The 72,089-nt window shown below is 41.6% G+C and overlaps 1 long non-coding RNA gene across 1 annotated transcript; it reads right to left on the reverse strand.

Annotated features, from left to right (window-relative positions):
- Positions 1-17,091: 17,091 nt before the first annotated feature.
- Positions 17,092-38,783, reverse strand: LOC139083369 (uncharacterized). The gene is made up of 4 exons (XR_011540030.1): positions 38,494-38,783; positions 37,175-37,257; positions 36,972-37,061; positions 17,092-20,606 (listed from the first exon to the last, which is right to left on the reverse strand). It is a non-coding gene; the product is annotated as an uncharacterized lncRNA (long non-coding RNA).
- Positions 38,784-72,089: the final 33,306 nt, after the last annotated feature.

Here is a 72,089-nt window from a genome sequence, read left to right on the forward strand (position 1 = left end):
AATATTTACTTCTTTACTTAAGGACATTTGCCTGGGCATCAGTTTCACGACCTACCTCTCCAATGCCTTAACATGTACTAAGAACATCTCTAGCTCAGGGTACTCAGTGTTAACAAAAATCTATGGATAGTTCATTGTATTTTAAAAATAAAAGATATTTTGTAAACAATATAAAATCTTTTATGCAATTGGAAAAGACTGGAAAAGGTCATAGAGGTATCTGAATTATTAAATTCAAATAATACTATATGTAGGGAAGGAGGTTTTTAAAATAATAAATTATTTTGAAGCCACCAGGTTACACTGAAATCCAAAGAATGACAAGCTCCTCGGAGAAGCAATGGGACACACAAACTGTTCCACCTTTGGCCTAGCATAGGAGGGAGAGATCACCACCATAAAACTAAGTAAGAAAAGAATAAGCGAAATTTTGACAAAATTTTAAATGGGGAGTATGGACCAGCATGCCAGTTTAGATCTCTCGAGACCCAGACTTAAGGAGAGTCCGTGCTCATTCGCCAGCTTTTCTCCAGGAGCCTCCACTGGGTTTTCACAAGATGGGACAGAGATGGCACCTGTCATAACCCCCCTCAGTGGAACACATCTCATATAAAGCAAAATCTGGAAGACACTGGGGGTGGGACAGGAAACCTTCCTGCCCCCGCTCCCAGGTGAAGGTAGACTGCAGGAGGTGAAGGCCAGCAGCAGCCATCTGCAGCTAAGCAAGAGGAAGGACCGCTGCTCGCAGCCAGGCTCCTAGGCTAACACAACGCCGAGGCCCACTATCGCTGCGAGAGGGCAGGACGTGTGCCCCCACTTCAGAGTTCCCTTCAAGAACCCCTCACGGGCCGCCGACCCTGTGGCCAAGTGGTTAAGGTCGTGCTCCACTTCAGCAGCCCAGGGTTTCGCTGGTTCGGATCCTGGGTGTGGACACGGCACCATTCATAAGGCCACGCTGAGGCGACGTCCAACACAGCACAACCAGAGGCACTCACAGCTAGAATATACAACTATGTACTGGGGGGCTTTGGGGAAAAGAAGAAGAAAAAAAAAAGAAGATTGGCAACAGATGTTAGCACAGGTACCAATCTTAAAAAAAAAAAAGAAGACTCCCTCATGGACATAGGGCAGACCACGGCTATGTGGTAATGTGGGGTGGGGGGATTGCAGTGAGGACAGAGGTCTGAAGGATTAAGAAAGCTCCACTAGCAAAGTGTAGGTGAACCAAGCCTTCCTAAGCCTGAGGCTAGATCAGGAGAACCAAGAAACCTACCAGCCTTCACCGCAAGCTGCCACCAAATAACCAGCAATGGCAATCTGCTGCTGGGGGAGGAAAAGGAGCATGGGAAAATATCCATTTGTAGCTCAGGATGCAGGTCCTGCCAATAGCTGAGAGCAGAATAGGAACCCTGAAAAAAGCCCTGCAGTAATGCAGCCCTCATGCTAAGCACAAGTGTCAGCAGCCCACCACTGGAGGAATTTTGAAGACTGGGGCGCTGAAGGTAACTACAGCAATAACAACAACAAACTCAGTTCAACTACTGATGATTACTCAGGGTCTGTCAAAAGAAGTGGTGCGCCAAACAAAATAGCCAGTATTTGATGAAAATGGTGACACACAGAAAAGAAAAAAAGACAAATTATCAAGTAATAAAGCAATCCACAGAACTGAAGCCAGAAAGGACTCAGATGTGAGAACTAGCAGTTAGATTTTAAAATAATTATAATTAATGTGTTAAAGGATTTAATGAAAAAGGTAGACAATAAGCATCACCAATGGGAAATTTCAGCAGAGAGATGGAAATAAAAAAAAGAATCAAATAGATATTCTAAAATATACATACATATGTACACCGGAAAACAAGAGATCATCCAAGATATACGGGACAACGTCAAGCAGTATAATATACATGTACTTGGATATTAGATAGAGGATAAAAGATAGAGAACAGGACAGAAAAAGTACTTGAAGAGAGAATTTTCAAAATTAACAAAACAACAAATCACAGATCCAAGAAGTTCAGAGAGCCCAAGAGTATAAACACCAAGAAAAATCCACTGAGGCACATCATAGGCAAACTCCTGGAACCCAAAGATAAAGGGAAAATCTTGATGATAGCCAGAGAAAAAGAAACATTTTCTCTCAGAGGCACAAAGATAGGAAATCAAATAGACTTCTTGTCAGAAATTAGGCAAGCAGAGTCCCATATTTAAAGAACTGAAAGAAAAAGTCAGTTAGGTCAAAAGTCTATAGTGGGTGAAAATAACTTTCAAAAATGAGGGCAAAGTGTAGATCTTTCCAGACAAACAAAGGCTGAGAGAATTAATCGCCAGCAGACATGCACAACAAGAAACGTTAAAGGAAGTTCTTCAGGCAGAAACAATATGATACAGGATAGAAATTTATATCTACACAAAGAAATAAAGAGCATGGGAAAAGGGAAAATATGGGTAAATATGAAAGCTTTCTTAAAATTTTACTCTCTTTAAAGATACTTGTCTGAAGTATAAGTCCTTAAAAGGCACTGCACATTTCATAAAATATCTTGAAGTAAAATGTATGAGAACAGTAACACGAAGGACAAGAGGGAGGAAATGCAAGTATACTACGGTAAGGCTCTTACACAATACACAATCACATAATATTACTTGAAAGTGAACCACCGTGAGTTAGAGATACATACTGAAACCCCTAGAACAACCAACATAATTAGAAAGATGTATAATTAATAAGCTAATAGAAGAGATAAAATGGAATCATAAAAATTACTCACTCCAAAAGAAGATGATAAAAGAGAAACAAAGGGACCAAGAACAAATGGGACTGGTAGAAAAGAACTAGAACTGGATAGAAAAGACGGGAGACCTAAATATAAACACATCAATAATTCTAGTAATGGTATAAACACTTCAACTGAAGGCAAAGATTGTCCGACTGGATGAAGAAAAGCAAGACCCAACTATACACTTTTTAAAGGAAACTGACTGTAACTACAAAGACACAGCGAGATTAAAAGAATGGGGGAAACAGACCACACAAACACGAAGCCAAAGAAAGCTGATGTGAACCTTAATATCAGACTAATTGGACTTCCGAACAAGGAATATTACTATTTATAAAACGAGGCATTCATAATGATAAAGGGATTAATTCAGCAACAAGATGTAGCCCACCTAAACGTGTATGTGCTTAACTGCAGAGTTCGAATATACAAATAATAAACGACACTACAATAGTTTTGTTAGTTGGTTTGGTTTATACCAGTCATAAATGCTGCAGCAAAGTTACTGCTCCTCTCGTGCCCGCCACTCCTTACTGCCCCCCACCACCACCTTCCTGCTTTGCCAAGTTCCGTGATAATGGCCTTGAAGTGGCCAACATAAGGTCTACAGCTAAAGACTGGAATATTTCTATCTTCCAAAGAAATAAAAATTTTCATAGCAACCTATGTCCTAAGTCATCTTTAAACAAAGAAATGTTCTATGAAAATGAACAGAAGGGAGTGAGAAGAAACTGGTAGTGACATGTAGAGACACTGGGAGGGAAAAAAGACTTTTCAAAAAACCTAAAATTAGATCCCCTTTCACGGCATTACTTGTTCTCTGAATTAAGAACATTTATTTACTAATTAGGTTTAAAATTTAATCAAGAGACTTTAAAATGAAGAGATGATTAAGCAAACTAGATTTCACCAACATCACTTTAAGTGTGTGTATATTCTGTGTAGACTCATTATTTAACTTCACACCTTGTTCACTCCATTATTTTGTTTTTGACAGGGAGCAGCTAAACAAAGTGAAGAGCTACTCATCTGAGTTCAGTCAACAAGGAAGAGTGATTAAAATGGGGGAAGGAGGAAGAACAGGGGAGCAACAACTTCCTTCTGAAGAAAATGGCATTATTTATTAACGATATAGGACTTACTTACAGGTTTCTTTTTTCTATCACTTACAAATCTCACTGTCTTAGCTCACCATGCTTCTCTCAAACCAGTATGATGCTGTTACTAATAATCTGAAACACATTTAACCTCTCACAGCATCATGTGTATGGAATAAAACCTTAACCGTCCACCTCAGGAAATTAAATAATAGGATAATTTATACAGTGTTTTCTACTTCTTGGAAAAAGCACAAAACACGAGGTCTATAAAAACAAAATGTTAAAATGACACTCAACAGTTTGGTTGCTACAATGGGATGAACGTTTGTGTCCCCCCAAAAATTCATATGTTGAAGCCAAAATCCCCCATGTGACGGTATTAGGAGGTGGGGCCTTTGGGAGGTGATTATGTCATGAAGGTGGAGCCCTCATGAATGGGATTCATGCTCTTCTAAGGAGTTGAAGAGACAAGAGTTTCCCGCTTCCACCATGTGAGGACACAGGGAGAAAATGGCCATCTCTGAACCAGGAAGGGGGCCAGCACCAGACATCAAATCTGCCTACACCTTGATCTTGGACTTCCAGCCTCCAGAACCATGAGAAATAAATTTCTGTTGTTTATAAGCCATTCAGTCTATGGTATTTTGTTACAGCAGCCTGAATAGACCAAGACAGTTACTCATTTCAACAGTACCAGTTAAAATATTTATATGCTCCTTATATCCCTTAATTTTACACACAGGAAACTAAATCCAATCCTATCTCAATAACTTGATTTACATGCTTTTGTGCAAGGTAATTAAAATAAAGAGTTTTAAGATTCACTGAACAGAAATCTAACCACAGCCTGGCCCCGTGGCTAAGTGGTTAAGTTCTTGCGCTCCACTTCAGTGGTCCAAGGTTTTGCCGGTTCGGATCCTGGGCACAGACCTAGCACTTCTCGTGAGGCCGTGCTAAGGTGGTGTCCCACATAGCACAGCCAGAAGGACCTACAACTAGAATATACAACTATGTACTGGGGGGCTTCGGAGAGAAGAAGAAGGGGAAAAAAAAAAAAGAAGATTGGCAACAAATGTTAGCTCAGGTGCCAATCTTTAAAAGAAAAAAAAAGAACAGAACTCTAACCAATGTTTCATCTACAAAAGGTAGAAAATGAGGCCATTTTAAGCAAAACATCATGGTCATCAACCAGCTAAATTCCACGAGGGCAGGATTTTGTTTCATTTCGCTGAAACACCTGGAATAATGCTTGACAAGTAACAGACACTCGACAGAAATTGTTAAATTAATGAGGGACTATGAGAGACCGTGCAGCACAGCCTACTGCAGACAAGAAAATAAATATTCATGAATTCACTGAGCCAAGAATTGTCTCAATGCATCGTGTGACCATCATCAAAATGTGAGCTATACACTCACACATGTATTCGAAATAAGGAAAATAAAGATACGGTTTCATATGCAAATCTCTGAGCTTTCTAACGTTAAAGGAAAAAGTTGTGTGTGTTAATTTGCCATGGTAGTGGGGTGAAGAAAGAATATTTAAATACGAAGCATTTCTCATTTCACAAGTAGCAAGTCAGGAAAAAGATAATAGTAAATGGACTTCTTCTGATCCAGAGTTGTCTATACCCACAGTCCAGGATTTCCAATACAATAAATTCTACTTTTAAGACAATCACTACAAAAAAATAAAATTAGGCAACTAAATAAATGAAATGAGAAGGAAAGGATTTTCCCCATGCTTGGTGACATCTGTAACCCATATTTTATTTACCAGATAAAGTACTTAGCCAGATTTGTGTCAGCCTCAGAGTAATGAGCTCAATTTAATTTTGCCCTAGGCTTTTGCTCAGAAACAGCTCTCACAAATGAACTAACAACAACGGCAACAACAAAAAACCTCACACAACTTCATTACTTCATTCCCAAACTGTGTATCTCAGAATCTCAGATCCTCCATTTCTCAGAATGCATTCACGCTTTGCTATAGACTGAATTGTGTCACCCCAAAATTCATACATTGAAGCCCTACCTCCTAATATGATGGTTTTTGGTGATGGGACATTTGGGAGGTAATCAGATTTAGATGAGGTCATGAGCACCGGGCTCTCATGATGGGATCAGTTCCCTAAAAGGAGAGACGCCGGAAAGCTTGCCTTCCCTCTCTCTCTGCCATGTGAGGACTCAGTGAGAAGGCAGCTGTTTGCAAGCCAGGACCACAGCCCTCACCACAGGACTCAGGCAGCCAGCACCTTGATCTTGGACTTCCCAGCCTCCAGAATTGTGGGAAATAAATTCCTGTTGTTTAAGTCCCTCAGCCTATGGTATTCTGTTACAGCAGCCCAAGGGGACTAAGACGTGCTTACAGGAAAACAAAAGGAATGAATATACAACAAAGTTATCGCTGTATTAGGACCTAGATATGTGCTGGCACATTTAGTCCTCACAATCTCTGGTGAGGAAGATATTATTGCCATCGTCATTTACGCATGAAGAAACTAAGGCTCAGCCAGATTAAACAAACAGCCTAAAAAGCACTGGATTCATGATTTAAACCAAGGCCCTCTGCCTGCGGGGTCAGAGCTCCTAAGTTCTAGACGTATCTCCCCTTTAGACTTTTTACTGAGCTCCATTAATCTACCTCCTGATACAAAAGAACAAATTCCAAAAATTACATTAATACGTGGACAATATACACAAAACCATGACAGCTTTTACAAAAGAAGGAAGTTGCCCTCCCTGCTTACAAACATGACGACCTGTAAACCCCTGTCCAAATTTCAACAGTGCCGTTTACTGCAGTCCAATGATCCCACTCTCTAAATTGCTGAAGTTTGAGGTGAAACATGAAATAACCTCAGAAGCCCACCACCTGACTCCTCACCGGTGCTAATGCTTTGCCAGGACTCCAAACTCCAACCCGCCTACAAGCATCGCCTAACGGTCAAAGTACAGGCTCTGGAAGCAAACCCATGCTACCACTCACTCATTTTGGCACCTCAGTTAGTGATTTCACCTCTCAAACCCTCAGTCATCTCATGTGTAAATTGAGAATTATAATATCTATCCCAAACGGCTATTGTGATGGTCACATGGGGAATTAACAGAAGAGCCTAGGACACATCCTGGCACTGAGGAGACTGTGCCACATGCTTGTTCTCCTCCTCCATGCCCTGCTCATCCTCCCCACCCCCTCCTCTAGGACCTCCTTCTATCAGTCACCCTCCTGGTCCAGCATTTTCATCTGTCCTCCCCAGGGGGTTTTTCTCTCTGTGACTGCAACCGTCCTCAGGAACCCCTTGTCCATTACATTAAAAGTCAGTATAGAACCTCCCGCTGCCCCAGCTCTATCCTTTTTCTCCCCACGTCTTCATGGCCAAACTTTCTGAAAGTGTTCGACACTCAGTTCCAACGCTGTCTTACCTCCTGCTCATTCGTTTATTCGTTTCACAAATATTTGAGCACCTACCATCTGCCAGGCTCTGTTCCAGGCACTGGGGATACAGTCTGAGCACACACTGACATGGTCCCTGCTCTCAGCGCTCACCATCCCTTTGACCTCTGACTTCACTGCCACCATTCTGCTGAAATCACCACACTGACCGTCATCAGTGCTCTCCTAATGCCTCATTTATCTCCTCCATCGCCCTTCTAAATGAATGAATTCCTTTTCTCTCTTCCTCAGGGTTCCCCTGCCTTCCTGTGACTAAATCCCTCCCTAAACCCCACCCCTCAACAAACCTCTCCTCTGGTCTTTCTGTCTCAGTAAAGAGCTTCCCCATCCACCCAGCTCTTCCAGCCAGAAACTCAGGAATCCTTGACTCTCCCCTCCTCCCACATCCCATCCATTAGCAGGTCTGTTGACTCTATATCCAAAATACACCCTAACTGTCCATAACCCTTCATTGTCATCATTGCCACCTCAGCTCTAGATCCTTTCATCTCTCACTCAACAGTGTAACAGCCTCCGACCTGGGCTCCCTGCTTCATTCCACCCCTCAAAGCCGATTTGTCACATGGCAATCAGAGTGATATTTAAAGCAAATTCACTAATGTCACCCCCATACTATTAAAAGCTTTTAAAATACAAACTCCAAAGTCTTCCCATTCCACTCAAAATAAAACCCAAACTTGCTTCCACAGCTAAAATGGCCCCACATTATCAGGGCCCTGCCCACCCCCTGAACTCACCCCTTCCTCTGTCCACTCGCTCATTCCCCTCAAGCCTGGGACCCTCTGACTAGGTCCTTACAGAGGGGGTCCTCCCCTCATTCAGGTCTCAGCTCAGACCTCACCTGCTCAGGGAGGCCGACCAGTCACTCTCCATCACATCGTGTTTCACTCTCTTCATAGCACTGACATTGTTCCCTCACTGTTCGTTAGTTCGTGTCTGTCTTCCTCCACTGCAAGGGAAGCTACACAGGAGCAAAGGCCTTGTCTTCCTTATTCACCAGGACACCCCCGGGGCCTGGAACATGCCAGGCACATGGTTGATGCTCAATAAATACTTGTTGAATGAATGGCTGATGAGACGAAAGAATGAATGGATAGAAGCAGGCAAAGAAGGAAATAACCAGGAACAGAGACCCTGAAAAGAAGGAGTCTATGGCTCTTCACAGAAGATATAATTTGAAGTGGTAAAGTACTAACGCTATAAATAGAACTTTCATATTTATTAAAATTCTTACTTGTCCATTAGAAGCAGCCTAATTTAGTGAGCACCCATGCTGATAAATCTATGTCAATCTTCATAGCTGGGTCAAAGAAGACAACAAAACTACAAAAGCTTTGGAAAATTCTGTGCTCTAGATGCTTTTTTCTGCCTCTTCACAGGCATATCTTAGAGGCAGAGTCTCCTGGGCTGCCTCCCATCCTTGTGCTGCAATAAATTCCTTTCTAACACAAAGAGCAGGGAGAGACAGAGGGTGAAGGTAGTCGGCTCCTCTCCCCTAGAAAACCCAAGGCCCCTGTTCTCTGATGCCCAGGGCTCTTCCACCAGGGAAGCAATGAAGTGTTTGTTCTTCTTAACTGAGGCTTCACAGACCCCCAGCACACCTCCCCCTATTCCTAAATGATGGCAGACAGCTGGGCTTCTCTGCTTGCTTCTCTTTCTCTAACCTAATATAGGAAAAGAAGGAAGGAAGGGAGGGAGAGTAGGAGGGAAGTCACAAAGAACTGACTCAGCACCTCACTTCTCCGGCCATCATAGGCTGCACTAGGTGACGCTGAACATTAAAATTCGCACAGATGAGGAGCCCAGACCAGTGCCTCAGGGTGGACCACACATGGGTAGTCCATTGCTCTTGGATTCTGATGGCTATGGGGAGCGGCAGCCATCTTAAGTTCCTCTGTGAAGGAATTGATGCTGCTTCCGGTTTTCTGTAGAGGGTGCACTGGCTGTGAGGAGGGGGGACTGACCCCTCTTCCCTCCCCCCTCAACCCCGTGCTGCTGTGGACCTTGCTGGTGGATGACCCCAGTGCCCCCCTGTTACTCATGGAATTGAGAGGAAACAAAGTCGCACAGAATGTCAAGGCTTGCAATGAGAAAGAGCAGTCCTCTGGCCCACCCATCCCTGTCTCAAATCCTGCTCCCTAGAAGCAAACATTTTGACGTGTTTTCGTTCCTTTATTTTTTTTTCCTAGTATATACCTCCACATTTTAAAGTAACAAAAATATACGACTAGTACCTGATTTTTCACTTTCAGCATTATCACACTGACTTCTTTCTATGCAAACCAGAATTTGGCCACCGTACATCATTATCACCATCACCCTCCCCCACACGTGTGCACACGTCTACACACATACAAACACACACTTCCCTTCCCCTGCATCCTCCAAAGCCTACTCTCTCACAATACTTAGTTCAATCAGTTTTCATATTTCATTATTATGGCCATGAACATATTGTTCATCGCTGATCCACAGTTTACTATGAATTTACTTGAATCACACTGGCATATAATCTCATGCTTATCATATTCTCAAAAATTAAAAATCTGAGTATTGGCGAGAATGTAGCACAAAGGGAATTCTCACACAATGTTGCTGTGAGCATGAATGGCTACATTCAGACTGTGTGACTCTTAGGAGGTTACTTCCTGTGCCTCAGTTTCCCCCTCTTTAAAATGAGGATAACAGGCTGATGGTGAGCCTCCAACGACTTCATACCTGTAGTGGCATGGCACTGCGCCTGGTACATGGCCAGGACTTGAGAAATACTGACTGTTGTTGGCCAGGTCTCCCTGTTACGTGCTCTCATTCTGCACACTTCCCTTACGGCAATTATCACAATTGTAATCAAGTGTTCATGCTATTACTTGTGTGTTGTCTGTCTCTCCTCCAGATTATAAACTTCTTCAAGGACAAGCACCATACCTGCTTCGTTCTCAGATATGTCCTTAATGCTGGTAGAGTGCCATGCACAAAATAAATATATGTTGAATGAATGAATGAAGGAAGAATAAATGAATGAGTGTCCCACGAATGCAGAGATGCTGAGTATGAGGGCTAAAGTTTCTTTTAAAGTGAAGAATGAGAATCTGAGCTACGAGGCTCCTAAGCTACATATCAGCAGTATAATTCCTTCCACAGACTTGGTAGTTTGTTATGATGAAGGTCAAGGATGGTTTGCAGAACACAAGGAAGAATTATCTCCTTTGAAAAAAAGAAGCCTGGCTCTATAGAGATGGGATGAAAAAGAGTAAGAAGTGTAGGTGACAGTTGGCTGGAGAGTCGCAAGACCACAGGAGACACTAATTCACAGATAAAATTCAAACAGCGCTGGACTGGACCACATGAAAGAGTGTTTGCAGCTTGTTGTCACATCCATTTGCTGTCTGAAGCGAAGCGGAAGGGAAGTTACGGAGCTGCTTCGGAGTGCATTTGGGAAGAAAGGAAAGCAAGGGAGATCAGAGGCTTGGTCTCTGGTAAGTAAGGCTGGCCTGCCAATTTCGACATGACACTACTTTACAATTGTTCCATCGGTTAGGGGCAAAGAAAAGAAAGAAAATCTAATATGAGCCCAAGGGAGGTCCTAAGGTTCATGGCATTTGGGTACTGGGGCATTTGGCATAAAATCCACGCTCAAGATGCGCTTGGGTGAGAGCGCTCACTGGGCTCCTTGCCTTTGACAAACGGCTGGCAGTTACAGAGAGCCAGCAGAGCAGCAGGCTCTATTAAACGATCGCCAATTATCAACTTCACAGGTAGGAAGGTGATTAAAATTTAACGACATATCCCAGCTTGTTGCCATTCAATAGAGCTGCTGTCATCTTCCTGTCAAGGAGAATAAAGAAGTGGGAATGCTGAAAAGGAAAAAAAGAGGAATATTTTTAAGGTAAAATTCTTCATCTGACAAGGTAGGAGAATAAATGAGCCATGTAAAGAAAAAGATCAAAAGTGATTTTGCCTTATAATTACTGACTTAGAGTCTGCATGTCAAATGGGCGCTATTTATGGATTTAATAAGGAAAGAAATTCTCAGTATGTGCTTCAACTTTGAATACGCTTAGTCAGAACATTCTTATCAATAAGTCCACACATTAAAATGCCTATGCTTTACAGTTTTTCCTTTAGTTAAATGGACTACTAAATAAAGTTATGTTTTAGTTTGAATATGATGTACTACAGTAAAGTAACAACATGCCCATGTGGTTCAGATCAACTCTCTGCAGAATTGCAATAGGAACTCTCAAAACTGTTTAGGGTAGTTTTTTCCAGCAGCATCACTGGAGGAAGCAAACAGACTCCAAGGTCAGCAGTACCTCTTGTCAGACATCACCCATTTGGATGCATTAGTCACAGCCAAAGTACCTCCCCAGGGGCTCCACTGGGAAGGCGTAGGGGGCTCTAAGGAAGCTCTAAAGACAATATATGTCAGACCTGGAGAAGGGTAGGATTGTGGGCACATGGCACAGAGAGCTAGAAGCAAAGGATGTGTGTGTAGCACCTTTTCACTGGTGATCTTAAGCTATAAATTCCATCAACGTGATTTTGACATGTGACAAACATAGTAATTTTCCTTGTGTGATCAATTGCCTAAAAGCAATTTGCAGTGAGGTAACTCATGCAAGTTACAAGATGGATCTTTCAAAGTCTTGATTATGACTAATCTTCATGCTAAGTTATCACAGAGACAGATCGCAGGGCAGCATCTACCTACTGGGAGCCAGCACCAGCCAGGCTGGGTAGTCCTGGGGTGGGCATCCTTGCTCACCCCATGTGGTCCCAGACCACTGATCCAGTCAGCAGGAGTACCTGTTTTTCTCTTCCCTACCCTCAATCTCTCTTCCTTTCTACTTGTGTCTTGTACCAGTCAGCTGTTAGCGATGCCTACAGGCACAGCCTAGGCTCACTCACCAAACTTCAGAGCTGACAGTTTAGGAAGAGCAGCGGTGCCCTCAGAAGCTCAGAAAGAGGACCACAGAGCTATCCAGCACAGGCACTGGTAACAAGTCCCTATGGTGGTCACTCTGATGCACACGCAGATCCCCCTTCAATAGAAGCTTTGTCCCAGCTGCTGGGAGTGCTGATGGCCTCATTAGAGATTGCTTCAGTGGCAGAACTGTCTCACCCAAGGTCACGCCCTTTCCCAGAGTGGCCAACAGCCAATGACTGGTCAATGAGGGAGTATAATGTCTTGATCTTAGGGGCACTTTTCCAAAAACATCTTGCAGGTAAAATTCCGTTTCAGAATCTTCCTTCTGGGACCCATTCTACAACACTTGGTAGTATGAATGGTCCAGGGAAAAAAGGTGCTAAAATGGCGTTTTGGAGCTGGATCATGGATCATCCCCTGCCCAGCTAACTACCTGTCCCCCACTGGAGGTGAAGGACACACAGGCCCTGGCACAGGGTACCAGTTCAATTTCTAAAACTTTCGGCAGATGTAAATTGGGATGGTATACTAGTAGAAGGGAATTTATCAGCTGGTATCTGAGATATATAGAGGGAGGAGCAGCTACAAGATAATGAAATTAGCTATTATTGCCATGCTAGATACTACAGAGGAGGTGGCAGGGGCAGGGAGTCAGATAATGAGTAGCTCAGAGATTAATTGCCAGTTAAAAGCTATGCATGAGAGCTTCCTTGCAGCAATCCACCCGCCTATGTCCCCCCGTCCTCCTTCCCCCAACAGAAAACTGGCAGAGAAAATGGAGGGCCAGATCCAGGACTTAATCGTCATAGTAGCTGAACTCCAAAGAGAGTTAAACTTCCATCTAAACCAGGTCTGCTACACCAAGTCAGGTCCCTGGTTGGAGAAGAATGGTATTCTGAATGGATGAAACATCTGGGTTGATGCCCACCATAAATTCTGAATCCCCCAGCCAGAGTCCCCAGAACCCTCTGGAGCCTACAGAAGTGGCCCACCTCTCCCCATCAAGAGCTAACACTCCTCCTATCCTTGCTCGAAGAAGATGCAGAGGCCTCTTCCCTCTGGAAGATAATATGTATCCCCCTCAGGAAAGGAACTCTACCCCAAAGCTGCTGGAGGAGCTATCCAACTTGGACCAGTGGGAGTGCACATGGAAATGTATTCTGAGGGTGCTTGGTCAAGAGGACCAGGACATGAGGTTAGATAAAAGAGAGGTTATCAATTAGGGAGCATTCTTCTGGGAAACAATGTCTAACGCCTTGGCAAAGACTCCAGGAGATGGTGTGAACTTGCTACCAGCAAGACTCCAAGAAGCATAGAAAAACCATGACCTATGCTAAATGAGGTGGAAATGTCAGAATTGGATGACAGAGAGTGGAAAATGACTTAAAAGGCTCAGAGAAGGGGCACACTGAAGTGGATATACTATATATCTAACACCTGAAAACCCACCAGATGATATGTTCCCCAGGAAGGCCTGGAGGACACACCAGGTGTTAAGGCCACAAGAAGAAAACTAGTGAGAAGGTCATCAATGTCTCCCCTCTAGGGGTCAGGACTGACATCAAGAGAGGCCATTACAGGGTAGGAGGCTCACTGACTGCGCCGTAGAAGATAGCATCTCAAAGCAATAGAGGCTACTTAGCATAGTGTAACGTCAAAATCCAGGTGACAGCAAATACCATAATGAGAAGCAAGGCTGGAGCCTGAGTGACCTGAGCCAAGGAGAGGTCTTGAGATGGTTAATAGAAGGCAGTGTCCTAGAGGCAGAACAGATGGGCAGTCAACATCGATACTACTCAGTTTGCACCATCAAAATAAATCAAGCATAGATTATCAGGGATCTGATGGAATGTCTCCAATAAAAAGTTACAATCCCTTGCAGAATTTCCAGATATGAGCAAGGTTTCATCGTTGGAACCCTTGACTGAGGAAGAAGGCAAGTCCTTAGAAGGAGGAAATTCTCCAATACCCTCTAACACCATGGCCAAGTGAACATAGAAGTGATTGCCTTGGTCTTTCCCCAAAGGAACCTATAGCCATTTACTTGGGTAACTGTGCACTGGGAAAAGGTCTGAACATTTTTGGGAACCATTGGATCCAGGTCTGAATTGACACTGATACTTGGAGTCCTGAAGCATCATCATAGCCAGTCTCTTAGAGTGGGAGTATGGGATTCGGGTAATAAATGGAATCTTGGCCAAGATTTTGCTCACGGTGGATCCACAAGGCTCACAGACCCACTTGGTGATCATTTCACAAACCCCTGAAGATATAATTAGAATAAACATACTTAGTAGGTGGCATAACATCCACATTAAGTCTTTCACCAGTGAGGTTAATACTATAATTATGGGGAACACTAAATGGAAAACAGTTTCAGAAACTGTCCCCAACCCCATAGACAGCAGTTTTATTTCAGCTTCACTCAAGAGTAACCTTGAAAAATAGTGGCAAGAGAAAATCCTCTCAATGGCAGAGCTTTGAGAAGTGCACCTGGTCTTCTATTATTTGTTGAAGAGAAGTGACCCTGGTTTGGAATATATATGGAATTACGGATAGTGGAAAATGGCTTGGGAGCCTAGAAGGAGAAAAATTGGAAAATCAGAGACAACGATGTCTTGGTACATGGGTGGACATATGGCAGCGGGTATGAAGTGTAACCTTCATTTGCATACTAATGCCCACCAGAGAAGACTAGACTACCAAGTACAAAAGTAAATACATAACCCAACCAGTCAACATCAGTGAACCTCTGTAATCAGCTACCTCAGTGCTAACATGATGGACACAAGAGAGAAGTAGCCTAGGCTACAGGAGTGGAGGCTATGTCTGGGTCAACAGCATGGGCCCAACGGGCCAACCAAGGCCAATCTAGCTACAGCCACTGGCAAAAATTCAATGTACCAGAAACAGAGACCAACACTGAGTGGCAAATTGACATTGGATCTTTCTACTCTAGAACGTTAAGAAATCCACTCTGAACTTCCCTTCCCAGAGGGCCTCAGCCAGCACCACTATCTGAGAGCTTATAGAGTACCTGATTTACTGGCACAGGATCCTACATACTACAGTATCAGACCAAGGGACACTCTTTACAATAAGGGGACGTGAAAGTGGACTTATGACCATGGGATCCAGTGGAAAATTCACACACCACAGCAACCAGAAGCTGCCAGCTTGATTAAGCAATAGAACAGCCTATTAAAGGCATAGCTGGAGTCCTACTTTGGGATGTAATACTTTACAAGGATGGAGCCTCATCCTCCAGGATGCAGTACACATGTTGAATCAAAGAACTTTATATGGTGCTGTGTCTCCAAAAGGAAGAATACATGAGTCCAGCCATCAAGGGCTGGAAGCCCACCTTCTATCACACCCAGTGACCCATTTGAGAAATTTGTGTTTCTCTCCCACAGCTTTGGGCTCTCCAGGGTTAGAGGTTCTGGTTCCTAAACAGAAATCACATCTGCCAAAGTATACACAAAGAACCTCATTGACTTATAAGCTATGACTGCTGCCTGGGCACTCCAGGCTTCTTATGCCAAGAGACTGGCAGGCAGAAGAAGAGTCATCATTCTAAGCGGGAGTAACTGCCCCTGGTCACCAAGAAGAGGTAGAGTTGCTTTTGCGATAGAAACAGAGAGGAGTAAGTTTGGTGTCCGGGAAATCGACAGGGGTGCCTTTTGGAACTCCCTTGCTCAATTTTTATTGTAATTGAACAAATGTAACAATCTGGACCTTAGAAAAGCATGATGATTAGGGCTCAGATTCCTGGATGATAAAGCTCTGGTTCACGCCACCAGATAAGCCACTAAGATCATCAGAGGCACTAGCTGAATGTAAGAGGAATCTAGAATGGGGAGTAGGGAAGGGACATGAGTAGCAATTGTGGCCCTGAGACCAGCTCCACCAGTGAGGCTATAGTTTCATCCCATTGATCTTCCTCTTCCAAGTTTCCTCCAGGAAGCGGTCCACTGGAATCCTGGAAAAGTGGGTCCCAGAATGAATAGAAAAGACCAGATTCAAGCAGCATGGGAAATGGAATGCCCAAATCTTCCTTTAGTAAAGAATCTGCCTGACGCTGAGAGAGCTGTCGGCAGACAGCCTTTTGCTGTCATACTGTTCAGGGATTGCCTTAGCAACAGAGCACTGCCTCACCCAAGATCACATGCCATCCCAGAGTGGCCTGTATCCAATGACTGATTGATGCAGGGCTATGAAAGCCTGGTCATCTCAACCCAACTCAAGGCAACTCTGAAGGGCCATCCTAGCCAGAGAGCTGTCCATGGGGTCACCCAGACTGTCATTAGGCCTGCATCACATCGCAATGTTTCCCTATGCCCAATCCTACTTCCTTCCTCTGCTTTCCACAGATATTAATCCCAAGGACACTCCTTAACAAACGTCCTGCACGTTAAATTCTATCTCAGTCTGTATCCCAGAACCCAACCAGCAGGAGTCATCTAACCTCATTTTCCCTAACCCTAAATAGCAGAAATACCTGCCCTGTTCATTTCACAGAGGAAACAGCCAAATGGTATAATCTATATGTAAGCACTTTTAAAACCGTAAAGAGTTAGACAATGACAATGCTGTGATGATTACTGTTATTATCTAAATAATCATGCCCTCAATTCCTCCATTCACTACATTTTTCTAGCTTGATCCAGTTTTTGATAATGCCAAAACTTGAAAACTATTAGGTAGTTCTAGCTCCAAGGTGAATTTACTATACTGAAAAGGCATAAAGAGTTTTGACCATAAACATAACTCGTATTTCTCCTTCATTAATCAAAAAGCTACCTAATACAGCACTTCTTCTTATTTTTTTTTTTAAAGTTATGGGCTTCTATCATATTGCCCATGCATTGCTATGGAAGCAGAAAGAAAAAAATCCTTTATCTACTTTCATAGATTTAAAAATAAACAAAACTGAATATTAACCGAAACAAAACCATTGGCCTCAATCAGGCTGTTCTTTGCCACCAATGCAACGCAGTGAAGCAGGATTTGTACCACCTGTTCTCTCCCTGGGGGTGAGCAAACAGGCCAGCTCTGCTCTATTCATTAACTTATGGGCAGGAAACAGGTATCAAATAGGCTAGCATCTCACCACTGTGGTCTTGTAGTCTAACAAGGTAGCTTACTGGTTTTCAAATGGGTCCAGCTGCCTAAATCTATTGTGGTTGCTCTGGATAGATGACGAGGCAAGAACTTTCTGCATGAGCTAGCTACTCTCAATATATCCAGTGACCGACTGATCACCTATGAAGATGGCACCACCCTACCTTTCCCATTGATTTAACTTTTGTTTCATGCCAGACCCTGAGGTCACAGACAGTTTCCCTAAATTTAAGCAGCTCATAATTGAGAATAGAGATACAAACATGATTTACCCATCTGCTGGGCCACTTGGTATTGAAACTCCCCAGAAAACGTCCTCATCAATACTTTCCCATCCCTTGCATCACAGACAGGCCACGAGCATCTGGGATGACAAGCTCTAGTCATCACCTTCTCTCATCGCACATGACAGGGCAGCAGCCCATGGTGGAGAATAGCAGTTGGTGGGAAGATGTTACTTAGTTCACCGGTACCCAGCATGGAGTCAGAATCACAGTAAGAACGCACATAATAACTTCCCACTGAAGGAGAACCGTCCAACCTCCATCGCCTGACCCCTGGACCCTCTCTAAATTCCTGGACACTTAGTAAAATGGAAGCAGCAATTGCATTAATCACTGAGATCAAACTAAAATTCTTGGTAGGCACCTCAAAAGTTAAAATCAGGTACAAATAACTTTTTGGTAAGTAATGTTAACCTTTTAGATCAAAAGTTTTTCACCTGTGCTCTGTAAAAACTTTAGATTCTTCAAATTCATTCCAAACATTCCACACACTTTTAAGAATATATTTTTCAATTTAAAATATGGTCATAAGAAAACAATTAATGCACTCAAATGTGTCATATACTAAAGGAAGTTGTCAACACTGATAAACTCATAAGCTGCCAGGTCAGTAAAAATCCCCCATGCCGTCTCTGGATAAATCTGAACTTTTATAAATGTGTCATTAATTTAGAAGCTATTCTTCGTCTACAGCTTTTTGAAATTCTGACCTGCACACAGCAGCCCGTGAAAAATTATACAGGCAGGTGGAGAACTACACACAAGTGCTCAGCTCAAATAAATATGACACAAGGCTTAGTGACATCCTCCACTGTTATAAGTAGTTGTCATTATTCTAAGTTTTCAGTGCTTGTTAGCTACATGGCCATGGATAGGATTTTACTTAAACTCTCTGAGCTTGTGGATCAGTGAGCTTTTACTGAATAATAAACCACATCAACGTTTAGTGGCTCAAAGTTTTTTATTAAGCATAGGATTGCATTGGTCAACAATTTGGATACAGTTCAGCTGGGTGGTTCTTCTGTCACTTCTGGGCTCACTCATGCATCTGTGGCCTACTGCTGCATTGGTCCTGCAGATTTTGGCTGGCCATTCTCATGTGTCTGGGGCCTCAGCTAGGACAGGTCATCTTTGCTCCATATGGTCTCTCCTCCTCATATAGCCCAGTGGGTGAGCCAGGCTTGTTCACATGGTGGTGACAGAATTCAAAGACAGAATATGTGTGTGCAAAACCTTTGGTGGCCCAAGCTCAGAATCTCCCCCTTCATAGTAGGGGAAGAATTTGTGGTCCTTTTTGCAATCCCCTACTTGATTTTCTTCTCTGTAAATAGAAGAAACCTTATATGGTTGTTGTAGTAAATGGGATAATGTGAAAATCACAAAGGACGTTGGAAGTGCTCAATAAATATCAGTGCCTCTCTCTTCTCCCTTCCATTCCGACTAAAGAGGTGGGGCCACAAAGAAATGAGACGAGTTTTTTTGTGCAGCTTGTGGACATTATCTTATTAATTTAAGATTTAAATGGATGCTGGTTTTGGTTAACTTTATTACGTTATCTAATAAAGCTATTAATAACAAATCTGTATAAGATTAACTTAATTGTACGTGCACATATGTATTGATACCAAGTCACACAGACAGAGAAGTTCTATACCAACTTACACTAGTGAAGAAACTTATCTCCAAAGCGACCCCAGTGAACCAACCCCTCTCAGTATTCAATCTTTGAACCTGGGCGAACCCTGTGACTCATTTAGGGCAAACTGACTATGACGAAAGTAGTGCCAGTTTCCAGGCACAAACCTCAAGAGACTGGTAGCTTCCATTTCCCATATCTTGAAAGACTAACTCTTAGAGCCCTGGACCCCCATGTAGGAAGTGCACCTGTGCTCCACTGCCTCCAGTTGCTCCAGCCCTCAGCCGTGCGAAGCATCACAGAGGAGTCTCCAAGCAACATAGAGCAGAGATGAATCGTCCCTCCTGTGCCCTGAATTCCCGACCCACAGAATCATAGCTACAGCAATAATAATAAAATATTTTAAGTGGCTAAGTTTTAGGGTAGTTTGTAATGCAGCAATAGATAATTGGAACAACCCCAAAACTCTAGACATAGCTGAGTGTTTTCATGGGGAGCAGAGAGCTGAAAGCCATTACCATAGTGCAGCTGCTGGAACACACGCAGTCGGTTGATCCATGAATCGGAGAGGAACCAGGAAATCAGGAAGGTAGGTACGATTCGAAGAAGAGAGCAAGGGGAGTGTGGTGTCACCATGGTGTCAAGACCCAGCTCTGACTCACAGTCTGGAAGGCATGAATGAGCAGAGCAGCTGGGAGGCCCAGATCTGCTCCGTCTACACACGGCTCCTTGAGCACTTCCCTCAGCACCACCTGCAAGGCCTCCTGAAGGTGAAACAGAGAACTGGCCTCATCAGCGATGAGAGCCTGGAGCACAGCGAGGTGCTTGGGTCCAGAAGAACGCCCATCACCGTACATGTGGATAACACAAAACACAGACAGCACCATGACCTGCACTGGTGCTCCTGGGGGTGGTGAGCTGGAATGAGGTGGTCACAGATTGGGCAACCATGGCTCGTGTTTTCATGATGCCCTGAAGCCCTGCTTCTCACCCTATAGTCCAGTTAGGTGCTAGTGGGAAGCCTGAGCAGCCTCAGAGTGTGCCAGCCCAATACACCCTGCTGTGAAGACTGTTGCATCCCTCAGAGCAGACTCAGAAAGGAAAATGGTGTCAGCGCTGCTAACACTGACGCCAGATTGAAAACCACTTACCATGTGAGTGAACACTGAGAAGGAGCTGTTCATCTGGCCTCTTCAGGCACTCCTGGCATCCAGATACAAGCACCAAGCATTTATTGAACACTTACCTTATGCCCCATGTTCTTCTGGGGTCTCTAGGAGGGTGGGCTCAAATTTCTGAAAAACAAGGTGCTAGCAGTCAACCGCTATATGTCTAGAGGAGGCATACACTGTGATTCAATTAGTGAACTCCACCAGATTCAACAACTGAGTGTTTTATTCCAGCAAATAAGTATTTTTCAAGTACCTCCTATCTGTCAGATACTATGCAAGGAGTTTAAGATCTGATGGGGAGTCAAGACACTTGGAAACTGCACACATCATAAAAGGAACTAAGTGCCACGGGAAGACCCAGAAGGAAGGGAATAATTTTGACTGGAGGACTTTGACAAGGCTTTCCACAAGGCTTCATGGAAGAGCTGGCCTGTGAACTGCAACTTAAGGACAGACAAGGAGGATTTCAGGCAACAGAAGTCAAGGAAACAAGCATTCAAGGCCAGAAAGGAAAAGATGCATGTCAGGGAGAGTAAGCAACAGGAACAAAGGAGCTGGAGTCTGAAACAATATGGGGTGTTTCTGGAAGGGGAGGCATAAAGTGACAAGAGAATGAAGTGAATGAAAGGAATGAGGGAGGGTAGTTGAAGGCATAGCTGGAAGGGAAGTTGGGGCCACGCTATGATAAAAGCCTTGAATGCCACGCTAAGACTGGTGGAATTAATTGTATTATTAAGAAATGCTAGCTTGTGATGTGCTAGGAAGTACAAAAAGACCAACTCTAGATAAGAGAAAAACACGTGCAAATGGACAAAAAGTATTTCTGCCTCAAACAGCAAGCTACTACCACCAGGGAGAATGTCACATGTCCTTCGCCAGGTCAGCACCACCAGGAGGATGAGGACTGGACCCATCAGAGTCACTGCCGCATCCTAGCTCCTCTCAGTGCCGCTGTGCAGTATGGACATATTTGTGAAGAGCAGGAGTGAATGAATTTTTCCCCATATACTCAAATTGAAATCGTTTCTCTTGTTTGTATCACAACATAATGCTTGTTCTTATAGCCATTTATATGCTTTTGTGTTTTACTTTGAGATTTTAAGCAGTTTATGGGCAGAGACCAAGCTATGTCTATTCACATACTCCCCTAACACCTAGTGGTGTGCCTCGCAAAGAGCAGTTATGCATTATTTGTTGAGTGTATAAATAATATAGAAGATAAAACAGTCTGATTACATCACACCAACATGCTAATCTAGACCAAAAAGAACATTTGCATTCCACTTCTGGGATATATCCGAAAGAAATGAAATCTCTATCTCAGAGAGACATCTGCACCCCCGTGTTCATTGTAGTATCATTTACAACAGCCAAGACATGGAAACAACCTAAGTGCCCATCAACAAATGAATGGATAAAGATAATACACACACACACACACACACACACACGGGAATATTATTCAGCCATGAGAAAGAAGGAAATTCTGCCATTTGTGACAACATGGATGGATCATGAGGGCATTATGCTAAGTGTGATAAATCAGACAGAGAAAGACAAATACTGTATGTTCTCACCTATATGTGGAATCTAAAAAAAATCAAACTCATGGATACGGGGGACATGGGGAATAGATGAAGGCATTCAAGAGGTATAAGCTTCCAGTTATAAAATAAATAAGTCATGGGGATGTAACGTACAACATGATGACTATAGTTAACAATACCGTATTGTATATTTGAAAGTTGCTAAGAGAGTAAATCTTAAAAGTTCTCATCACAAGAAAAAAATTGTGACGTAATTTATGTTAACTATGTGAGATGATGGATGTTAACTAAACTTCTATGGCAATTATTTTGCAATATATACATATATCAATTCATTATGTTATACACCTAAAACTAATACAATGTGATATGTCAATTATTTCTCAATAAAACTGGAAGTAAATAAATTTGCAGTCACTTACAGTCTTGGTTTTTCGTTCGACACTTAACAATGAAGAGGTTCTTCCTGTTACCCCCTTTCTCCCTATAGTCTGTGTGTGTGTGTGTGTGTGTGTGTACATTTATGTTTTTCTATCCCTTTCTCAGCTACAAAATGCCTTTTTTTCCTATTTCATGTTCTCCTTAGAAAATTGAACTGGGGTCTCCTTAAATGAGTCTTCTGTTTCCTAGTGTAAGTTGATTTCTCAAATTTTCTCCCGTCCTTTCTACACCTCTCTCATCTTCTTGTGAAGGCAAACAGCCTTCTCTAACGCCTTTTTCCTAAATAAATGTCCAACCCTCCAATTACTTTGCTCTTCCACCTTGCTTCCTTGGTTTCTTTTCAATTAGTGCCAAAGTGGGTTGAAGCCTTTTTGAAAGGTCATTTTACTAACAGGACAGTCACCTTTTCTTAGTCTCTGATTTAAGTTCTATCAGCTTGTGATCATATTGCCCAAGCTTCCCTATGGTTTACCGCACTCCTTCCCTCTGCAAGCTTTGAACTGAGACACTTGCCTGCCCTACTCGTTTTTTCTTTCTTCCAATAATTGTCCCCACACTAGTATTAGCACAGATTTTTAACAGGATTAAAAGCAAATTTAAAAATTTTCAAGAGGTATAATACTACTGTCTATGGGCTATCCTTTAAAAAAAGGAAGACACTGCCTACAGAGAATGCCACAAGTCATTCTGCAGAACTTAGAATAGTGGTCTTTGGCCTTTTTCCCTTATGCATTTCCTAAAATATTTTCTTTAAACTATGTATTAAATTTCACCTTTTTAAAACGATACCTAGATGTTTTTCATTGTAATTTTAATTAGCTGAAAGAATGTTATTTCCAGGGCACCATAAGTGCTGGCATTATAAAATAAAAGTGATACCACTGCTTTGCATGTACTTCTCGACATCTAAATGCAATAACAAATCCCATGATCTTCTATTACCCAAATGTGAAGGAGTTCATTTTATATCCTACTTTTTTCTCCTAAAATTCATGTTTCCATTCATTTTCCTCTCAGCATTTTACCTTAGTGTACCATATTTTTATGTTTGAAATTCTTTTGCTGATTGTCCTATTTCTCTGCATCAAAATATGCACATAATTTAAATTTTTCCTTTTGACCATAAGGCTTTATGTGTTAAACATTATTTTGGATTAAGTGGTCATTACTCTTATCATTAATACACAATCAACACAACTCTATTACAATCTTTTATAAATAAGTATTAAATATAAAATATGCACCACTTAAGATGGATGTGGCTATTTTGAGTGTTTGGGGTTTTGTTTGCTAATTCTTGTTTCTGAGATTACTATTACTTGTTGCTAGAAGGAGAGAACGTGCAGCATCAACTCCGCCATTCTGTTCTTTATAGATTGTTCACATTAACTAGTGAAAGAGGAAGGAGGAGTTGTGTTATCGCAATGACTCAATTCTTTAGAGAAATGACAATATAGCAGGGGAACACAAAGCTCTATATTGGGTTCTCAGCACCTTAATGCAAGGAGGGTTTGCTGACACAAGTATCTCAAACTGTGGGGCTGTTTGGGCCCTCAGCAGTTCTGCTGCGCAATCCCACTCTGAGTGAGAGGAATGCCTTACATCTGTAAATTGAGACAAAGATCATCGGAGGAGAGAGGAGACAACGGGCTGCTAATCTGGTGTCATGTTCGCAGGTACGTATTCAGCCAATTTTACAAAAATCCATTCTTTCACAACTGTGTCCCATTGTCCCTGTAAAGTCTTTGTGGAACCCTCAGCAATACACATGCCGCAGCTGGCTTGGTGTGAACTAGCCGTGGGTACCACGAGAGGAAAAAAGTGGACTATAACGCCATCTTGGTGCTTGATCAAAGGAAGGTCATAGAGCCAGAATATCTACACCTTCTAGACAAATAACTTCGTGTCATTGCCCACAACATATCTCTACTTCAATTTCAATAACTTCAAATATAAAGTATAGGTCACATAATTCTGCCTTTGTAACTTGAAGAATGTCATGCTAGCTTCCTTTGGTGATTACAGAGCCTTCACAGTTCTGCATTAAAAATACTGTAAATATAAAGGAAGAGGGAGAAACAACCACATAAATTTAGAACAGGAATCATAACTCAGTATGATAGGCATCTCAAAGGATGCCTGCTGCTTAAAACACCCAGGATCTTGACATTTCTGCAATAAATACTGTAGCCCTTATTCTTACTTATAATGATAATGGTAGTTAATTAGAGAAGCAGTTGATCTTGGAGGTACAATAAAGGCAGTTTTGAACACTAATAAAGGAAGCTGTCAAGCAGATCCAGCTAATGATTTATAAAGATAAAGAAGCTACTTTAGTGGAGGGTTCTTTTTCCCCTGCTCATCACATATCATTTCAATTCAAGTGAAACATTTGACTTTGAGAGGGACAAAGAAAAGGTCAATTTAGCTTTTACTTTATTTTTGGCCTATTATTCCATATTTCAATTATACTTACCGCTTCAGTATGAACAGACCACACAACAATAAGCAACACCTTATCAAAGCAAGCCCACAATTTTTGCAACCAGTTTTGTCACAGGTGTACATCAACACAAGAGTCACTGGGCAGTGAAATGATATTTATAGCACAAAAATATATTAGCTTAAAAGTATATGATTCTTGCATTCAAAGAATACCAAAAAAAAAAAAAAATACCATGAGGAAAGCAGAAGGAATCTGTTATTTATAAAGATAAAGTTATTCAATTAATAAGTTAAAAATTACTCCTAACATCTGTTATTCTGGATATTTCAGTAAATATCTCTTTTTTTCCCTAAATCAAATTGTGGGGAATAATTGCAAATGCAGTACAATACTATTTCAAGAAACTTTGGTTGCACAGAGACAGCAAGCGGCAGATGCTGACCCAGTTCCTCCCCTCACCCCCCAACACAATGCAGTCCAAAGCCTCCAGCTCCCAAGCTGCACTGTCAGCCTCTTTCTAAGCTGCTGAATATTCAAAGGCAAGTCCTGCAGTGTTTGGGACAGGGTCCCAGTGACCAGAAATGAGGTGGACATCACTGAGCTTGTCCTTCTGTGATCATACTTGCAATTGGGACAAACCAGGCATGAATGTGTCCTCCAACCCAGGGTGCCACTGGGAACCAACTTTCCAAATTATGCATCTGTAAACATCATCTAATTAGCGCCCCACAAGGGAATCCTCAGGATATGAAAAGACTTATGCAGTAGCTGCAGCTGAGATTTAAAAGGATAGGCAAAACTATTTGGAATCCTTTTTAAAAGCTTGCTAATATAAATTCCTACTGACTTGAGTAGCTGAATTTTAAGATTACAAATAAACTAAAGGAAAAGAGAAAAAGAGGAGAAACCCATTGTTCACTCTCTTAAAAAAATAAAATTCCCTGAGATAAAAATGTAGAACAGAGAGACGTCTAAAGGTTGTCTTAGACTGTTTTTTTAATAAGATGTAGTATCCGCAACTGAGAAATGTACATGTAGATGGCGGGGGTGGGGAGCAGGAGGCAGGGAGGAGAGCATATACATTCTCATTAAAGTCGCCTGTACTGTCTACATGCCGAACCATTTGCCAAAACAATAGTCTCACGTCTTTATTCTCCTGCCTTTGACTCACTTCTCTTATGCTAACACTTCCTTTTTGTCAAATGATCTGAGACCGTGAAAGTCTAGAGTTTACCTATGGCATATGCTTATGCTAAATACCTGATACACACATAATTTATAACCTACAGAATTTTGAGCATCCCAGATTATAGTTTGACAGATCAATCTAATAGGAATAGAGGAGGTCTTGTCCACTCCATTCCCATTCCCACTGAAATAAACTGAAGTAATTGTGTGCCCACCAAAGGCCAGAAAAATTAAATGTTGGGTGAGAATTAACACCAGTGCTCTGCAGTGAGACTTGACCCAATTGTGTGTTGGCTCATCCTCTGTGAAACTCAGCTTTCTTAAGAGCCTGATGTGAAATAGCTCACTTCACAGCTCCCACTCACAGGAAATGAGGAAAGGGCAGTGAACAGCTAGAAAGCCCGATTAAGACATGGGGAGAGCATCACACTCTATAAAGCGCAATGGTGGGAGTACAAATGGGAATCAGAAAGTACTAAGAAAATAAAGTTGTGAGAGAAAAGCAAGATGTTGGAGGTCCTAGTCTTCAGAGAATCGACTCAGCTCCTTCAGAGCCCATCTCTCTATGGCTGCCTTTACACAATTTCCCTCTTCGTCAGGCTGAACTTTCCAGAACAACAGAACCATTTGTTTAAAATTCATTTACACTTATCACAATGAGAGGAAGTTTGGACAATTTCACCTCCACAATTCTGATAAGAGGAAATAACCAGGGAAGTGTACAAAGATATATATGTATAGGAATGCTCCTCACTACGTTGATTATAGAAGAAAAAAGTTGAAAAATAAAAAATCTAAATGTCCAACCATAAGGAAATGATCAAATTAATTTTGGTAGCATCATAGTATGAACTATTATGGACAATTAAAAATGATACTATGAAATTATCTGAAAATGGAGATATATTCTCATTATATGAGTATCTTTAAAAGGAGATTATAAAACAGTGCAGTGGGTTCATATTTTGTTTTTAAAAGATATGAATGCAGGAGAAAAGTCTCGAAGGTCTTACCTGTATAACAAAATGACTTAGAAACAGAATTGTAGAAGAAAATGTTGATTAACCATTGTTAAGTTTAAAAAACAAATTGCAGTACAGTGTTACATTATGATTCCCAATTAAATTAAATAATTATATATATGCATATATATAGTGTGTGTTCATTAAATATATATGTGTATGTTCATTAAATACATGTAATATGTAATATATATTAAATATATATATACATATATGAAGAATGGGAGAATATACGCCAAAATGTGAACAGTGGTAGGATGACATATGAGTTTTATTTTCATTTTTGTACATACATGAATTTTCCTAATTTTCTACAAATACTTATTTTTCATGATCAGAAAAACCAATGATTCTTTAACTCTTATCTACAACATTCTTGTTCATTCCCATGCAAATGAAAGCCACAAAGAGCCAGTACTAGCTTCCTACTTCATGACACCTAAACACTGGTCATTTCATATTTTATTTTTGGTGTGAGGGAAAGGAACAAAGTAAGACATCTATTAAGTCAAATCATTGATGCATATGACTGATCCCACAGATACAATAATTAAGACCAAACATTTAGATGACACGATATAACACTTTTATTTAAAAGGGAAAAATAACTTATTGTAGTCCTGAAAAACAAAAAACATCTTGAGAGATGATGTTATTATTCTATTACTACACTTCTGTGAGTTACCTGAAATGATATAAAATGGAAGGTATGCATCACATTTGGTGGTCCACATGCACCCTATCTAAAAACGTGCACATATGAGCTACATCAATTTTTTTTTTTTCTGAAATAGATTAGGAGAGAGTGCCTGGTGCTTGAAGTGTGTTCATTAGATTTCAGAATATGAAGAAGAATTGCCAAAAATGGAGCAACTGTAGAAATGAAATAACTGTGCGAAATACCTTCATATGGAACTTGAGATACCGTCAAACTTAACATATAAGAAATCACTGAGAAATAAAGCGGAATCAGAATCCTAGAGTCTAAAAAAGTTCCTAATTTTCTAAAATGTGGCAAGTAGACTCTAAAACTACAGATGAGTGAGGTTAACACCAAATGACAAGACATTCTGGAGTAGATTACAAACAAATTACTAAAACAAAAAAAGTGTTTGTGAGCACTTAGAAAAGGATCTCTGATTAGCCTGGAAGCCAAAATACGTTCAGAAAAAAATAAAAACTAATTAACCTCATTTTATAAACAGTATCATTAATCTGGAGGTGCTATAAATATATTTGCATATTTAGTTTTAGAAAGGCATTTGTCAGAATCTCTCATAAAAATCTCTGCACACAAGATGGAGAAATGTGAATGAGATGAAAGCCCAGTAAGGTGGAGTGTTAGGATTCACAAGGAGTAGTAGTTAATGAGTCCACGTCATCCTGAATGGAAGCCACTGGCCTGTGGGTATGTGTTTGTACGTGTGTGAGGGTATGTGTGTATGTATACATATGCATGAATGGTGAGTGCACCTAATGGAGAGCTACCACACACACCCCCCCACATACACACACACACACACACACACACACACACACATTACATTGTGTTGCAAATTTTCCTCAGTTCCTCTCTTTTCCTTATCCCACACATTAAGGCTTCATGGGGTTCATTTAACGTCTCCAGAGTATGGACCCCATTTGTCTGCTTCTTACCATTTCTATTACTACCACTTAGCTGAAGTCGCCACCACCTCTCACCTGGACCACAGCAAATACCTCCTAGCCCATTGCCTACTTAGGTTCTCACTCCCTACAATTTGTTTTCCACACAAAGCTAGAGTGAGCTTTTAAAACTTAAATTAGATCAGTCCATTCTTCTGCTTCAAATCCTCCAACTTACTAGAATCAGATGAAAATTCCCTCCCTTGGCAGACAAAGCTCCCTGTCTGGCCACTGACCCCTCAACAACAGGTAGCCGTAACACCCTCTCCTGTCCCCTTGCATTGCAGCTGCTGTCACCTGAATGCCTTTGAATTAGCTAAGACCTTTGCCTGGAATGTCACCTCCCTCACCCAACTCATTTCTGTCTCTGAGATTTTAGTTTGCAGGTCACTCTGCAGAGAGGCCTTCTATGACCACTCGCTTTTAAGTAATCATCCCTCACCTCACCTCAATTTAATTCCCTGTGTGGCCCCCTGTCAGTTGAGATTCTGTGGGGAAACAGAAGCCACACCATGTATTTTAAGAGAAAATTTAATATTATGTTAACCAGGTATAAAGTTGTCAACTGAGAAACTGGAAAGACAAAAAGAGAACACTAAGGTATCATTGAGGTAGCAACTACTGGAAGCAGGTTCCAATCCTGAAGATGGAGGAACAAATGAAAGAGGTTGGAGTTGTTCAAAAAAGAAGCTGAAATTAAGGTCTCAGAGCTTTACATCAAATGACAAAACATTCTGCAATAGATTACTAAACAAGTGGTTTGTAAGCACCTAGAAAAGGATCTCTGATTAGACTGGAAGCTAAAATGGGTCAATTTCACATGGTTCAACCTAACAGATTACTGAATTCCTGTGGGCAGGAACTTCATCCATCTTGCTCAATAGTTTATGTCCAACACCAAGATCAGTGTTCGTTAAATGTTTGTGAATTAATAAATTATTGAATTCCTGATCAAGTTTTAAACATTAAAATGTAATAAAAATAATTTCACCTTTCTTTGATAGTCTAAAAAATACTTCAAAATCTCACCTCATTAATTATGACTATACTATTGACGTGGATCAAGGCTGTCCCAGGGAGAGAAGCCCAAGGCGCCCCAGCCTACATACCGATCTATATCATCCTCTGGGAAGTATAGGACGTCCTGCCCTTATTCCTATCTACAGTTATATGACCACCCAATAACCAGACCCCACCTGCACTGATACCATTTTAACGACTTTTTTTACATGATCTTTCCTTTGTCTTGTAAAAAACAACTCACATACCCCTGCCTTATAAATTTAGCCCTATCCCCCACACATTGCAGCTCTTCACTGCCCCTGGGTCCTGTCCTCACGCTACTCCATGCTATTCTCTGAATAAAAGAGCACTACCACCAGACCTTGAGAGTCCAAGAAATCTTTCCTTTGACAACTTGGCTCACCAAGCCCGCATCATTTCTCCTGGTGGCTCGTATGGGCATCTTGTTTCACCAGCTTGTGAGCTAAAGTTCTGGTAAGTGCCTTTTTCTTCCTTGTGCCTTCCTCTTTTTCAAGGATGGATCTAAATTCACTTATTCATCGGGCACCTTCTCAAACAGCTGTATGAATCCATGTTGCTGTCCACGGCTACTCTATGGGGCAAACCATGGCATTCAGCCCAAAGTGAATCAGTACCTTAAGCCTGAAGGTGGTGAAAAATGAATTAATCCATCCCTTCCTAATCCTATCTCTAATATATAAATTCTACATGGGCACAGGTCAACCACTTAAGTTATCAGGACAGTCGCCAATCTCCAAGACTCCCGTGGCAGGTTTCTTTTCCTAAGGCTGGATTGCAATCCCTCCCTATTGCTCCTGACCACACTCTGAACCACAGGAAAATCCTGATTGGGACACTGGTTCAAGTAAAGTACCAAATTCTAACCTTTGGTTGAGTATGGGAATCCTTTCTCGGGAGAACAGCTCCAGGACACAATTGAGTAGGATGTCTCCTAGACTGGTGAAACATTCTTCACTGTTTTTCTCTATTCTTTTATCTCTGGGACCATTCACCAGGCACCTATTACTGCCAGGCATAATAGGGAAGATATACAAGGGATGTAATGCAGGGGGACGCCCCCATCACCCCTTGCTATAGGAACCCCACAGGAGGAACAATGGGTAGGACGGTGCCCTAGGTTTGGGGGGGGGGGATTTCAAGGTAATGGATCCTTTTCTTTCATCTCTCTCAAAGTTTTAGTGGCCATTTGGGGCTCCTTTTGAGCTGTGCAACTGAGAAACAAAGAAATCCTTAAAGAGTCAAAGTCTCCACCTCTGGGAGCCCACCTTCTGGTTTCTGGGCCTGATCACCCTGGCCACCCCAAGTGAGGTGCCCTATTTTGCCTGTTGACTTGTTGAGTATTTTAGGAATCTACTGAGTTGGTTAGGAGGGTAGGAGACCTGTGAATTATTTTGTGAATTATCCTGCCAGGGTTGTATGCCTGGCACAGGAACTGTTGTGTGACCCTTATCTTGATAACCCTTGGGAAGAGGCCATGAAGGTGAAGCCTGATCTCCTCTTATCCTTTCTTTGTCTGTTTCTTTCATCACCTCCTCTGTTGTCACCAAGTCAAGGTTAAGTTCAGGATGGACATGAGCAGAACTTGGACCTTCGGTAAAATCAAAAACTTATAAACCTTTTGCCAAGGACTTAACTCTTAACCCTGGCACTGGGAGCCCAAACCCCCAGCCAGCTCAAGGTCTTTGCCTCCTGCTTCCCTGGCTTGCCTTGTGCTTTCTTAGGGACTAAGTGCCCAGGCTGAGCAGGACTTGACTAAATCTTATAACTACGTTGACGCCAGCAGTCATGCTCTGCACCCTTTCTCCAGTCACCATCAGTCAGACACCAGCTTTAATGCCATGGGGAATGCCCCAAGAATCCCTGGAGACTCACCCTTTGGGTCCATTTTAACTAATTGTAAACACTTCCAATTTGATGGGTTATGCCCCAGAAACTCCATCTGGGAGAAAACTTGAGGAGTTTCTCTGTGCCTTTATGATGTAGTTGGACAGATAGATCAACCTATAATGTCATTTGAGTTACAACCTAGTTTCTGAGAAATCAAGGGCAACTCTCCTTGGAAAATCCTTGTAAGGCTGGAAAATCAGCTCTAGAGGTGGTTCAGGTTCCCCCCATTTCCCTTATCTCAAAGAGCTTGCAAATCCTCTGGGGACTATCTAGCCCATCACTAATTCCTATGACTGAAGAAAAAAAAAAGGAAAAAACGGCCATAGAGTGCCCTTGCCAAAAAATCTAGCATCTTAAATGTCTTCTCCACAAATATTAGTAAAAAGGCTCAAGAAAAAATTTAGATTCATAACTAGAGAGCTTTGTGTTACTGTATCTGATTCTTGGCAGTAATTTTTAAAACAAAAGCTGTGGAGATTCAGTGTACAAAGGTCTTTATGACTGTTACAGCTGTGTGATATTTTACCTCTGGATGGTATGGTCAAAATTAAGAGCTCTGTTTAATTGGCTTAAAGTAAGTACTTACATAAATTCTAAATATAATAGAAAGTAACCCAATGTCTTTTAAGTTAACATGATATAGATTAACCTTTGGTAAATGAAAGCTTGTTTAAGTTTGCTGGTTTGATTGAAAAGGCATGTCCTCAGAGTTGTCAGTATTTGGATATGATGCAGACATGCAGCCCGGGCTTACTAGTCAAATAAGTTCATGTTGTCTATCAGAAATTCATCAGCAAAATAATAGCTTTAAATGATAGCTAATTTTGTCTAACATCTCATGAGGTTTTTGTGGGCAATCTGAACATAATTGCTGGAAACGAGTGATTAGATAGATGAAAAAGGGTAAGAGTTTGTGGGTACAATAACTGTTTTATGGTCTATACTTCGGGGGAAAACACAGCTTCCAAATTCTTTTTGGTAACTTAAAACTTTAGAATTTTGTCAAGTTAAGTTAAATGATAAAGAGTTGTTGAGTATCTGGGTCATTTTTGGATAGGATGGAACACAGAAACATTATTGCTGAACATGTCTAAGTTTATCTACTTTTGACTTCTTATTGCAGAGAGGCTAAAGGATGTTTGGGTCTATTAGTAAACAGCCCTTGTGTTTCAGTACTGTGAAGTAGTACATTATCTAGAAATTATGAAAAGTGTTTAGAATGCTGATATAAAAGTTCACAATTGCTTACCTTTTTAGTTTTTACTAGGGTCTGTAAGGGTTAAAATTCTAATTAACATATGTAATTAAAGCTACTAAAAATTAATAAGGAAAATAGCTCTGTATACAAGGAAAGTAAAATATAAGTTTTCAGTAAAGAAGGTATAAAGAATGGAAGTATTTTTGTTTGTCGGGTTAGGAAAAATAAATTTGCCCTAAAGTACTAGAAGGGAAGAGAGCAAGCATGGGAAAAATTCTGAAGGTAAAAAGAAAGTTGTAGGTTTGTGAAGCAGAAATTCTGAAGGGAGTTTTATGCCTGGTCAAGTTGGCTAAGATTAAAGTAAATCCCACTAAGCATTTAAGTTTTAATGTAAAAAATAAGCTGGTGCAAAAATAAAAATTTGATTTTCTCTCTCAAAAGGATAATTTCTTGAACTTTTTGGTCTGCTGTTGATAAAGAGGTTATAAAAGGTTTTTCTTTGAGTATAGTAAAGTAAAGTAAAAGACAGAAAATCTATGTTTTGTTAAAATAATTCCCTATGTTCAGAAGGACTGAGGTCTCTCTGTTTAGATTTTTTTAACTGTTTCTGTTGTCATTTTGAATAGATACCTGAGCATTGTTTCATAGTGACCATTGTTTCCTATTCGAACAAGTGTTTTAAAAACTTTTGATATTTTTGACAAGCTCTTCCCCACAAAAAATATTCAAGAGCTGAATAAAGGCTTTCTTTTGACCTGGATGAAGGAAGAGAATTTCTATGAGGACTTTCAGGCCCTCTGAGACTTCTCAACAAAATTTTTCCTCTCTTCCTATAAGGAGGAAGATACTAAATTAATTAGGCTTATTTGGTCTGTTAAATTACATGGGTAGCATTGTCAAATAAGTGATGATAAACTTTCTTAGGTGGTATTATGTGGATAAATGCTATTGATATAAATGTTTTAAAATTTATAACATTCCTAAAATTCTGATCTGTCCTAGTTGTCAGCCATAATTCCAGTTATTATCTTGAAGTGTTGTATGTCACAGAAGTAGCCAAGCTTCTTTGTCAATTGCCCTTTTGAGTCTTTTGTCATTTGCAGATAGTTGCTGTTTTACTCTGAAGCTTTATGCTTTTGCAAATATGTTTCATCTTCAGAGAAATTCATGAAAAGGACTTTGGTGCTTACTCTAGAGTACAGGTTTTTGATAAACTTTCAGATGGCAAAACTGAACTGGGTAAGAAATTACAGAATTCTAACAGAGAAACTGATGACCTCATAAAACTGCCAACAGAAGATTAAGATCAAGAACCGATTATACAGGACTATATGAACTGATGAGGACGACTATAATTTTTATGACTTTTGTTTGAAATATTATTTATTTTTTGATGTTTTGCTTTGTTTTCTCAGATTTAAGGAAATCTTTTTCTCTTTCCTCTTATGCTAACTATGACTTATAGCAATTTGGTGAAATTATACCTTTGTGAGTAGAACTGAAACATTTATCTTTTTCTCCTACCTGATCCCTCCAGAATTTGAAAATTCAGTGAGTGAGTGAGTGAGTATGGTTATTTTGTGGCAATATAGTTATTTGCATAAGTTCAATGAGAATCTGTTCTCCTCACAACAAGACACATTTGGAAACATTAGTTATATTACTGAGGCTTTGACTGGAATGTCATAGTTGAGAGAAACATACACACTCAGATATGACAAGACAGCTTTTTAGGAACAAAGATTGGACTTTCTGGAATAAAACCACTTAGAAAGATTGGCCTGTACCTTGTTTACAAAGTCCCCTGGAACCTTGCCAGGTAAGTAAGGAAGGTCATTTATCTGCCAGGTGCAAGGAAGCTTGAAATATTTTGCAGGACCTCAAGAAGAGAGGAATCCACCCAAATCTGTAGGTATTGCAGGCAGAATGTGATGGCAAGTCCTTGGCTTGACTTTTCTGGCCTCAAGAGGCCTTTAAAGTTCAACCTGAGATTCCTCATAAAAAATTCCAGCAATGCAGATTTAGAAGAGCCTATATAATTGATTCTTATTCTTGCTGCACCTATGTAAATAATTGGACCAAGTTTTATTGAAACTATACTTATTTTGCAAACCAGTTAATCTTAACTTGGCTATCTTTTGTAAAAAATGAGAGTGATTTTAGAGAGAAAAATTATGTTTCAGTAGAAGCCAGAGTATATATTTATGGATATTAGATTCTATCTCTTCTCTTCTACAAGATTTATCTATTACTAATCATAATGTCTCCTTGTGGCCAGCAGTCTCTGATACCTGGGAGCTCCCTGGCCACAATCAAACCTTTTCATTCAATTCTACTGCCCAAATACTAACTAAATTTGCCTTGTCAAAGGTGGATCATAAGCAACAAGTTCCAAAGGTAAAGTCCCCAACCTATCGATACACACAGGTTGGACTATACCAAATTTGGGATGAATATATTTGGCTCACTCCTACTGGTGGTCAGCTCAGTCCAAAGGCCACTCTATATTGGGGAACAAACTGATCACACCTGTGATACATGGCCTAATGGCACCCAACCTATGGGACAAATTCCCCATTACGTGCGTTATCATATCATAGCCTTAAAAAATACTGATTGGTTTGGGACTGATGGGGATAGGTGGCCCAGCATACATCTGCTAACTCCTAACAGCACTCAAAGGTTATGTGGCTCCAACTTATGTCATTGGCTGCTGCCTGGATGGATTAGACAATGCACCCTAAGCTTTGTCTGGATGCAAGGTAGAATTACACTTACTGTATCTCCTCCTGCTAACCTACCCAACCTATAACAATGCTGGACCTGTTCTGTCTTCCACTGGTATGATCACCTTGCCTCAATTTTCCTTCCCCAATTAGGCATCGAAAGTGTCAGCTGACACATGGAAGCCCTAAACAAATTTACCAGGACAGCATTAAATGATACACAACATAGCCTTTTACTGCTTGATTTAGAAGTATCCCAAATGCATAAGGTGGTCCTCCAAAACCAAATGGCACTGGATGTCTTGATGACAGCATGGGGGGCACTTGTGCCATTACAAAAACCGAATGTTGTGTCTATATTTCTGACTGGCATCAAAATATCTCTGGCCTCCTATCTGATACAAGTCACCAAATTAAGTCCATGTCCTACCCTATCCTGTCCCTAAATGATTGGTTGGACTCCTGGTCAGGTCCAGGTCTCTGGACTACTATTAAAGCTTTATTCATTGGGTTAATCATATTGCTTGTACTTCTTATTATAATTTATTGTCTATTTCATTGTCTTTCACACGTCAATAAAGTTTCGCCTCCTGGACCATTTCTCGTCAAATGAGTCTCTCATCTCCAGAGGATCTGTATACTTTGACAGCCTTGGACTCCATGGGCGCAACCTTCCTGTCCACTGAATGTCCTGCCTTTACCCCTATGGCCCCATTTAGGGACAGCTCTACGACCTTGTAAAGCCTGAAGTAGTTACAAAAGATTGACCTTCGTCCATATCCCCAGAGGATTTCTGGGCCAAATGAGTTCAGGGGGTATTTTATGATGTGGATCAAGGATGCCCCAGGGAGAGAGGCCCAAGGCCTCCTGGCCTGCATACCAATCAATATCATCCTCTGGAAAGTATAGGATGCCCTAACCCAATTCAACGTGATTCATATCCAAAGTTATACGACCACCCAATAACCAGACCCCTCCTGCACTTTGCCATTTTAATGACATATTATCATGATCTTTCCTTTTTCTTGCAAAAAATAACTCACATACCCATGCCTTATAAATTTAGCCCTATCCCCCACACATTGCAGCTCTTCACTGCCCCTGGGTCCTGTCCCCATGCTACTCCATGCTATTCTCTGAATAAAAGAGCACTACTACCAGACCTTGAGAGTCCAAGAAATCTTTCTTTTGACTCCTTGGCTCACCAAGCCCGCATCACTATGATACAGTGTGACAGTTAAAAGATGTACAGAATTGATGACTAACAGATCGCCAGATAATACAAAGTTGACAGTATAAGGTTAACAACTAAAAGGATACTAACCTGGAAAGACACATATGAAATGCTTCCTGGTGGTCCAGTCTGTTAGCCTCGAGTTGAACTTCTTTTGCAGGCAGGCAATCTCAACCTAATCTGGGGGAAAGCAATAAAAACCCTCATGAAAGCTTCTCCCTGTTTCAATTGTAGAAGCTATTAATCAAAATTAAAGCTCTCTCAACCTTTTACCATCAAAATAAATGACAAACCCAGGGTTTTCCAGGCAAAGTTGGTTTCACTACATGCTCACACACATTTCAGACACAGAGAGCCTTGAATCATTCGTTTGCATCTGTTTAAAAGCAAAAAGAAAAGATTAACAAGAGATTTTCACATACTGAGGTATGTGGGGTAACTACTTGGGTTCAAAACTGATTGGGTCTGAACTAAAAATCCTGATTTATGACCTATCAAACAGACATCGTACATCTTCTCTAACCATTAAAGTAAAGAATGCTCTCTCTTAAGATAAGAATGCATATTTCCCCTCCCAGCCCTGTTGGTAATGCTCCTATTAGTCCCTTTCCCCAACATCAGGGTCATGTTGACCTGCTAATTTGCAACCGAATACTTCTTTGAAACTTTGATGAATATGTATCCTGGGCAACTTTAACATATGTTCTTTGTTCTAAAAAGCTATAAAACTGTACTGAAAACCATCCTTCTCCAGAACACTTTCTTGCTTTGTAGAAATTGCCTTCCTGGGTTATAATCCTTGCCCTGGCTCAAGTAAAACTCACCCCATCTCTCTGATGTATAGAATGGTTATTGGTTATTTTGTGTCAACAAGATGAATTCACCTTTGATAGAGGGCAACATAAACTATTTCCATGAGGCCCACAGGATTTCAAAGTTAACTGTCCTCGGAGAGGCTGCCTGGTGTGGTGGTTAAGAGCATGGAGTTAGGAGCCAGACTGCCAGGAGAAGGGGAGTCTTGGCTCTGACACTTCTTAGTCGTGTCAGTTGGGTAAGTCACTTAACCTCTCCATGCCTCAGTTTCCTCACTCTTACTTAAATAACAACACAACATAATTCATAGGGTACCTGTGAGGATTAAACTGAGTTAACACAAGTAAAATACTTAAAACTATAAATGTACATACACCCCATGGTTCCTAAGTTTCTAAGTATCTAAGAATCCCCTGCAGTGCATCTGACAACTGCTGATTCCCAAAACCCAACTCCGCAAGTTCTAATTCATTGTCTGGAAAGGGGCCCAGAGATCTGCCTACTTACTAAGTATCTCAGGTAAATAAAGGCAGGGAATTCCAAGACAATAAGAAACACAGGTCTACAAACTTAAGGGCAAGGTAGAAAGAGCCAACTGCCACACTTTCCAGCCAAACCCAGCTCTGTCTGGTAATTCATTGACACATTCACTACAATTTATGCTAAAATCTAGGGAATAAAAACTGAAATATGCTCCTTTATCATGCATGTCCAGTGTCTGAAATGATGGATTCTACAACACTTCCCTGCGAGTACCCACAGCCCAACAGTAAACACACACTGTATTCTCTTGTCCTACCCTAAAGCCCCTGGTCTTTCTTCTTCCCCATCTCTTGCCATCATCACAGCTCAAATGCTTCTAAGTGGTTTCCATAGTCTCCTTAGATCATTCAGCCAAACCATAACAACTTCTAGTTCTTCTTGTTTTTCCTCTAAGGAGAGTTCCTCTGGCCCCTAATCATTTCGATGTTCTTCTTCTGCATTCCCTCCAGTATCAGGGACAATCAGCAAACCATCATCACTCCACTCCATGGCTCTGAAGTACCAAAGGATGCAATTCGGAGACTCCAATGCAAACACAACAGCGCACTTGGAGGAGAAAGCAAAGTTTATGGTTGAGATGCAAGTTTCATGCACGACATCCTCATGTGGCTTTAAGGGAGAGGGGAGGGAAGGAGCATGGAGAAAGCGGAAGGGGAGCTGATGGAGAGGAGCCCATGTGTAAATTCAGGGGTAGTTATTGTCACCTTAGTATTCAGAGTAACAACTGCTCCAAAGAAAGGATGTGGGAACTGAGGACAAGGAAGATCACTAACCATACGGAGAAGGTGGCAAGTTCCGGACGAAAGCCCTCAGAAAAGGAAGTCAGCAAATAATACGAATGAGAACACGGTGGATGGTTTTTAGCAAAGGTTTTCCTTCCTTTTAAAGTTCTGTGATTGGTGGAGTGCTGAGGGGAGCAGGGATTCATGTTCATTGCTTTGAGGAGAAGCCATTGTACTTGATTCTTGCACTTGATTTAATCTAAGAGAGAAAACAATTCCATGGCTTCCTGCTTGTTGACTAAAAGAGAAAAAATAATGACCCCCCTCAGGAAAGCAGATTCCCAACATGGCAGGAATTTAGTTCTGACTTCGCCGGGTAGGAAGAGAACTCACTGTAGCTCTCCGTTTCCCCTTAGGGTACTCACAGACTTGAACTTCACAGCAGGATCCACCAATAATCATGCTTCAATACACTGTCCAGGAGGCAGTGCTGAAGGTCCCCATCCTCCAAGAGAGGCACAGCGTCAGCGGGTCCAGCTGAGAGCCACAAGAGGCCCCCTGGGAATCAGAGTGGTTCCTTAACTCCCAGTAACCAGGACCACTGGTGAGTCCAGGGACATCCTAGTTAGGAAATAAGGCCCAGGAAACTTTATACCTGCATTTAAAAAAAAGGTAGAGGCAAACTTTTATCTGGAAAAGTTCCTAAACATTCACAAAAATGATCATTCATTCACTAACATTTAGTGAGTGGCGACTTTGTATGCAAGGAATGTTCTAGGGACCAGGGATACACTTTCTGGAGGTCACATGGTATTGGGGACAAACCTAGAGAATATCTGGGGGAAGAGAATTCTGGAAAGAAAAAGCAGAAAGTGCAGAGGCCCTGAAGAGGCAGTGTGCTTGAGTGTGCTTGGAATGCACAAAGAACAAGGGTTCTAGAATGCAACACGAGTGTGGAGCAAGGGAACTGGAGATGCACAGATTACATCCCAGAAGTAAACAGGGGTCAGACCAGATAGAACCTCAGTGAACAGTGAACAGAAAGCATCCATTATCACGTGTGTAATGGAGGATGCCATTACTTTGGCATAATCAGTTGTTTCTTTTTTTTTTCAATGGGTTAACAGTAGCCAAAGTTAGGAAAAGTATGAACATTGCTCCAAAAGAAGTCACAAAATAAATTAGTTGATAAAAAATAGATTGCTTCAGGAGATGCCTTCATCCAGGAACTCACCAAATGATATACAGGAAAACCCCCCATATCCAGGAGTTTCACTCTCCCCTTTTTTTCTCACTCTACAAGGCTGGAATCCAAGGCATACCCTTTCACTCCCCATTCATTAACTCATCTTCTCTGGGCACTTCAGCTAGTATTAATTTGGCAGATAGTTTCTTTTCCTCTGTAAAAGCTTCGTTGCCTTCAATCATGTTTTACCTGAGCCATATCACTCGAGAACCTTACCCACAGTGACTGGAAGAGTCACTGCACACAAAGGGTATGTTATAAATATTTGCTGAATGATTGAATGAACAATTTGGCCATCTGTAACACGGAGACGTTGGTCCTTGGGCCTAATAAGATTTCTTTAAGAGCTGAAGACAGTCTACAGGTATTTAAGGTAAACAACCTAACTATCACCTGGCGCCCTATAATTCTTTCTTGCAGAGGAAGACTTCCACTTGCTCATTGGTACATAGTGGCACTGCTAACAATCCAGCAAGAACTTCTCACCAAGGCGACGTGGGGGGGGGGGGGGGGGGGAGGGGGGGAGAGCTAAACACGTTTTAAACAATGGGTCCTTTTCAAGGGAGGGTGTTGAACTCAGTTAAAATGGACTCACTTACGTCGGAGACAAAATGGAGATGCTCAACGCAGGCGCGTAAGGGAAAGGACCCAACTTTACTGGAATTTTCAGTTCTCAAATCAGCAGAGGACACCAGCCGATCCCATACACAGTCTTTTCACATCATCTCTGGAAAGACGACCACTAGACAACCGATCCTCTGGGAAAAATAAACCAAATAACTTCCACGTTTACCCCATTAGAATCCCTTAGTCTGAGAGCGACTCAGAACTCATTGCTCCCGTTGCCTTGAGTTTCCTGGCTTGCAGGTTGAAAGCCGTGCAATAAACTCATCTTTCTGCTTTGCTTTATTCAGTATGCAGTTTGGTTTTTGATAGAGGAAATGGGCATCATGATTCCTCTATGCACTTGTAAATAACTCAACACCACAAATGCTGAATCAGGACAACAGAAATGGTGAAACAAAATAAACAAAAACGATTTCAGTTGGGAGGCCGGAATGGGAAGATCGCACGCCTCTGTGTTCCTTTACTTGGCATCTTTTCAATTCTTAGTGGCAAACGTTTTACTCCGACGGATTGCTGAGGCTCCGTGAGCACCGATGGGTCGAGATCCTCTCTTTTCTCCCAAGATCATCCTCCTCATCTGCAAAGTTGCCCACGAAGCTGCTGAAGATTCGCAGCTTGGAAGCAGCGCCCCCAACGCCCATCCGAGGCCGCTGAGTCCACGCAGGTCCTCCTTTGCCGCGGTCGGCCAGGTCTAGGGGGTGGGGTGGGAAGGTGTCCCAGCCCCGAACCACGGGAAAAGGCGCCCGAGAGCCCAGAGACTAGGGAAGCTCCATTCCAACTCCCTAGCTCGCGCCTGTAGGATGGCGCCAGGAGGGCTGCTGGGTTTAGCAAATAAAAACTCAGGACGCCCTGGGTTTTACCTGCAAACCTAACCCCAGAAGCCCAGAGAAGCAGACGCGAGGACTACCTGGGAGAGTTGCGTGGGCAGCGGGGCGTGGAAGACACCTTGGGGGTGGGGGGTAAGCCAGTCCCACAACCTCTCTGAACCCAGGGGGCCGACTGAGACCTCAGGGTGAGGGACTCATTCGATGGTGAGGACGCAGAGCGGCCGGTAGGACTTGTGGCTGGTGTTCTCGGCCATGTCCTTGCCCCTAAGTCGTTGGTTAGGATGCCCCAGCGCAGCGGGGCGCCGGCCCGCACGTCCGGGTTGTTCCCGATCGCCCACACGTCGTCGTGCACGAACTCGCCCTGCAGGAAGAGACGGTAGCACAGGCAGCTCGCCCCGGCCAGCAGCGCAGCAGCCCCGGCCGGCGACCCATCCTCTGCCACGCTGCGCCTGCCCGGATCGTGATCCCCCACCGCCGCTCCAGCAAAAGAATGGGGAACCTAAGTAGGTGCCCCCAGGCTCGCGGTCACGCTCAGCCCGCGAGCGCCCGCGGACCCCCGCAGCCCACGTCCGCGCGCAGGTGGAGCGGAGGGCGCGGCGCGGGGTGGCCCCGAGGGCCGGGGAAGGGGCGCCCGGGGTCCGGTCTGGGGCGCCCGGCGATGAGCACCGCCCCCCATCCACCGCCTCCCCCTGAACCGGGCCGGGGAGGTCGCATCTGGCCGGCGCCTCCGGGCCCGGGGCCAGGACGGGCTGAGCAGGTGCGCACCCTGGACCCCCACCCCACGCGCCGAGGGAGGAAGGTGGCTGCTGCTCCCGGGAAGTTCCCGGCTCTTCAGCACCCGGGACAACAGCAGCGGCGTCGCCCGGGGACACGCTCTCGGCCCGGCCCCCGCGCTCGCGTCCCGTCGCCGTTCCCGCGGTCTCCTTCCCGGGCCTTTCTGTCCCCCACCCGCCTGCGTCCCGCAGTGGCGGCCTCCGGGTGGAGGAGCCCGCGGGGAAAGGGCGCTTCCAGCAGCTTTCCGAAAGCCCAGAGGAGGGGCCTCCCCGGCCCAGGGCTCCTGCCCGCCGGCCCCGTTCGTTCAGAGGCGCCCGGCTCTTTCCCGTCACCGCCCGTCGCTCTGCTGGCGCCTAGGAAAAGTCCCGGGTTCGATTTTGGTTTGGGGCTGGGCGCTGAATTGGCTTCTGAAATATTTCTCACCATTTTATTTCTTATGTAAACTCCGGAGGCAATCTGGGAGATGCCGATCGAATTCCTCTTCCTTCCCATACAAGTGGATCACTTGGGTCTGATGATTATCTTCCGAGCTTTGCACATATTTGAACTGCTCCTGCTAACAATACGCACAGAACTGCGAAGGTCTCTGGTTTTGGTTCTTCAAGGTCGTTTTCCTTTTTAAAATAGTAGTTATAATCAATCAATAATTAGATATCCCAACAGGCTGCTCGCTAGATAGGTCTCTACGTTTGAACGTCTGTTAACTCTTTCAGGCCTCTTGTAAACACATTATAGTTTCCTGTTAATAGTCGTGGGCCTCTGATGAGCCTTCCAGATCCTCCTTCAGGACCGAAGGGGTTATCCCCCAGTTCCTGGCAGTTCTGCAGGTAGCAAATCCTCAGGTGTCTGTTCTCTTCAGATTGCCTGAGCTGAAAATGGTCTTCTCGACCAGGCTTGCCTCCCCTTTCTAGGAGTACCATGTATCCAATGACTGATGGATGTTGTTATGAAGGCCAACTTGACCCTCTTGCCCTAACTAGGAACAACTTTGATGGACCATTCCAGCTTTCAGGTCTCCCCAAAGGGCCTTTATTGAGACCATATGATGGCTCAGCTTCTCCCTTTGCCTAGGACTGATTTCTATCCCAAGACAATTTGGGCATCCCTCATGACCTGCTCCCTCTTTACCTCTGACCACTAAGGGTGGAGACTTGAGGAAAACCCACGCCCTCTTGAGGGTGGAAGAAAAATCCTACAAAGATTCAGAGACCTGTCACGTCAGTAAGTATTTAGGCATCAAGTAGCCAGGAAAGTCCAAAATAGAAGACAAATCACTGCGTCTGACTCCCCCCATGCCCCAAAAGGAAGCACAATGCCCACTAGGCCTCCACTGGTCCTGCAGGTAGCAGACCCCACACCTGGGAATACTATTCCAGCCAGATACTGGGATCCAAAAGGCTGCCAGCTTAGAAAGGCCCAAAGCAGGAAAGGGCTGTGCAGCGGGTCCAGGCAGCAGCGCAAGCTGCCCTTGCCCTTGGCCGACGCATCCGACAGACCCTGTGTTAAAGATTAGTGGTAGCAAAAGACACTCTGAAGTGTTTGGCAAGACACTGAGGGAGAATCACAATGCAGACCCATAGCGTTCTGGGGTAAGGCCATGCCATCTGCAGTAGCGAATTGTACACACTCAAAAACAGCTCCTGGTGTCTTCCTGGCCGGGATAGAGATCAATGCTGGCCTTATGGGCACCAAGTGACCGTGGCCAAAATGACCCATGGTGATCTGGATTCTGCCAGACCCACCAAAACATAATGTGGACAGAAAGAAAAGCACTCTACACGTGGTGGAAGTGGTGCATCTGGGATCAAGTACAAGTAAGAACAGATGTAGCACAGCTGGTGTGGACTGGCTCATAGAGCCAATTGTTAAATTTCCAGGCATTTTGCAAGCACAACCATTATTAAGGATTAAATTATATACACTGACAATTCAATAAGTTATATTTAAAACAAAGGCAAGAAATACTCAAAGTTTTTTAAAGTAAAAAAAGTTTATTACTTCCTAGTTATTTTACTCCATTTTACTATTACATATGCTCTTGGGGTTATTTATGTCTTTTGTACCAATATGGTGGAAACCCTCTCTAACAGTGTGCTACAGGACATCTTTTCACAGCTCCACATTTAGAAATATCATGTTGGCAGTTTGAAATTGGCCATTTTGGAAGTATTTCTACCATGTAAATTGGCAAGCGATAGAAAGGAGAGCTTGATTTATTGTTTTATTGTCTATACAGAATGTAATAGGGAAAATCTTAATAATGTAGATTAAATATGAAAGTGTGTCATTTCTATAGCCATCACATTGTGAATAGCACAAAAAAATTGGGGATATATATTCCAGTATTAGAAAACTATTATTCCATTCAGCCAATGTCAGTCACATCGTTAGCAAAGGAGTCAAGCTCTAACATAATCTTTGCTGTTTCACGTTTGTCTTACTTTTTCAAATAAGCGAAAATGTCAACCAACATTCATGTTGAAACTATATTAATTTGTCAGTTGCAAGCATAGCTTGGCTATGGATACAAGAATTTGACAAAAATCAACGAAAACATTCTGTAAGAATCATTTGGCTTATGATATTTAAAATAAAAGAGTTTTGTTTAATTATTTGTAAATTTGATGCTACACATTCTTCATATTAGTAAAATTTATAATAAATCTATTTATGTATATTTGTATAAACTGAATGTTTGTATCTTCCAAAATTTATGTGTTGAAACCTAATTCCCAATGTGGTGGTATTTGGAGGTGGGGCCTTTGGGAGGTGATTAGGTCATAAGGATGGAGTGGCCATCAATGAGATTAGTGTCCTTATAAAAGAGACCCCAGAGAGCTCCCTTACCCCTCCCATCATGGGGGGACACAGCGAGAAGATAGCCGTCTGTGAACCAGGAAGTGGGGCCTCACCAGACACGGACTCTGCTGGCAACTTGATCTTGGACTTCCCAGCCTCCAGAGCTATGAAAAATAAATCTCTGTTGTTTATAAGCTACCCAAGATTCTGTTATAGAAGCCCGAAGTGACTAAGACAGAGATAAATATGCTTCCTGTCCCGCAAACTATGGGCTTGGCATGCTTAGAGATTTTCAACTTCAATGGGGGCTTACTCTTCAGAGGACAAAGCTATGACTGCTGCCTGGCACTTGGACTCCTTGTGTCCAGGGACTGTCAGGTGAGAAATGAGCTAGCTTCTTGGCTGGGGTAATTGACACTGATCAGCAGGATGAGGTAGGGCTGCTCTTACATAGTGAGGCAGAGTGGACTGTGTATGAAAGTCAGATGATCCACTTGGGCGCCTCTTGGTATTTCCTTGCCCAAATGTAACTATAAACAGACATGCACAGTAACACTGGCCCAAGAAGGGGACAGTTACAGAGGGCTCAGATGCCTCAGAAATGAGGGTTTGAGTCACATTACCAAATTGTAAAATAACAACTCATCTTTTTCCATATTCTACTCTCTGCTGTTACCATACTCACACTTCTGGCCACCAAATGTGCGTGTTGGGGGGAGGGTTTCCCATATCAAGCAATTCTATAAGACCAGCTGGGTGTCCTCTGATGTAACTCAATTCTGACACTGTCTACCTGGACACAATATCAAATACCACAGGTTAAGGGCTCAGTCCCCCAAGACTGCCTCCACTTCAGACGCCAATGGAAAGTCCGGTCTGGCATCTGTGCTTCTGAGGTACAGGCTATAAACTGGAGATTCCCGTGACCACCCTCCTCAGGTTCAATAATTTGCTAGAATGGCTCACAGAACACAGGAAAACAATTTACTTACTAGATTACCAGTTTATTATAAAAGGATACAACTCAGAAACATCCAGATGGAAGAGATGCACAGGACAAGGTATGAGGGAAGGGATGTGGAGCTTCCATTCCCTCTCCAGGCACATCACCCACCCAGTACCTCCACATGTTCACCAACCTGGAAGCTCTCCAAACTCCTTCCGTCAGGGTTTTTTATGGAGGCTTCATTACTTAGGCCACTGAAGATTAACTCAACTTCCAACCTCTTGACCCTCCCTGGAGTTCAAGAGGATGGAAGTGAAAGTTCCAACCCTTGGCGGCCGGCCCTGTGGCCGAGTGGTTAAGTTCGGGCACTCCACTTCGGTGGCCCAGGATTTCCCCGGTTCAGATCCTGGGCACAGTCATGGCACCACTCATCAAGCCATGCTGAGGTGGCATCCCACATACCACAACTAGAAGGACCTGCAACTGAAAATATACAACTATGTACCAGGGGGCTTTGGGGAGAAAAAGGAAAAGTAAAATCATTTTAAAAAAAAAGAAAGAAAGTGCCAACCCTCTAATCACATGATAGGTTCCCCTGATAACCAGCCCCTCATCTTCCTAGGCTTTGCAAAAGTAATCTCATTAATGTAAACTCAGATGTGGTTGAACGAGTCTTCATATGAATAACAAATGATACTTCTTTCACCTTTATCCCTCTCATCAGGTAGGACATTCCAAGAGGACCTCTATGTAAGGAACAGGGATGAAAACCAAATATATATTTCCTATTATAAACCGCAATATCACACAGGTAAACCATCAAGGCTTGCAGAAGTGAGAGCTGAGGGTGAGAAGAATTTAGAGTGGATAATGGAGGAGTAAAGACAATGAGTACCATTGCAGTACTGAGAAGAACTGCAAAAATGAGAGCTCTTGTTCATCCAAGGAACCTTCCTCCTCTGCGTATCCTCTCAGGAAGAGAGGCCAATGGGAGCCACGGAGTCTGACTATACATGAGAAGTGAATCGTGTGGTACAGGCCATGGACCATGGAAGCCATGCGTTGTATTGCCCAAATCTTCCTTCAAGCAGGAAACTGTCCCAGAAGTGCACTAGCTACAGTGCGTTAGGGATCTGCTGCAGCCTTCAAATGGAGGACACACTTTCCCTGGGAAGCTTCAACCAATGACTGAGCACAGTGGGAGTTCTCGGATCTCACCCTTACCGTCCAATGCAGGAGAGTTCTCACAGTAATCTTTGCTCTGAAGCTCTCCATTGAACTGATCAAGACATTCTCGTAACTGCACTGCTGTCTGAGGCTCTAGGTGTACATTCCTCCTTTCCTAAGAGATTTTCACAGAAATGAAGACTTTTTTTTCCTATTCCTATACCTTCTCCAGTTTATCTTTTTTATGTTCATCTTTTACCTCCAATAAATTCCTTGTACTTCTAATTCCATCTTGGCATCTGCTTCCCAGACAACCAAAACTGACTCAAATAGTCATTTGATTTATAACAAAAATTCTGCAGTATAGTAGGAAAATTACCACTTGTTAAATAAATGGCATTGGGCAAATGAAACATGGGGAAAACATGACTCTTCACTCCTACTCCACTCCATACACAGAAATCAATTTGAGATGAATTTTAGACCTAAATGTTAAGAGTAATAAATGTTTTTTTTCAAACAAGACCCAAAAACACCAATCATAAATGAAAAGTTGGATAAATGATAAATCAGATTTCATTAAAATTAAGAACTTCTGATCATGAAAAGACACCATTCAGAAAGTAAAAATGCAAAGCGCTAAATGAAAGAAGATATTTGCAATTTATATATCCTATAGAGATCTCATGTCTAGAATCTATAACAAACTCCTTTAAGTCAATAAGACAAAGAAAACCCAATTTTTAGAGAGGGAGTGTATTAGTTTCCTAGGGCTGCTATAACAAATCACCACAAACTTATTGACTTAAAACAACAGAAATGTATTCTTTCATGTTTCTGGAGGTCAGAAGTCTGAAATAATGATCACTTGACTGAAATCAAGATGTTGGCAGGGCTGTGTTCCCTCCAGAGGCTGTAAAGCAGAATCCATTCCTTGCCTCTTCCAGCTTCTGGTGACTGCTGGCATTCTTTGAATGGTGGCAGCGTTACTCTAGTCTCTGCCTTCATGGTTATATATCCTCCTTCTCTTCTGTCTACCTTCTCTTCTGTCTGCATCAAATCTCCCTCTGCCTCTCTTGTAAGAACACATGTGATGCATTTAGAGCTCAGCCAGATAATCCATAGTTATGTCACCATCACAAGATCCTTAACTTAATAACAACTGAGCAACTGCAAAACTCCTTTTCTCAAATAAGGTAACGTTTACAGGTTCCAGGTAGAGCTGTGGGGGCCATAATTCAACTTACTTCAGGGGACAAAGGCTTTGATGCATATTCCATCTGGATAACCAGACAGGCTGCCAAACTCTCTCACATCACTTCTAATTCTAAAATTCTATCATTCTATGAAAATCAGTATTACAGTTAGATATTATAAGAAGAATATAACAGTCTTTTGCTGTTATAGTTTATTGTTTAGGGGATAACTTACAAAGTTTTAGCAACAAAGTTTATTGTTAAAAACTGAAGTGAGGAAAAGACATGAAAGACAAATTAAATAACAACATGGACACTGAGGAGAGTGACATCAGCATCATGGTGGAGTGAGTTGTTTCCTTTGTCTCTCTCTAAGTTACAACTAAATGGACATTCATTAACCAGCAGAGGATCCTCTGCACAGCACAGGAGGATATCTGAGAGATCATGCAGCTGTGCATCTGAAGGTGGGTGGACTGGATCCCCAAAAGACAGTGGAGCTAGGTGAATGCACCCTTCTCTGTCCCTGGCAACAGTGAGCCAGGTTGTGGATCCCCACACAGTGGCTGTGTGACTGTAAGAGGAGGCAGGGGAAGCCTAGACTGCTTGAACACTTTTAGAGTTGTAGTCTGGCCCATGGGAGCACCCACTATGCTGCAGCAGCCCTGAGGGTGGGAATGCACTACACTGAGCAGCAACAGCTCAGCCCCTGTGAAGGTGTCCACCCACCACACTCAGTGCAGAAGATAAGATGATGCCCCATCCACTCAGAAGGTGCCCCATCTGCAGAGCACAGCAGCCCACAGGACATACCAAGTGGGGCAGCTCAGCCCCCATGTAGGCACCCCTCCTGCCCATCACAGCAGCTCAGCCCCTCCCCTGCTGAATGCAGCAGTCCCACTCTTCTGCAGAGCACAGAGGCCTCATCTACAGTGCATGGCATGCCCACCTGGTGCAGAGGACCTGCCCACATAAGCTCAAACTGCAGAGTGACTGCAGTCAGCCCATATAAATGAAGAGCAGCCCTACCCCCATAACTTCCAGCAGACAGGGCAGGATCAGAAAACACAGCTCCTGCTCCCACCCCCCAAGCAGTGGCAGGTGGAATCTGCAACCTGATACTACTACAAATACACTGGCAAAGGATCCATTCATCAAACACCATGAAAAACTACAGTAACACTTCAGAGCAAAAGGAAAATGACAAGTCTCCAGAAACCAATCCAGAAGTCACAGAAATTTACAATCTAAATGACAGAGAATTCAAAATGGTTGTCATAAAGAAACTCAATGAGTTATAGGAAAACTCAGAAAGACAGTTCAATGAGCTCAGGAATCAAATTAATAAGCAGAAGGAATACTTCACCGAAGAGACTGAAACTCTAAAAAAAAAAAAACCCAAACACAAATTCTAGATATGAAGAACACAATTAATGAGATAAAAAATAGAACTGATGTTATGGAGGACAGAATTAGTGAATGAGAAGACATAAATGTAGAAATGCTTCAAGTAGAGGAGGAGAGAGAACTAGGGCTTTAAAAAAATGAAATTCTTCAAGAAACATCTGACTCAATTAGGGAAAGCAACATAAGGATTATAAATATTCCAGAAGGAGAGAGGAACAGAGAGCTTGTTCAAAGAAATAATAGCTGAGAACTTCCCAAACCTGGGGAAAAAAATGGGCTTACTAGTACATGAAGCCAATATAACTTCTAATTGCATCAATGTAAAAATACTTTCTCCAAGGCATATAGTAGTAAAACTGGCAAAAGTCAATGACAAAGAAAAAATATTAAGGGCAGCAAAGCAGAAGAAAATAACCTACAAAGGAAGACTTGACTTTGTATAAAGTCAGGCTTTCAGCAGACTTCTCAGCAGAAACCTTACAGGCTAGGAGAGATTGGAATGACATATTCAAAATACTTAAAGACAAAAACTTTCAGCCAAGTATACTCTATTCAGTGAAACTATCCTTCAGATACAATGTAGAAATAAAAGTTTTCCCAGATAACAAAAGCTGAGGGAGTTCATTGCCACTAGACCTCACTTATAAGAAATGATGAAATGATGAAGGAAGCCCTCTTACCTGTAACAAAAAGGCAAAGATTTACAAATCTTTGAGGAAGGAGATAAATAGAGCATATCAGAAGATTGCAGCTCTCTATCAGAACAGGTTAGCAAACACTTAATATGACATTAAAGATAAAGGGAAGGAAAGCACCAAAAATAATTATAAACACTTCAATTTAGTCACAACACAAAAAAGAATAATTTGTGACAACAATAACTCAGAAGGGGAAGAGGAAAAGGATGGAATCTGCTTAGGCTAATGGAGATAACAGGCTATCAGAAAATGGACTATCTCATCTATGAGATCTTTTATACAAACCTCATGGTAACCATGAAACAAAAAATCAGAACAGAGTGGCCGGCCCCGCAGCCAAGTGGTTAAGTTCACACACTCCACTTTGGCAGCCCAGGTTTTGCCAGTTCGGATCTTGGGCATGGACCTAGCACCTCTTGTCAAGCCATGCTGAGGTGGCATCCCACATAGGAGAACTAGAAGGACCTACAACCAGGATATACAACTATGTAGTGGGGGGCTCTGGGGAGAAAAAAGAAGGAAGATTGGCAAAAGATGTTAACTCAGGGCCAATCTTTCTCACCAAAAAAAAAAAAAAAAATCAGAGCACAGACACAAAACATAAATAAAGAGAGAACTGAGAAAACCATCACAGAAAACCATCAAACTGAAATGAAAATCAGAAATACAAGGGAAAAGAAACAATGGAAATATAGAACACCTGGAAAACAAGAGATAAAATGGCAGTAGTAAGCCCTCATATATCAATAATCACTCTAACTGTAAATGGATTGAACTTTCCAATCAAAAGACGTAGAGTGGCAGGATGGATTAAAAAACAAGACCCAACAATATGCTGCTTCCAGAAAACACATCTCAGCTCTAAAGACAACACAGACTCAGAGTAAAGGGATGGAAGACAATACTCCAAGCTAACGGCAAGTAAAAGAAAGCAAGTGTTGCCGTACTTATATCGGACAAAGCAGACTTCAAAATAAAAAAGACAAAGAGAGGGGGGCCAACCCATTGGCTGAGTGGTTAAGTTCGTGCACTCCACTTCAGCAGCCCAGGGTTTCACTGGTTCAGATCCTGGGCACAGACCTAGCTCTGCTCATCAAGCCATACTGAGATTATGTCCTACATAGCAGAACTAGAAGGACCTGCAACTAGAATATACAACTATGTACTGGGGGGCTTTGGGGAGAAGAAGAAGAAGAAAAAGGAGAAAAAGATTGGCAACAGATGTTAGCTCAGGTGCCAATCTCTAAAAAACAAAAAAAAAAAGACAAAGAAAGACAAAGAGGGGGAGTATATAATGACAAAAGGGACATTCCAAGAGGAAATAACACCTATGACTATATTATGCACCTAACACAAGCGCACCAAAGTATATAAAGCAACTACTAACAGATGTAAAGGGAGAAATTGACTGCAAAACAACAATAGTAGGGTACTTCAACACCCCACTTACATTAATGGATAGATCATCCAGACAGAAAGTAAACAAGAAAATAGTGGATTTAAATGAAACACTTGATCAGATGGACTTAATAGATATAAATAGAGCATTCCATCCAAAAACAGCAGAATATACCTTCTTCTCGAGTGCACATGGAACATTTTCAATGATAGAACATATGCTGGGAAACAAGGCAAGCCTCAATAAATTTAAGAAGATTGAAATCATATCAAGCATCTTTTCTGACCACAATGCTATGAAATTAGAAATCAACTACAAGAAAAAAGCTGGTAAATTCACAAATATATGGACATTAAGCAACATGCTACTGAACAACCATTGGATTAATGAAGAAATCAAAGGAGAAATCAAAAAATACCTGGAGACAAATGAAAATGAAAACACAACATACTAACTCTTTTTTTTTCTTTTTGAGGAAGATTGGTCCTGAGCTAACTACTGCCAATCCTCATCTTTTTGCTGAGGAAGACTGGCCCTGAACTAACGTCCATGCCCATCTTCCTCTACTTTATATGTGGGACACCTACCACAGCATGGCTTGTGAAGAGGTGCCATGTCTGCACCCAGGATCCGAACCGGTGAACCCCAGGCTGCTGAAGTGGAATGTGTGAACTTAACTGCTGCACCACCGGGCTAGCCCCTATGTACCAATGCTTATAGGAAGCAGCAAAAGTGGTGCTAAGAGGAAAATTTATAGCAATATAGGCTCACCTCAACAAACAAGAAAAATCTCAAATAATCTTAAACTACACCTAACTGAACTGGAAGAAGAAGAACAAATAAAGCCCAGAGTCAGCAGAAGAAGGGAAACAATAAAAATTAGAGCAGGAATAAATGAAATAGAGACTAAAAAACAATAGAAAGGGGGCCAGCCTCGTGGCCTAGTGGTTAAGTTCATGGGCTCCACTTTAGCGGCCTGGGGTTGGTGGGTTTGGATCCTAGGTGTGGACCTACACACCACTCATCAAGCCATGCTGTGGCGGCATCCAACATGTGAAATAAAGCAAGATTGGCACAGATGTTATTTCAGATGTTAGTTCAATCTTCCTCACCAAAAATAATAAATAAATAAATAATAAAAACACTAGAAAGGATAAATGAAACTAAGAGCTGGTTCTTTGAGAAGATAAGCAAAATTGACAAACTCTTAGCCAGACTCACTAAGAAAAGAAAAGAGAAGGTGCAAATAAATAAAATTAAAAATGAAAGAGGAGAAATTACAATGGATACCACAGAAACACAAAGGATTATAAGAGAATACTATGAAAAACTGTTTGCCAACAAATTGGATAACCTAGGAGAAATGGGTAAATTCTTAGACTCAGAAAACCTCCTCAAACTGAATGAAGAAGAAATAGACAATCTGAGTAGACCAATCACAAGTAAAGAGAGAAAAACAACAATCAAAAATCTCCCCAAAAAACAAAAGCCCAGGACCAGATGGCTTCTCTGGAGAAGTCTACCAAACATTGAGAGTTAATATCTATCCTTCTCAAACTATTCTGAAAAACTGAAGAAGAGGAAATACTCCCTAACTCGTTCTACAAGGCTAACATCACCCTGATCCCAAAACCACACAGGGACAACACAAAGAAGGAAATTTACAGGCCAATATCACTGATGAACATAGATGCAAAAATCCTCAACAAAATATTGGCAAATCCAATACAACAATACATTAAAAGGATTATACACCATGACCAAGTGGGATTTATACTAGGAATGCAGGGATGGTTCAACATCTGCAAATTAATCAATGTGATACACCATATTGGCAAAATGAGGAATAAAAACCACATGATCAGGGCCTGTTCTGTGGCCGAGTGCTTAAAGTTCCAAGCACTCCACTTTGGCAGCCCAGGTTCATAGATTTTGATCCCAGGCATGGACCTACTTCACTCATCAGTCATGCTGTGGAGCCATCCCACATGCAAAAAGTGGAGAAAGATTGGCGCAGATAATAGTTCAGGGCTAGTCCTCCTCAAGCAACAAAGGAAGAGGATTGGCAATGCAAGTTAGCTCAGGGAGAATCTTTCTTACCAAAAAAAAAAAAATTTACATGATCATCTCAAAGAAGCAGAGAAATCACTTGACAAGATCCAACATCCACTTGTGATAAAAAACCTTCAATAAAATTGGCATAGAAGGAAAGTACCTCAACATAATAAAGGCCATATATGACAAACCCACAGCAAACATCATACTTAACAGTGAAAAACTGAAAGCCATCCCTGTGAGAATAGGAACAAGACAAGCATTCCCACTCTTGCCACTCTTATTCAACATAGGACTGGAGGTTTTAGCCAGAGTAATTAAACAAGAAAAAGAAATAAACAGCATCCAAGTCAGAAAGGAAGAAGTAAAACTCTCACTGTTTGCAGAAAATATGACTCTACATATAGAAAACCCTAAAGAATCCACCAAAAAACCGTTACAAACAATCAACAGCTACAGCAAAGTTGCAAGAGACAAAATCAACCTACAAAAATCTGTTGCATTGCTATACACTAATAGGAAACTAGCAGAGAGAAGTCAAGAATACAGTACCTGGGCCAGCTCAAGTGGCCTAGTGATTAAATTTGGCACACCCCACTTCGGCAGCCTGGGTTCAATTCCTGGGCATATACCTACACTGCTCTGTTAGTGGCCTTGCTGTGCTGGTGGTCCACATACTAAAAGATAGAGGAAGACTTGCACAGATGTCAGCTCAGGGAAAATCTTCCTTAGCAAAAGAAAAAAAAAAGAATACAATCCCATTTACAATCGCAACAAGAATAAAATATCTAGCAGTAAATTTAACTAAATAGATGAAAGACCTATACACTGAAAACTATAAGACATTATTGAAAGAAATCAAAGAAGATGTAAAGAAGTAGAAAGATATTCCATACTCATGGATTGGAAGAACAAACAGAGTTAAAATGTTCATATTACCTAAAGTAATCTACAGATTCGTTGCAATCCCGATCAGAATCTCAATACATTCTTCACAGAAAGAGAACAAAGAATCCTAAACTTTATATGGAACAACAAAAGATCCCGAATAGCCAAAGCAACCTTCAGGAAAAAGAACAAAGCTGGAGGCATCACAATCCCAGACTTCGAAATCTGCAAAACTATAGTAATCAAAACAGCATAGCACTGGCACAAAAACAGACACACAGATCAATGGAACAGAACTGAAACCCCAGAAATAAAACCACACATCTGTGGACAGCTAATCTTCAACAAAGGAGCCTAGAAGGTACAATGGAGAAAGGAAAGTCTCTTCAATAAATTGCCCACAGGAAAACTGGATAGCTACACGCAAAAGAATGAAAGTAGACAATTATCTTACACCTTACACAAAAATTAACTCAAAATGGATTAAAGACTTGGAGGTAAAACCTGAAACCATAAAGCTCCTTGAAGAAAATATAGGTAGTATACTCTTTGACATCAGTCTCGGAGCATCGTTTTGAATTCCATGTCTATTCAGGCAAAGGAAACAAAAGACAAAATAAAACAAATGGGACTACATCAGACTAAAAAGCTTCTGTGAGGTAAAGGAAACCATGAACAAAACCAGAAGATGACCCACCAACTGGGGGAAGATATTTGCAAATCATGTATCTGACAAGGGGTTAATTTCCAAAATATGTAAAGAATTCATACAACTCAACAAGAAAAAAGCAAACAACCTGATCAAAAAATGGGCAGAGGATATGAACAGACAGTTTTCCAGAGAAAATATACAGATGACCAACAGGAAAATGAAAAGATGTTCAACATCCCTAATTATTAGGGAAATGTAAATCAAAACCACAATGAGATATCGCCTTACACCTGTCAGAATGGCTATAATTACCAAGACAAAAAAATAACACATGGTAGTGAGGGTGTGGAGAAAAGAGAACCCTCAGACACTACTGGTGGGAATGCAAACTGGTGAAGCCACTATGGAAAACAGTATGGAGATTTCTCAAGTAATTAAAAATAGAAATACCATATGACCCAGCTATCCCACTCCTCGGTATTTATCCAAAGAACTTGAAATCAACAATACAAAGAGATTTATGCAATATTATTCATGATAAATAAATGAAAAGCCATAGGGTATATTGGAGTATTTGAGGAAGCCTTTTGTGTAAAACTAATTCAGCCTGACCTTGTTTTTCCAAAAGGGTCTGACACACCCTGTTGAGCATGCATTGCACATCTGTTTTAAGCATTTGCTATGTCCCAAAGACAAGAATGACACCTTTTAAAGACAAGGATGTAACTTCCTCCCATATTGGCATTTCCGTAAGGATAAGCATCTCTTCCTGGGAGCTAAGGATTAATTACCAATCTGCTGTGCTCAGCTTGTGACCACTGACCTGCTGTGCCAGCTAAGCATCTCATGACAACTGTAAATGGGACGTTCCTGTCATATGTGATGCATGCTCTTTGTCCCAAGACGGTATATAACCATTCTGTACACCCCTTTTCTTCGTTGCCTTCCCTTCCTTTGAGGAAGGAAGGCCCCAGGCTAGTCCTCAGATCTGGCTCGTAATAAACTCATCCCAATTTTGATTTATAGACTGATTATGGATTATTTGTGTCAACATTCACATTAGCCAAGATGTGGAAGCAACTCAAGTACCCATCAACTGATGACTGGATAAAGAAGATGTAGTATATACATACAATGGAATACGACTCAGCCATCAAAAACAAAATCATCTCATTTGCAACAATATGGATGGACCTTGAGGGTATTTTGTTAAGCGAAATAAGCCAGACAGAGAAAGACAAATACCATAAGATTTCACTCATATGTGGAAGATAAACAGACACACAGATAAGGACAACAGACTAGTGGCTACCAGAGGGGAGAGGATAGAGGGAGGGTGAAAGGGATCAAGGGGCACACGTGGATGGTGACAGATAAAGACTAGACTATTGGTGGTGAGCACAAAGCAGTCTTTACAGAAACTGATATATAATAATGGTCACCTGAAACTACACAATGTTATAACCATTATGATTTCAATACAGTAATTTTTTTTATTTAAAAAATAAAAACAAAGACACTGAGGATGAGAAAGATAATATGGAATCAGGGGAGTAAGAAAAGGCACACATGAGTAATGCAAAAAAAAAAACGTTTATACCATGAGCTGAGGACTACAGGTTTTCTAAGATGGTAACTATGAATAAATATATTTCCCTGTGGAAAGTCTCAAAATGATCACCTCAGCGCGACTGAATCCTAAGTAGCTGAGCCGGCACATTGATCTCCTGTGTTATGCAGTGAGACAGCGAACATTCTGCTCATCCCAACTGGGCTACCTGTAAGGAACATTCAGTTTTATATGATCACAAAAAACAAAGGATATATTATGTCAGATTTTTTAATACAAGAATCCAGAGAAATAAATCTCCCCCGCCTCTCTCGTCCTCTCTCTCTCTCCATCTTTCATTGCTGTTACACCACTAACTTAAGAGAAAGAACCAGAACAGTTAAACCCTATATGAGAGATCGCATAGGTGTCCCTCCACCTATGCAATGGAAAATGACATCTGTGTTTTCTAATTGCTGGCCCTGGTGTCACAGAGGGCTGTGAGAACTAAGGAGACAATGAACAGGATTCTCCCTCAGGGCCTCATAAAGTGGAAGAGCAAATTTGCAGGTGCTTACCCGAGCAGACTCAGAGTATCCTAATTGTATTGTCACAGCCTCAGAAGGTGCCTCACTTCCTCCAGGAGAGCAGTTCAAGTATTTGATCATTAGAGAGTAATAGATCCACTAATAGTAATAATTTAGAAAATATTCTTGGTAAGGTGCTTATTAAATAAAGTATTACTCATTTACGTTGCTTTAATCTCTCCCCTTATGCAGCAAGTAGGAACTGACAATGGTTCAGTCTATAAACCCATTTGATCAAATTTGTATCATAAAGCATCAGATTTCAATTCCACATTACTGCGGGCATTTTGGTGCAAGGCTTCCAACGGAGCATTGGGCCAGGCTCCAGAGGAGGGGCCCCACCCTCAAGGTGCTTAAAGTTTACTTGAGATGAAACACATTGCTGTACAGAAAAATTTCTGTGGTGCAGGGCAAATAGGCATTGACCTTGGAGATGGGGAACCCAGGCTCTGGTCCTAGAAGTAGCCCTGATGAACTGTCACCTCTCCCACCTGATGCCTACGTTTCTAAATCTGTAAATGAGAGAATACGATAGGATAGTTTCCGAGATCTCTTCCAGTTCTAAGATTAAATGATTCTGTTCTGTGAATGTAAATCCAATGCTGTAGATTAACTAGGAAAGACGTAATAGCAATACTAGTAGCTAACTTTTATTGAGGTCTTACTATGTGCCAGGCATTGAGCTAAAATCTTTACAAGCTTTGAACCATTTAAGTCTTAAAACAACTATTAAGGATATATATAATTCTATTCCTTCTAGAAAAGGAAAAAAAAAAACCTTTCCAAAACCAAGATCACATAGCTAAAGTGGTGGGTCACATAGCTAGAAGAAGTGGCTATTCAAGTGAGATTTGAAGGTAAAACAAATGGTAGAAAATTTAGGGACAACGTGGTTTTGGTAGGCATGAGGGACACACCTCCTAAGTAGGTTGCAAAACCATTTATTTCACTCCATCTCCACTGCCAAGATCTTGCTTCAAGCCATCATCATCTGCCATCAGGACTCCCCCCAGATCACCCATGGCTTCACCCACAGGCCCCCAACAGATCACCCCATGGCTTCTCTTGGCACACCCAGCCCCGCATCCAGGGTGACCTTTCCAAAACACTACTCTGATGTTGCCTTTTCCTCAATAAATATTTGCTGAATGAATCCATGAAACTTACAGATCATTCATGTTTAAAGATAAAAAGAACTGATTGTTGGTGAAAAGAAGAAGGTAGTGGTGGTCCTGAAGGCAGGTCGATTTATGTAGTAAAGCAAACGAAGTCTCTGTAGATTCTCAACCCAGGAAGTGGCATGATAAACACTGTTTGAGGGAATTAGCTCTACCAATGGGTATAGAAAATATTATCAAAAGGGGAAAAGACCAGTGAAGGTGCTGTGGAACTGTAGTCGTGACAACATAACTCCAATTTGTTTCAAGCTCTTCTCCATTTATGGTGTTTATAAGAACCCAAATGTGTAACTAGAAATCCTTTCTAGCAACAAAAAGAAACTTTAAAGAAAAAGGATCTATCAAATTGATGATGAACATCTTTAAATAATCCATGTCTCTAATGTTTTATTAGCCAGCCCTGGTGGTCTAGTAATAAAGATTCCCCCCGGGTTTATTTCCCGGTCAAGGAACCACATCACCTGTCTGTCGGCTGTCATACTGTGGTGGCTACGTGTTGCTATGATGCTGGAAGCTATGCCACCAGTATTTCAAATACCAGAACAGTCATCCATGGTGGTTTCAGCAGAGCTTCCAGACTAAGACAGACTAGGAAGAAGGACCTGGCCACGAAATTCCAGAAAAATTGGCCATGAAAACCCTATGAATAGCAGCAGAGAATTGTCTGACACAGCATCAGAGGGTGAGAGGATGGTGCAAAAAGACCTGGCAGGGGTCTTCCCTGCTGTACACAGGGTCGCTAGGAGTCAGAATTGACTCGGCACTAACAACAAAAACATGTTTTATTACTCCAATAATGTCGAGTCATACCCGACATTTGATTTTTATATTACACATATTCTTAGAGTAAACATTTTGTTGGAATTAAGTCAAAGACCCAATTCTCAGTCTCCACCTATAATTTAACCTCCAAAATATTATAGTAATACCAATGTGAGTGATAATCTTATCTTAATTTCTAAAATAATTCCAACATTTGAACATATTCCCTTAATCCCTAGGCTGTTCGTTCCAAGAAAAAAGTTATGATGTTTTCTATATCATTGCTCTCTATTCTAGGTGAGGACAGAGTTCAGAAACACAAACATTTCTTGACTCTCACATTGGACTAGGCAATCTGTACACTTTCCAATATGTGTTATTTTGGTTCAGTGAGTTTCATTTCAATTCTTCTTCTGCTGTGTCTAGTTTCAGGATATGATTAATGACCCAACTTGTCTTGGTCTCCCCACAATTGTCTTGAGAATTTGCAATACTAGATTTATTTACTTACTATAAATGCAAAACAGAGATGCAATTTTCAATGTAAATATTGCCCTTGAAACACACAGATATTTATCATTGACTGTTTTATAATCAATTTCTTGGGTTTTGCACCAGAAGTGTTCTACTTGGTAACCACGTACTTTTAAAAATAAAATATTGCCTGTGAAAAGTATCAGATTAACAACATTGCAAAGTAAATTCTTTTTAGCTAAAGGTAGCATAATGGTAGAAGCCAGTCCTCACACTACGTGTGTCCTCTGAATTCTAACTCAGAAAGACCACGTGTAAGAGCAAGAATCACTTTCCTAGGAGGGAAAAATATTAAATAGAATTTTAATAATAAAGGAATTTATAAAGTGAATGTTGTAAATAAACTGATATCACATTATTCCAATGATCAACCCCAGAAACCACTGGGCATTTTTCCTTTCTGAATTCTCTTAACCACCCACTGGAATTTAGTTCTCTGAATCTTCACACATAGGCGCCTGTGCAACATCACTGCCATCCAGAGTGAGCAGCATTCTGCAGGCCTCCACAGTGGTTCTGCTCCCGGCTCAGGCACACTCGGCTCAGCTGGCTCCTCTCTGCTGCCAACTCTGGATTCCAAAACACTTTTCTCAGTTCCTCCTACCTGCCGGCCTTTCTCATCTCCAAGCCTGCACACATGCTGTTCACGTTGGAACACTCTTAGCGCCTTTTCTGGCTTGGCTGACTCTCCTAGTCCTCCAAGTTCCTGCAAAAAGACCCCTTCTTCAGGAAGGTCTTAGCTGCCCTCAGATGAGATGAGGTCCCCCAGGTACATGTTCTCATTGCTCCCAGTCTTGGCATAACAAGGATCGTACTTTCATTAATGTCTGCTTTCTCGTGTAGACTATAAGCTCCATGAGAGCTGATGGTCATTAGGTGCTCAATAATACTTGATTTGCAGAACTATTTCAAGGATTAAGCGAAATAAGGTATAGCATGCTTAGCCACACAGAATAAGGGTTTAATATATAGAAACTGTTTTTATTATAGCAGTTTACACATTTGGTGCCAAAATGTTAATATGATAGCAATTCCATAAAGCCATTGGAGCCAAAGGTCATCTCAAAGTACCCACCTTAGGGGGACTGGAGTGGTCATAGCCCTAGAAAATCATCAAAACTAAGCTCAACTGCCACAGCATCCCATTGACACAAATTCTGCATCTCCAGTGGCCCTTGAAGAACACTCTACAAAGCCTAACTGACTGTGCATTTCCGCCTTTCAGTCAGAAAATAGTAAAAAATATGATCTAAACAAGGTTAATGAACTACAAGATAATTCTGAAATAATTCTTATGTTTCATAGAATAAACCAAATGAGTCAATATGTCAATGTAGATGGGAAAGAGGATTTTCACCATGGGAAGACAGATTGTTTACAGCAATAAAGTAGAACCAACCACTAACAAACATCATAGCATAGATGAATCTCAAAAACATTATGCAGAGTGAAAGAAAACAGGCACAGAGTGCATGCTACATCATTCCATTCGTATGAATTTCTAGATGAGATAAAATTGATCTATGGTGACAGAAAGCTGACTGGTGGTTATTTTGGACAAGGAGAGTCAGATAGAATGTAAAGAATTAGGCACCACTCTAGGGTGATACAAATGTTCTGTACATTCACTGGAGTGGGGTTTACATGGGGGTATGTATTTGTCGAAACTTATTGAACTGTGTACTTAAAGAAGTGCATTTCATCATATGTAAATTGAACAACAAAAAGTTGAAAATTATTATTACAAATGACACTGTGGTGCTGCAAGAATTAGAAAGACACTGTGACTTGTTTTTTAAAAAATATAGAGGTAATACTAGGTTGTATCTTTTAAATGTTTAAATTAATCACTGAGGAAAGTTCCATATACATACGTGTATGTGCATGTATGTATGTGTTTCAGTTTGCTATTATGCCTGAACTGCAAAACTCCTGCATCTTATTAGTCCTTAAAAATGAATTATCTCAACTATGGCGACATGACTCTGGGGCCACACTCTTAGCCACTATTTTGTACTACCTCTGCTTTTGTTGTCTGAATGCCTGAAAACTTCATATCATATGGAGACGAGCAGCTCAGTAACAAAATACGTTAGTGGTACGTGCTCTCCTAATTGAGCTCAGATCCCAACTTGTATGTGTAGGTCACAGAAATGTACAGGAACTAGATTCCTGTAGGCATAGGCAACTGTCCGTGTTGTCTTTGCCATGTACCACATTTTGGCAGCATAAAAACATAGATCCATTATATGTGGAAAATATAGTAATAACCTCTGAAAAGCTGGGAAATATTTCAAAGCTTGTCAAACCAAACCCTGCAGCAAATCCTTCTTTGACATCATACAGCTACAGTTGTCCCAACCTGTCTGCCTCCCATGTGCTCAACAAGAGTGATGTGGATCATGGCGCACCATAGGCTGGGGACGCATGCTGGATTCAAATAGCATTGGGTCTTCCTTGTTACTTACTCCTCAAGTGCAGATGCAACAGTCATATAAAAAATAGTAAGAGTGTCCTAGTTCTATTGGGAGAACCACTACAAGAGGGAAACTCTCCTTAGCTCAGTATGATAAAAATCAGATTGATGTTTTTCTATTCACATAAGTAGAGTTTCCACTGAAATCAGTGACTGAGAGAGATTAGAACAGACAATAGTTACACAGAAGTTCAGCTTTGCTGGAACTGACATATGCCAAGAGGAATGCTACCCATCCAGTGCCTCTTGCTAAGCCTGCTCCACAGGTTCTTGGTGCAAATTGAAGGACAAAAAAATAATAATTGTCTCAGTAGGAAGCAGATGGATGACTTTGCTGACTTAGTTCCAGTCACCAGAAGAGTCGCAAACCTTTAGAGTGCCCTGAAATATGTTTGATTTGCTTAGGAAATCTAAAGCTATTTGAATCTCACTAGCCTCTTCCCTTCTTTTTTTCCTGAGGAAGATTTGCTCTGAGCTAACATCTGTTGCTAATCTTCCTCTTTTTTTGCTTGAGGAAGATTAGCCCTGAGCTAACATCTGTGCCAATCTTCCTCTATTTTGTATGTGAGATGCTGCCACAACATGGCTGATGAGTGCTGTGTTTGATGACTGATGAGTTTGGATCTGTGGCCAGGATACAAACCCGTGAATCTGGGCTGCCAAAGCAGAGCACATCAAACTTAACCACTATGCCACAGGGTCAACCTCTTCTTCCCTTTTTTTTTTGTGAGGAAGATTGGCCCTGAACTAACACCTGTTGCCAATCTTCCACTATTTGCTTGAGGAAGAGTGGTCCTAAGCTAACATCTCTGCCAATTTTTCTCTATTTTGTATGTGGGTCCCCACCACAGCATGGTTTGATGAATGGTATAGGTCTGCTGAAGCGGAGCATGCTGAACTTAACCTCTATGCCAACAGGCCAGCCCCTTCCCATTTTTTTAACACTAGAAAACTTGATCTGCAGAGAGAGAAGAGTGCATTTGAAGCTTAGTTGAAATGTAGCTGCAGGAAAATTGTTCAACATAAGAGAAAAAGCCTCTAAAATACTCTAAGCATTTGGGGCTGGCCCAGTGGTGCAGCGCTTAAGTTCACATGTTCTGCTTCTTGGCAGCCTGGGTTCACCAGTTCGGATCCTGGCTGCGGACATGGCACCATTTGGCAAAAAGCCAAACAGTGGCAGGCATCCCACATATAAAGTAGAAGAAGATGGGCACGGATGTTAGCTCAGGGCCAGTCTTCCTCAGCAAAAAGAAGAGGATTGGCAGTAGTTAGCTCAGGGCTAATCTTTCTCAAAAAAAAAAAAAATACCCTAAGCTTTCTTAGTGTTTCTTAGTGTTCAGTTGTAAGATATATTTCATTGTTCTCATGGGAGCTATAGTCATCATGAGTCAAAACAGTTATTTTTCAAGGTCTTGGGTCCTTAAAATTTCCAAAACAATTTGTTAAATAATCTGATCAAGAGAACTCCAGCAGGAATTCTACATCTGCTGGTATGTGGCTCAATAAACTTGGGCCGGTCACGCGGCCTCTCCAAATTTAAGTGCTTCTGTGATTAAGAAATTAGGCCTGAGGCTAATTAAGAAATTAGGCTGGGTTGCACAGTGGTTAAGTATGCATGTTCCGTTTCGGGGGCCCAGGGTTCCCCAGTTCGGATTCCAGGTGCAGACATGACACCGCATGGCAAACCATGCTGTGGCTGGCGTCCCACATAGAAAGTAGAGGAAGATGGCCATGGATGTTAGCTCAGGGCCAGTCTACCTCAGCAAAAAGAGGAGGTTCGGCAGATGTCAGGTCAGGGCTAATCTTCCTCAAAAAAAAGAAATTAGACCTGACACGTTCAAGGACACGTGGCATGGCTTAAAAACAACAAATAAAAATACCTGAGTTTACACACATTATCTCTCTCAGTCCTTAAAACAACTAGGAGGTAGTGCTTATTAAATTCATTTTTATCTATAAGGAAACTGAGGCAGAGAAAGGTTAAGTGACTTGCCTGTGGCCACAAAGCTACTAAGAGGAGGGGCAGAGTTACTGTGAAACACAGGCCTGTCTGTTTCCAAAACCCCTACTCTTCTACTTTCTCCCCCTGCTTCTCTCTTCTTCTTTTCAATATGGACAATGAGCCCAACAAAGAGCATTTTCATTTTTCAAAGCAGTCTCTCACTCGTGGTTTCATTTGATGACCACAACTCCCTGCATGATAGGAAAGGGCAATAATATTTCTTCTGTAATACACGTGTTGAAATAGTAACTTAGAAACTTTCCCAAAGTCACAACCCTAGGAAATGTCAAATTAGGCATTGAATTCAGTCTTCTAATCTCATTTCAATGTTCACATTCCGTCTCATTTTTAAAAATTAAGTTGACCCTAAATTTGTAGCACCTGCCTTTCTCTTTTACTTCTGTAGTCCGTGCATCCTTGAACCCCATGTGTTCCTTTAGAGATGGTCTGCTTCTCAATGGGGACACAGAGATTCTTATATACAAAGTTAGAAATGTCTTTGTCAAGCAATTCCAAATGTGAAACTCGTTAGAGGCAGTCAGGGCATGGTCATTATTAGCAGTCAAGTCTAAAAGAAATTTGTGTCACATTTATTTTTATACACTTTAATGTCTCGAACATTTTATTCCCACAATATCTTCCACTGGGCTTTCATTGATCCTGCTTCTCCACATCCCCTGTTTTCACTATTGTGAGGAACAGATCTTTTGGATCTTTTCCTTCTGGATGTTTCTGGAAGGGAAAACCACGAAATCAAACATATGTACTTGTTCATGGTGTTAGCACCGCTTTTCCCAAGATACAGAGGACTGCAGCTGTTTATCATTTACGACATTCTGAAAACCCTTCTCTCCTGCTTTCATCAGTGGCGCCAAGATTTAATAGCTCCATATCCTTCCAGGGTCATCTCCTATCTTTGTGAAATACAGTAAGTGATTGGAAGTTTCACTTAGGACGCTAGTTTTAAGAAGGAAATATACAACGACCCAACCACTCCTAAGTCACGTCCTAGCCACTCCTTATAAGATGCTTCTAGCAAGGCACTTTTCTTAGAACCAGCACTTTCACCACTCATCCCACTGTCTGTGAGACACATAAAATGAGAGTGTTTATTGAGGGCTTATGAAACTGTCAGTGCTTATTCCTTACGGACATTACCTTGGTGGTCCTCGTAACAATTTAATCCTCACAATGCATGGTAAGTATTTTTAACCCTCATTTTTCAGATGATGAAACTGAGGCTCAGAGATATTAAGTAATATGCCCAAGATCATACATCCGGTGTGTGGTAGGACCACAATATGAAACTAAGCCTGTCATTCCAAAGTCATTGTTCTAATTCTATGCTGTATAGAGGCTATGCAGCTCTCTACTATACTATTCTACTCCTGATCATTCCACTTCATACTTTCCCACTCTATACCATATCACTCTACACTATCCTATACTACCATATGCTAGACTATATGCCATACTATACTATGTCATATCGCACTATGTTATATCTAGTATAATACACCACACTGAAAAATACAGCATAACATATTATACCACAATATATTATCCATGTAAACGGTGCTATACTACCCTACGTTACACTATGCTATACTATTTAGCAGAAGCTAACTTAACAATTTAAGTTAAATAAGCATCATTGTAACTGGAACATGCATACAGGGTCATCATGGGAGAGATACCAAACATTCTGGAAGGGTTTACTGATCACACGGAATAGCCCATATGACACTCAGAGTGAAGTGGTAAAGCTGTAGCACTAGAGATTCTTTGCCTGGGAAACATTTAATAGGTTATGCTCAGAAAATACCACAGCGCCTGGCTAATGGGCGAATCCATTTTCACTTTGGGCTCAAAACTGAGAGATTTGAGGGGAAAATCTTTCCCTAAAGAGATTTTAAACACCCTTGATTTTCATAGTTTTGGAAGAGCATATCCTAACCTGGAATATATGAGTATAGTGCACAAATAACTCTACGGAAATTATTCTAAAATAAAGAATAATTTACCCAGAATTATGCAACCTCAGAAATCAAGCTTTTCTTTTTCTTTTTTCTTTCAGCTTGTGTCCAAATGCATATTTTTACATGTTAAAATGATAGCACAGATATAATGCTATATTCAGGTTTCATTATGCTAACTTTTTTTCTTAAGTATTTTAATAGAAGGAAGAAAGGCACTTCCCCTGGTCACATCAAAGACGAAAAAGTTGGTGATGAGGCTCACCTGGAACCTGAATACTTTCTGTACCCAGCAACCTAGAAATACAAAGAAAAGGAAATCAACCTCATCTAATGAATTATTTCGATGTAAGCCACAAATTTAAAACCATATTTATACTGAGAGTGAATGAAAACAGGCTGGTAATTCCAGCTCCTTGGGTCATGAAACCTTTGGCTTTTCCAAAGTTGAATGTTATCCACCCGTGTAAGATTCACAGCCACCCAATAACTTAATATTCACGAAATATCCTGAGAGCTAGCCAAGATGGTCTTGAAATCAGAAGCTTCTGTCAAGTAAAAAACGTACATCACTAGACAAGAGTGAGTGCTTGCTGGAACAGCATAAATAGCAGAGAGGATGATAGCCAAAGGGTGTAATCTTTTTCTATTCTTTAGACAAAAGTGAATGAATGAATGAACCACCACCATGCACTTAGCAGAGGCAGGAATTTCATGGTTATGTGTGTTATGTTGTGTATCATGTGACAATCTATGCCTTCATCCCGAAAATGGAGCTTCTTGGGTAAACATTAATATCTACATCCCAAAAAATGTTTAAAAGTGAGTTAACAAAACGTATGTCAAAACTGGCTTGGAATAATGAAAGCACATGTATGAGAGTGATGAATGCCTCCCCGGGGAGTGCTCTTGGAAGCCAGCACTGAGCCATGGGAACTGGCATTAGGTCCGGTCAGAATCTGACATCTTCACTAACGATCTGGAAAAGGGAGTGAGCGGCTCGTTAATAAAATGCACGGTTGAAGTGGAATGATTGATTGGATGCAAGAAAGCAGAGAAATTAGTGATGTTAGTAAAATGAGATGCAACTTAGGGAAATGCCTACTCATCTATTTAGACAGAAAATTACCATCTGAAACCCATTTAATGGGAGCCATCAATCCAGAAAGCACCATTACTAGCAGAGGCCTGGAGGTGATGCCTGTAAGAAGATCAGACAGGAGACGAGAGGCTGAGCCAGTACAATCGGAGCATCTCTCTGGAAAGACCTCACAACAGCTGGCTAGTGTTCACATGCTTTCCACAGCTCCTGACGCCAAGCCAGAGCCTCTGAAGTCCGTTCGGCCTCTCCCTCGTGGCCAGCCTGTCCTCTGACTTCTAGTTCTGGCTGGGAAAGATGGCTTCAGATGTGCTCCCCATCATTGTTTCACCCAAGGAGAAGTTGATGGTGCTCAATACTTTGCTGCTTTGAGGACAGTATCTAAGCCAAGGGCAGAGGTGTGGGTCCTGACCCAGGACTGATGGTTAGGAGTATTTCTGGGTAGACTTGGAAACTATGTCTTAATCTCTGACCTGTAGCTGATGACAAGTTTTCTGAGGTAAAGTTGAAACCAATCAAGACTCAAACCACTTTTCATTCCAGCATCCGTCAGAAGTAGAATGTGGACTACGTGCTGTTTGCTACTGCGTATCACATCCGTTGGATTAGAGGCAAACCCTAATTATTCTGAATAAAATTCGCATTGGGACTTATGCTTGCCTTATAGCTCTAAGCTGACCTTGCTCCCGTTAGTTCTCTTATTAATGGTCACTCCTGCTGAGCAACTGCAGTGATTGCTGCTCATTAGCTAAGAAATAGCCATTCTAGCTATGGGGTGAGAAAGTGGGGACCAAAACCTCTAGCTCCTCATTAGTATGTACAGATTCTCTCCCCTAGTACACGGGTGCGAGAATCATTGCATTTCTTAATTTTTCCAAATCAAGTGAAATCTGCATGCAGTGGAAGGATATTTAGTATCTTAACTGACAAGAAACTTGAGGCACATAGTCCATACAGAAAAATTGAAGGACAGCCCCAGCACCTTGAGACCATCACGACTGCCACCCAGAGGATCACTTGATGTACAAACTCATGTCCTCCCTCAAAGGCAAGTGTCATTGCTATTTACAGTCCTGCTACGCATGGCACTCATTGCTTCTGTGACCATGTGGCTTGGACATTGGTCCTATTGAGACTTTCAAGGCTGCAGACTGTGGGTTCATGCCCCAGGCATCCATAGACCATGCTGTTAAAGTCTTGCACCTTCTGGGATTAAGCAGACACATCTTCATCAGCCAAAACCCTGGATTAGAAAAAAAACGGAAAATAATTGGTTTGCCCTCTCTCTTCCTTTAGCCCTGGCTTTAAAAAGGCTTCTAATTCTCCTGCCCCAAGATAAGGAGACTTCGTGCCTCTAGACCAACAGCCTGCTCACCCTCTTGAGGGAGGAAAGGGAAAAGTTCCTCCTCTCTCGCTCTTTAGTGAATGTCTTCATCATGTTATCCTGCCATTGGGAATTTCTCATGTCACCCTGCCACATGGTCATACATTTTGCGCATGAGTTTAAGGCTTATGATTTCTTAAACCTAAAAAAAAGGTTGTTTCAGGGTAAAATCTGGTGCATTACTTAACCAAAATTCCATTGAAGGAAATTATTGTATCATTATTTTCTTAAGTCATTCAGATAGCTTATTTTAAGTTTATGGTTATTTAACATTTGGAAGAGGCAAGGATTACTATGTGAACATGAAAATAAAATCCTACGTGCCAGAGCTTAGTTTGCCAAAGAAGAAATGGCAGCGGTAGGCAGAACTGACAGAGTTCTATGTATTTTAAATCAGAAAGTATCCAACAGGCTGTGGACTCAGACGGGGCACTCCAGGGTTAAGGTTAAGATTGATTGATTGCTGTTACAAAACCGACTTGGGGAACCCAGATCCCACGAGTAGCGCCTCCCATCACTTGAGTCCACTCCTTACCCTGAATCTTTCTCTAGGGCAGTGAGCCCAGGATGCATATCCGTTCTTATCTTGTAATATAAAAGGACCTGGATTCAAGGCACAGCCCTCTGAGAATGCAGTGTTGTGGATGAAGCCCAAGACGAATTTAGACAGTCTGGCCCCACTCTGATGGACTAAACCAGGGAGGAGCCTTCTCTTGGTTCATAGCTGCTACTGGAGCCAGAACCATTGCTTGTCAAATCATGACTGGATGGCCTGTCCAGCTTTCAGGAGAACAGATCTGACATTTCCTAACCCCAGCAGCCTTTGTTTCTGCTGTTCATGACATGAAGCCTCCACTCTGGCCACACCAGAGCCCAGCTCTTCTGATTCCTGCTCCAGTGGTCCTTCCCTGGGAGCATTACAGCAGCTGCCGCCGAGATTACATTGAACGTCACCCTCAATTAACCTGACAGGATACAGTCCTCTCAAACCCCTCCTGGGACTGAGAGAAAAGAGGAGGCTTAGGGTGGGAAACTGAAAAAGGCTTTTATGTTCCTGGCTCTTCCTGCAAGTAAATCTCTCAGAAAATTGCTGTTTTATTGTTTCCAGGCACTTGGCTCATATTATACCAACACAAACCTGGATGGCTCTGTCAGCCCATCCATCAGCTTTCACAGGATGAGGACCTCTGAGAAACATGGAAACCACTCAACAAATTGGAAATGGTAATGACATGATCCATGTAAACACCAAATCTTGAACATATCCTTCCAGTACCTTCCCCCTGGCTAAAAATGACACAGAACACTATGGTGAAGGAAACTTTTTAGAAAGTATGTGAGAATGTGTGTGCGTGTGCACGCGTTTGTATGCCCCAAGGGAAGAACCGAGCCAAAGCCAGGGGGAGTTTCTGAAGGAAATGAACCTTTCTCAGAGTAGCATTCTTTTCTCTCTGGAAACTGAACTATACACAACCCAGAATTATTACAATCTTCCCTGAAGTAATGGGTTGTCAGATATTCCCCTTTTATAAATGTCTTATAATTCAATCACTTACCAGTTTTCTCCACACATTTGAATAATGTGAGTTGTCCAGAAAACGTCATCCATAATTTAGCTGACAATCCCCCTTTCTAATTTTGGAATATGTTGAGAGTTTTTTACAAATATTTAATGGATAATGGACTGTTATTTTCCTGAATAATATCAACCATCACAAGGTAGTGAGACCAACTTCACCTAAACTGCTTGTTGTGTGTTGCACATGAGCAGCTGTAAAATGTCCGGGCTTGGTATTTAGGAATTAACTGCTCCTTGACAAGTAATTTAATGCCTTGGGTTCCATTGAGGAACATGGAGGGAGAAATTGGGAAAGACTGAATGGTGGCTATGTTGTCATTGTTCTTCCAATTTGTCATAGTCACTTTTGCTGCTTTTATTCTAGTAAACACAAAAGTTACCCTAATTCTGTAATGATATGCCTAAATATGTTTTGTTCTTGTAAGACTCCCTGTCCACAGCAGGCACAATAAACCTCTTAACTGTTCCAATGCAGCCACAGTGAGCACATAGCAGAAAAATATCAGAAACAAGAATTTCACGCCAACACTTGGAATTGACCCCAGCTGTCGTAATTGTGACTAAACACTAGTTGTTTTCTTACATCAGTTGCCTAAATTAAGTAAATGATGTTACTGTTTCATCCATTGTTAGGAAGGGGAACTTGAGTTCTATTTTGAAGTGGACATTCACACTGTTTGGGGGAAGTTTTCAGCAAATTGTCAGTAGACCTAAATAAATTTGTATGTTTTATTTCCATTCAGAAGGAAAGAAAAAAAGATTTTTTGTTTGTAAAATTATTATTAAAATCAGATTCTAAGGCGTTTCTGAGGATATTTTACTCAGAATATGTGGGACATAGGTAGTGGGAATAAAGAACTACTGGGTGATAAAGATCTAAAAGCTGCTATAGAAATGGGATTTGAAGATCTTTTTTGTCCAGTTCCAATGACCCATGAGTAATTTTTATTTTATATTTTTTCCTGGGAAAGATTCGCTCTGAGCTAACATCTGTTGCCAATCTTCCTGTCTTTTTTTAAAATTTTCTTCCCCAAAGTCCCAGTACATAGTTATGTATTCTAGTTGTAAGTCCTTCTAGCTCTTCTATGTGAGCCACTGCCACAGCATGGCTACTGACAGACGAGTAGTGTGGTTCTGTGCCCGGAACTGAACCCAGGCCACCAAAGCAGAGCACGTCGAACTTTCACCTTTACGGCATCAGGGTTGGCTCAGTAATTTTAAAGTGACAGGGAGTACTCTAGGGGAATGAATATATCTGTAGCTTGAAAATGTTCTTCCCATTAAGATCCAAATTTTACTAAAGATGTTGGTAAAAAACCTCTT

This window comes from Equus przewalskii, chromosome 5 (assembly GCF_037783145.1).
Source record: "Equus przewalskii isolate Varuska chromosome 5, EquPr2, whole genome shotgun sequence".
Classification (NCBI taxonomy): domain Eukaryota; kingdom Metazoa; phylum Chordata; class Mammalia; order Perissodactyla; family Equidae; genus Equus; species Equus przewalskii.